This window comes from Nicotiana attenuata, chromosome 5, assembly GCF_001879085.1.
Source record: "Nicotiana attenuata strain UT chromosome 5, NIATTr2, whole genome shotgun sequence".
Lineage (NCBI taxonomy): Eukaryota > Viridiplantae > Streptophyta > Magnoliopsida > Solanales > Solanaceae > Nicotiana > Nicotiana attenuata.
Window position 1 is genome coordinate 39,322,596 of NC_031993.1, and position 65,226 is coordinate 39,387,821.

At 39.2% G+C, this 65,226-nt stretch overlaps 1 protein-coding gene and 1 pseudogene across 1 annotated transcript; one reads left to right on the forward strand and one right to left on the reverse strand.

Annotated features, from left to right (window-relative positions):
* On the reverse strand, nucleotides 1,777-18,429 carry LOC109225679 (derlin-1-like). Its single transcript, XM_019390428.1, has 7 exons — nucleotides 18,245-18,429; nucleotides 11,527-11,662; nucleotides 4,779-4,852; nucleotides 4,389-4,482; nucleotides 4,052-4,180; nucleotides 3,781-3,941; nucleotides 1,777-2,317 (listed from the first exon to the last, which is right to left on the reverse strand). Exons 1-7 carry the CDS (start codon nucleotides 18,259-18,261, stop codon nucleotides 2,092-2,094), a joined length of 837 nt encoding a protein of 278 aa, XP_019245973.1. The 5' UTR covers nucleotides 18,262-18,429; the 3' UTR covers nucleotides 1,777-2,091.
* Nucleotides 30,942-48,905, forward strand: LOC109226145 (annotated as a pseudogene).

Sequence of the window (65,226 nt, forward strand, 5' to 3'; positions counted from 1 at the left end):
CTATGTCGGGGTTGCCGCGGTTGGAGTGGTAAGGTTTGTTGGTCCATGTTCCTAGTAGGGTGGTGTCTTTCCTGAAGGCACAACGGATGGTTGAGAAGAGGTGCTTGTCATACTTAGCCTTGGTGAGGGATATTAGTGTCGATACTCCTACCATTGAGTCGGTTTCGGTAATGAGAAATGTTCTAGATGTATTTCTAGCAGACCTACCAGGCATGCCACTCGATAGGGATATTGATTTTGGTATCAACTTGTACCGGGCACTCAGCCCATCTCTATTTCACCATATCGCATGGCACTAGTTGAGTTGAAGGAATTAAAGGAACAGCTTCAGGAATTGCTTGATAAAGGTTTCATCAGACCGAGTGTCTCACCTAGGGGTGCTCCAGTTCTATTTGTGAAGAAGAAAGATGTCTCTATGAGGATGTGCATTGACTACAGGCAGCTGAACAAGGAAATAGTCAAGAACAAGTACCCACTAACGCGTATTGATGACTTATTTGATCAGCTTCAGGGTGCTAGGGTATTCTCGAAGATTGACTTTAGATCGGGGTACCATCAATTGAAGATTCGAGCTTCAGATGTTCTGAAGACGGCTTTCAGGACCCGCTATGGTCACTTTGAGTTTCAGGTGATGTCTTTCGGGCTGATCAATGACCCAGCAGCATTTATGCACTTGATGAACAACGTGTTCCATTCATATCTTTATTCCTTCGTCATTGTGCTCATTGATGATATATTGGTGTATTCTCGTAGCTGGGAGGATCATGAGCAGCACTTGAGGATCGTGCTCCAGACTTTGAAGGAGAAGAAGTTATATGCTAAATTCTCCAAGTGTGAGTTTTGGCTTGATTCGGTGGCATTTTTGGGCCATGTGATGCCCAGCGAGGGGATTAAGGTGGATCCAAAGAAGATTGAGGCAGTTCAGAGTTGGCCCAGGCCTTCTACCACTACTGAGATCCGAAGTTTTCTAGGATTGGCTGGGTATTATCGCTGTTTCATGGAGGTTTTTCATCCGTTGCAACTCTTTTGACTAGATTGAATCAGGGTGCCCCATTCATGTGGTTTGACGAGTGTGAGTAGAGCTTTTAGAAGCTCAAGATTGCCTTGACTACAGCTCTAGTTCTGGTTTTTCCTTCAACATTGGGTTCTTATACAACCTATTGTGATGCTTCACATGTTGGCATTGGGTGTGTTGATACAGGAGAGTAGAGTGATTACTTATGCTTCGCGTCAGTCGAAACCACATGGGAAGAACTACCCGGTACACGACTTGGAGTTTGCAACCATTGTTCATGTACTGAAAATTTGGAGGCATTATCTATACAGTGTGTCTTGTGAGGTGTTCACGGATCACATGAGTCTACAGCACCTATTCAAGCAAAAGGATCTGAACTTGAGGCAACAGAGGTAGTTAGAGCTACTAAAGGATTATGATATCACCATTCTTTATCATTCCGGAAAGGCCAATATTGTGGTCAATGCTTTGATTAGGAAGGTGGAGAGCATGAGTAGCTTGGCTTTTATTCCAACCGGGGAGAAACCATTAGCTTTGGATGTTCAGGCTTTAACCAATAGGTTCATGAGGTTGGATGTTTCGGAGCCTAGCCGGGTTCTTAGTTGCGTGGTTTCACGGAGGCTTTGGCCATTTCGATTTTTGATGCTACGAGTCACAATATATATGACTCAAAGCAAAACATGAATCTAACAGCTGCTAAACTATGCAACCTTTATTCATTGTCAGCATTCTCCGTGGAAAATCCATAGCAAATATCCAAATCAGAAAAAATTCGCCTATCAACTCTTCTTTCCCCAAATGGATTGACATAATCTGTTTCCAGTAATCCTTCCGTAAAAACTTCTACCATTAGAAAGAAAAAGTTCTACACAAATCAGTTTTTCCTCAGGAAGGGGTGGGTTACAGGTGGTTATGCATTCATCTGCGTTTCAACATGCCATTGGCAACATTACACCTTTCAACATTGTACTTTACAAATATAAAGATCTGTCCCTTGCGCTGCATGGTCAAGCTAACGTGAATAAAAATTCACTATCGACTTGAAGCTACCGATTGAAGGTGGAAAATGCAGCAACTCACCCACCAAGGCGATATGATCTCCCTCTGAATGCTACACCAGAACTGCTATCAGTTTGCACAGTGTTAGTTGTCGCTGCACCAGAACCCCTATCAGGCTGTGCAGGATAAGCTGTTGCTCCTCCAACCCGATAAGATCTCCCTCTGAAAGCTGCACCGGCATTATCAGGTTGTGCAGGAGTAGCAGTAGGTGCTCCAATCTTCCAACGCATAACCAGCTTATGTCTTATGTATCACCAGTTAAAGAAATTTGCAGAAAAGAATAATTTTGTTTCCTAAATGCAGAAAAACGAGCATCTTCTTTCTTTTCGTATTGGTTTTGTTAGGTGGAAATCGGAAACAAAAACCAAATTAGCCAGGGACATCACAGCAGCAAAATAAAATTTGATGGTGCAAGGAACATGCAACTGCAATGACCTCTCTGGTGCTGCTCTGTAAAGAGATGCCTACATGGGTGATTTCAGATAGCAGTTAAGAGAACATCTAGATGGTCATTGGTTAAAACTGCAATCAAAAGGATACACCCATATTGGTGTCTTCAAAAAGTTCTTCCCCGTGGCAAGTGGATGCAACACGGTTAAGAAGTAATAGAGATGTCCAGCAATGATCCCCAAGAGATCTGGCATAATTGGTGAGCCGAAAATAACATCTAAACCGAGCATGGCCCACGGCAAGTAAAAAGCCTGCAAGTTGGAATGGGAAGAAACATTTCACCAACGGAAAATTAAGATAAAGAGCACGAAAACCTGACAACTGAGGCTTGAAATAATCTAAACGAAAAGAACAAGAATACATACCTTTAGGGTTCACAAGACCATAAATGTTGTATATTAAGCGTTTGGGTAAGTTCTCTACTCCAGATATATAAAAGACNATGGGAAGCGGAAGATGAAATGAAAGAAAAATATCCCCATCTGTTTGAACAAGTCTAGTAGTGATCGTGCGAACTTTTATCTCTAAGCAAACTGATGTTGTGTTCTATTTGGTGCAAAGACACCCCATATCTCCCCTAAATGCTTTACTATTGTAACTCCTCAAGTTGTGCAAGAATTGTATGTGTTGTGATTATTTGAGTCATGTGCAAACCATTTTTGGTAAATGAAAGTTTTCTAAGAACTCTTGTGATAAGTGAATGATTAATGGTAGTATAGATTGGTAATGATTAATTGAAATGCGTATAGTGTATTGGTTGAACTGTATGGGACTCATTGAAGTGACCAAACTATGTGCAAAAATGTGTTAAGTGATTGAGTATGTGCAAGTGTTGAGGAAATGAAATGTATACCAGTTGTAGGGATAATAGGAGTTGTGTAATGGTTCTTGGACATATGTTTCGGGGGCTCTCTGACAGGTAGATATGTCGAAATTACAAAGGAAACTCTGGCCTTATGTCTTATGTATCACCAGTTAAAGAAATTTGCAGAAAAGAATAATTTTGTTTCCTAAATGCAGAAAAACGAGCATCTTCTTTCTTTTCGTATTGGTTTTGTTAGGTGGAAATCGGAAACAAAACCAAATTAGCCAGGGACATCACAGCAGCAAAATAAAATTTGATGGTGCAAGGAACATGCAACTGCAATGACCTCTCTGGTGCTGCTCTGTAAAGAGATGCCTACATGGGTGATTTCAGATAGCAGTTAAGAGAACATCTAGATGGTCATTGGTTAAAACTGCAATCAAAAGGATACACCCATATTGGTGTCTTCAAAAAGTTCTTCCCCGTGGCAAGTGGATGCAACACGGTTAAGAAGTAATAGAGATGTCCAGCAATGATCCCCAAGAGATCTGGCATAATTGGTGAGCCGAAAATAACATCTAAACCGAGCATGGCCCACGGCAAGTAAAAAGCCTGCAAGTTGGAATGGGAAGAAACATTTCACCAACGGAAAATTAAGATAAAGAGCACGAAAACCTGACAACTGAGGCTTGAAATATCTAAACGAAAGAACAGAATCATACCTTTAGGGTCACAAGACCATAAATGTTGATATTAGCGTTTGGGAATTCTCTACTCCAGATATATAAAAGCATGAAAACCAGTGATATGCCCAAGAATGGGGAGCGGAAGAAGGGGATTAGTGATAAAGCCTAGGCATAGCAGGAGACAATATGTTAAACAAGTGAAAAATTGGTTTGGTGCGTATCAGAGGAATGAAACATCATCTTCATAGTAAAACAAACAGTAGAGTAATAAAGACGATAGCAAGGGAAGGGTATGAGGTCACAGCTAAGAAAGACACAATAGGAGCTCATGTCTTGGGTAATTCACTCCCAAAATGTTCAGCAGTTGACATACCAACAATGTCAAAGCTCCAAATATCATCATCCACAGAAAATCTGCTGTTCGTCTTTGAAAAGGTCCACTCTCCAGTTGCACTCCATATCTTGCTCTATAACATCAAGAAGCTATAATCATAATTAATACTTGAAAAAGTAAAACAAAAATCTTTTGCATTTCATAACTAATTGCAAGCTTTAATAGTGCCGTAGAAAATAATTCATATTAGAGAAATAAGACTTAAAAGAAAAATTACTGGTCAGAGGTTGTGGGTTATGTGTCGCGGACTCTCCAAAATGTTGCCGCATCCGTGTCGGAACCTCCAAAAATGCACTACTTTTGGAGGATCTGACATGCACCCGGCCACATTTTCGGAGAGTCTAAGCAACATAGGTTGTGGGCACTTACATCATCAAGAGGCGAATCCCAAAATTAATTGAGAACTTCCCAAGAAAGAAGAAATTTGTGATCAATCTCCATAACTGAAACAAATGTAGCATCCGGTATCCTCATTAATATTGAAAATTAAACCCAAAAAGATAAATTACACGTAACTTGGTACTTACAAAACACTTTTCAGATACGTGCACTAGATATCACTTATAACAAGTGATGCAAATTTCTCATTTACAGGCTCAACATCATTAAATATGATGTAATTTAACAAAAAACAAGTGAATCACTATTATCTTTTGTTAAGGTACAGCCATGTCGCACCAGTGAGGATCCAGGATTTTTATGCGGGTTCAAAATGCGAAGAAGCAAATATACAGAGAAGTTAACAAAATAAATATTTATTAATAATAAAAATTAAAATACATGATTAAAATTTCCATCTACGAGTTTTCATTTCCTGAAACGTATAAATAATATTCTCATCAAAAAGAGTGTTAAATATCTTTTTCTAAATAAGGCACCAAACAACCGTTCATGAACTCGTCATTCGTTCGATTTCGTAATTCACTCCGGATCAACTTCATCGCCGAAAAAATTCTCTCAACTATGGTAGTGACAAGTGATAAAAGGAAAGCAAATTTCACAAGGTGAAACACAAATGGATAATTCAAATACTTCTTTGACTTAACTAGTGTTTCAGAAAGATCAACAAGTTCTTGCAGATTTGAGAACCTTTCATCAACATCACAAATATCAACAATATAAGTTTCAAGCTAATTCCTGAGAGTAACCGTTACATTTTCATCGAAAATGTCAAGGATACAATTCAACCATTCTCAATATCTTTTTTATGTCAAAACTAAATAAGTCAACTGGATTTAAGAAAGCTATTCCAATGAGCAAGTTTGTTGTCACCTCATTAAAACGAAAATTGAGTTCTTGAACTTGCCAATTAATAATCTTAAAAAATACATCATGTGATAGTGATGTAAAATATAATCAGCAACTTTACGTCGAGATCTTCCAGAATTAATATAGAGCTCATCAAAGTTTAATATCAAAATGTCATATTGACACAAAATGCAGACACCTTATCAATAAGTGAATCCCATTCTTCATCTCTTAGCTTCTGCAACTGTCTCTTTGCCGCTTCAACAAGTAGAACAACATTTGCAATATCCTGTTCCTTTTTCTATAAGGATGTATTAAGCTCATTTGTAATCCCAAGACATCTCTCATTAGGTATATGTTATACTGTATAACATGAAAGCAACCTCAAATTTTTGACAAGTTTTAAAATATCCCTTTGCCTTAGCTCTTTCTTCTGAAGACCGGGCATCAACAAATATAGGGTCAAGAACATCAACAATAGAGCCAAACATAGAAAAAAAATTCTTAAAAGATTTGTAGTGCAAACCCCAACGAGTCTCGGCAGCTATAGCAAGACCAAGTTCTTGATTCAAGCCCCCTACTAATTTCAGGCTCACCCATATCTAATGCCTCTTGAATTTATACTGCTTCTGCTTGAGATTCTCGAAGATAATCCATACTTTAGGAAGAACCTCCCATTATATTCAAGACATTAAAAACCAACACTATAAGTTCTCTCACTTCAAGATATTTTTTAGACACCGCAACAAGAGTCAATTGAAGTTGATTAGCAAAACAATGAATGGAATGAGTTGATTTACTTTCTTATTCAATCAAAGTTTTAAGGCGACTTGGATACCCTTGCAAATTGCTTGCTCTGTCATAGCATTGGCCACATACATAAGATAAACTCAAAGAATATTGAGCAAGGTAATCAATAATTGCTTCCTTAAACATAAAGCACTAGTATAACGAACATGAACGATCCCAACTAAATGCTCCACGACAGATCCCCATCTATCAACATATCGCAAGATAATAACCAATTGCTCTTTGCGTGATGCATCACAAGATTCATTAACTACGAATGAAAAAAGTCACCATTTAGATCGCCCATAATTGCTTTAACTGTTTTAATCTTACATGCAATGATAATATCTTTTTGAATTTTATGAGAAGTCAACTAATCATTATTTGGAGCCTTTTTCAACAAAAGATCATGGATTTTATCACACCTCTTTGCATACCATGAAAGAATTTCAAGAAAGTTCCTTGTTTAATGATGATTCATCTTCACGATATCCACGAAGTGTCAATTCTTGATTCAAAGGAGTCTCACCACCTCAATTGAAGCCTTCAAGCGAATTTTGTATTCGAGCTTGGTTTGACTAGATTGCCTATCAGATGCAATTTGAATTAACTGTTTTTCTTGTAATAGATCTTAACATTTCCCTCTACCTCTCCTGGTAGGGATAAGGTCTGCGTACACACTACCCTCCCCAGACCCCACCTGTGGGATTATACTGGGTTTGTTATTGTTGTTGTAGATCTTAACATTTCTTTTTTGCCTGGTTATGAATACTGCTCAACCCACCAACATCCATACCTAATCTATTTTTTTGTGTCAACTCTTAAACCATATACTTAGAAATACATCGCCTCCACCTTAACGAATGCCTTCATCTTGAAATAAGTAACAACACAAACAATAAGTTGCATCTTCTATTACACTATGTTCTAACCAATTATGATACTGATCAAACTATTTACGATTGAAATGACACTTTAAAGCCCGGAATAAAAAAAGCATCCAATTCCTTTACTTGAAGTCACATAATTTTCAAGAAGACAATTCTAAGTTAGTAATAAAATTTTAATCACAAACTAATAATGGCCCCAATTCCCAAACTTGAAACAAAATACGTTGTAAAATACCCAAAATAAATTACCATCATATTAAGTACTGAGATTCTTTTTAATTGATGAAATTGCACACAGCCAAACTAATTTTAGAAGTACAATACAATGATTAAAATCAAAGTGAAACATGACGATGCGATTGCCGGCGAGAGAGGCGACAACCAACGAAAAGTGGCAGTGGCCAGCGGCTAATGGCAGCGGAGACGGCTCCGAACGTAATGTAACTTTGAAATTGAATTGAAGGATTCAGCCAAGAGAGAGACAGTGAAGGGTTGGCAATTGGAGGCTATTTGTTTGGGAATTGGAGGCTATATACAATTTTTAGATTTTAGATTCTATTAAGAAAAAAAAAAGTAAAACGGTATCATATGTGTAACGACCCGGCCAGTCGTTTTGCTTTCTAGATCTTTGTTCCCCTATTTAAGACTTTCTGTATGTGCTTTTACTATTTTATGACATATGGGGATGGTTGATTTGGTTTTGGAAAGGTCCGGGTTGAATTCGGAACACTTAGTTCCATAGTAGTGGGCTAAGGTGGCCAAGTTTGACTTGGGTCAACACTCTGAGTAAACGGCCTCGAAATCGGAATTTGTATGATGATTTTGAACTTGGGCGTATGTTTGGATTGAATTTCGGGTGGACCGGGAGCGTTTCGGCGCTTATTATTGAAAGTTGGTGTCTCGAAGGTTTTAGAGTTTCTAAGTTCGATTTGAAGTAGACTTTGGTGTTTTCGATGTCCGGTTGGGGTTCCGAGCCTTGGATTAGGTTTGTATTGTGATTTGTGATTTCTGACTTGTGCATAAAATTTGGCGTCATTCCGAGTTGTCTAATTATGATTCGTCGCGTTCGAAGTTAGTTGGAAGAAGTTTGAAGTTCCAAAGTTGATTAATTTGATGTTGAGGTGCGATTCTTGGTTTCGATATTATTTTACGTGTTCTGAGGCTTCAAGTAGGTCCGTAGTATATTTATGGACTTGTTGGTACATTTGGACGAGGTCCCAGTGGCTCGGGTGAGTTTCGACCACCCGCAGCAAAGTTGAAGTTGGCTTATATTGCTGGTTTGCTAGTTTGTTGGTGTGCTTCGCGATCGCGAAGGAGGCTTGGGAGGGATCTGAGATTTTGCTCTTCACGAACGCGAGGAGGGCCCCGCAAACGCGATGGAGGATATGGTTCCTCTTCGCGAACGTGGAGCCATCTTCGCGAACGCGAAGAAGGCTGAGGCTGAGTTGGGCTGGGTGGCTGTTGGCCTTCGCGAACGCGGTTGGGGGACCGCGGAAGGCTGGGTGGTTGTTCAACGCGAACGCGACCGTGTTGTCGCGAACGCGAAGAGGATTTTGGTCAATTGGAATAGTTTGGTTTCCGCGAATGCGAAGAAGGAATCACTGGGCAGATCATATTTTTATTTCGGGACTTAGCTTATTTCTCACTTTTCACTTGGGTTTGGACGAATTTGAGAGCTCTTTTAAGGGGGATTTTCATTAAACATCACAAGGTAAGTGATTTCTACCAATTTAGAGTTAAATACATGGATTATGTGTAGATTATAACATAGAAATTGTGGAATTTTGGGATTTTTGTTGAAGAACCTAGGGTTTGGTAAAAATGGGCTTTGACCTTGAAATTGATTAAGGAATTGATAATAAATTATATATTTGAGTTCATAATGTCTAGCAATGTTTATCTTCAAAATTTCCAAAATCCGAGCACCTAGGCCCGGGGTTGACTTTTATTGACTTTCCGAACGGGGTTGGAAAATTACTCTAATAGATAAACTATGAACTTTTGAGCATATATTGATTGGTTTGCACAACCTTTGGCTAGTTTCGAATTGCTCGGCATTGATTTGAGGCAATTAGTGAGGTTGGAGAGATGAGTAGTGAGTTTGGAAGCGAGGCAAGTCTCTTGCCTAATCTTGTAAGAGCGAATTATCCCCGTAGGTGTGCTAATTGATGTGTGCTACTTATTTTGGGCGCTACTACCCACGAGGTGACGAGAGTCCGTACGTAGCTAGATTCATGTTTATGTCCGGGTAGACTTAGATACACATCATGCTTTAAATGTGCTATGTTAATTTATCTCGTTTGTTTGATTCCTTAAATTTATGACTGGAATTGAGACTAGAATAAAAATATTGACCGAATCTCTTACGTTGGAAATTGTGAAATATTTGATGAATGGTAGTTCTGTGTCTTATCGACTCGCATATATTTTTCGCGAGTGAGAGAGTTTCTCTATTGTTATGGTACACGATGGTGTTGTAAATTATTCTTATGGGATCGGGTTGTTCCCCTCGGCAATGTTGCAATACTCTTATGAGATCAAGCCTTTCGCCTCGGCAATGTTGTAAATTACTCTTATGGGATCGGGTCATTTGACTCGGCAGTGTTGTAAATTACTCTTATGGGATCCGGTCGTTCGCCTCGGCAGTGTCATAAATTACTCTTATGGGATCGGGTCATTCGCCTCGACAGTGTTGTAAATTACTCTTATGGGATTGTGCCGTTCGCCTCGTCAGTACTGTGACTTACTCTTATGGGATCGGGGCGTTCGCCTCAACGGTATTGTGTAACACTATTCCTATGGGATCGGGCCATTCACCTCGGCAGACTCGTGCGTAATACTTGAGATTTGATGTGGTATTGGTATCGGTTGACCTTGTGCCTTTAAGGCAAGTTGTGGTATTGGTGATTTCGTAATAATTCTTGTCCGGAAGTTTTATTATGTTATTTACCTGCATCGTTGCTACTTGTGGAGTTCCGTACCTGTTTACTTTATGTACTTTATTATTTTGACCGCAAGTGTCAAGTAGACCCATCATCACTACTTCTTCGAGGTTAGACTAGATACTTACTGGGTACGCGTTGATTTACGTACTCATACTACACTCGTGCACTGATTGTGCAGGTACTGAGACAGGTACTTCCGGTGGTCATACGGGCGCATAGACGTATTACACGGAGACTTAGTGGTGAGTTATTTTCCATGCTTCGATCTAAATACGTCATTGAATGTCCAAATACCCCCCCCCCCTCCCCCACAAAAAATCCCCAAATGAATTGGCCGGTTGATACGGGAAAAAATTTGTGATCCCATATGTTCAAAAAATTGAGAACTTTTGACCCATTAGTTTAAATCTCCAATTCACCTTTGGTCACACGACTCACACCAGGCACGATACATTTTATAGTTATATAGCATTAAGAATTTCTTTATACAATTTATATTGCAGTCCCAAATAAGAAATAATCATTTCTCAAGCTTATTTGATATGTCATTGAAAGTCAAAATAGCCCCCCCCCCCCCCCCAATGAATTGGCTAGTTCATACGGGAAACAATTTGTTCTTCGATTAGGAGAACAGCTGAGAGGAGATAGTTAGCATCCATTTTGTTTGCTAATAGGATAAGTTGCAGAAACAGAAAGTCACCACGTTATGGCAAGAGCAAAAGCAAAAATTTTATTTTTCACCAAAAAATAAATGAACCATTAAAGATTTAGCCACTAGGCAGCCTGCCTAGTGGTATATTTGCTAAAAAAAACATTTAAGATTGACATGAACTAATATCATTGAGGGGAAGCCAGAGGAGTTGCAGTTAAGGTGCTTCCCACTCCCAACTTCAGCGAAAGCCATGTGTGAGTGCTAAAAAAGGCAGCTAGCTTCGAAGTATAAGAACACCAGAGATACTTGTATAACTACATCTATTGCAAGATCCATTGCGCAATTAACCTATGTTAAGAACTATAACCATCAAATGATTACTGAAAACAACAATAACAGGAAGTAACATAACATTTTAGATATCTCAAAGCCATACACTAAGCATGAGAATAAGGATTCAGCCATTGGAACTTAAGAATGTTTCAAACTAAATAAGCTAGTCACAGGCCTCGTAGGTATGATACATTATGGTGTCTGGTTAGCATCGTAAAGATGCTGATATCCGAAGTATAATTAAATAAAAGGATATTTACCTGAAAATGGGAGAATACTAGCTCATACAATAATGCAATATCAACAAGATCAAACAGTCCCAATTGACATGCGGTTGTCAAAACTAGACAAGCAGTCCCGTAAGCCTTGCTTACAGGTGGAAGTGATTTATAGAACCTGTGATGAGAAAACAATTAGGTCATTCATTGAATACTTGATAGAGAAAACATAAAGTATAAAGCAGATAGCATTCATACCAATGACCAGAATATGAGATTAAAAATGACCTAATGGCATAAAATAAGGAAAGCAAAAGATAGCAAATCTTAAGACCAGAGATTATAGGAACGAGGGACAGCAATCCACAGTTCGCACATATAGTCCGACCGCTCAAATCAGTAGACACATACATTCAAACTTTTCCTTTTCTTTGGAAATGATAGAAGGATTACATTCTAAAGGATGACTCGCTTGGACACATGCCGCAGAATAATAAATCTCAGATTAGCAACTTCACAGCACAATGTGAAGTATCCAAATGCTTAACAAGAAGCAGCAACAGAACCAGTTGGGAGTTGAGAGCTCAGATTTAGGAGGGGAATAATAACCTCATTACCAACAAAACTCAACTGACAGCGAAGACAATTACAAGAGGTATACTCTATCAGGTACAATAACTGGAGGGTCATAGTGAAGTCATGTTACAATCACCTCTCTAGTAGTATAGAAATGGTCAACAGATTGCTCGTAATCTATGTTGCTCGGACTCTTCAAAAATGAGAGTGGGTGTGTGTCGGATCCTCCAAAAGTAGTGCATTTTTGGAAGATCCGACACGGGTGCGGTTGCATTTTGGAGAGTCCGCGCAACATAGCTCGTAATATGGAGAACGAAATACCAATAAAAGTGGCCTGTTTTTCACGACAGAAGAGCAAGAGGTTTGTCTCATGCAACTTTTTTAAGTCAGGCAAAGATAATTTACAAAACGGGCAGAATAGGACAATAGATGGTACATGCGCAAAAAGGCGCTGTCATCTTCACGTTCATTATTCAGAGGTGACTGGAAATCTAGGAACTATATCTTAAACTGTTTGGCTTTAGCAGTGAGATACTCTACACTGTCAAAGGATCCTTAGCAAGATGGGTCAATGGAAGAGAAAGGAACTAACTAAAAACATGTGGATCTCAATCCTAACATGCATTTTTGGTCAGTTGAATGCGGGAAGTTTTAAGGAAGATCAGTTTCACGTCATATTCTGAAATACAGATAGTCAAGCTCAACTCACTGATGAAGATGGAGATAATTAGCCTTCAATAAAGATGGCACAGCACGTGGTTATGAAACACTTTTTTTTTAAAAAGTATCAAATACTTAAATTTTATCAGATACAAGTTATCCAAGTCATGCTCTGCTCCAAAAGAAAGCAGCAGTAGTCATTTCCAATATAATTTAGTCTTTCAAGAAATATCTCAGCTTCGCTAGTTAAATGTTTTTCTGTGGAGGTCGAGCATTAAGGTATTGAGTATATTTCTAACTCGTACCAGTGTGAGGCTAGGCTGATAGGATTTAGTCTTAGACTACTCAGTGTTATAAAAAGCGTGCGCTTCTCGCTTAAAGCGCAGAAGCGACGCGAGGCGACGGCATAGCGCTTTTCTGCCTTAAAAAGCGACTCACGTCAAAAAGCGCTCGCTTTACCCTAAAAAGAGAGAAGCGAGGCGATGGAAAAAGCGCAAAAAAACGCGCTTAAGAGAGGGTAAGGCATCTGCTAGGGTTTTTAAAAAAAAACTTCGCAAATACACTTACACAAACATTCTGCTGCAAGAGACGACGGGTAAGTTTCTTCTTCTCTTCTTTTTCTTCTCTTCTTCTCTTCTCTTCCTCTTTTGGTTTTCTTCAGTTCACTGTTCGAGTTCGACTCCTTTTTCTCTTCTTCTTTCTATTTTTTTCAGTTTTTATTGCTCTGTTCTTCTGGCCTTATTTTGTGCTCTGTTCTTCTGTTCGACTACACTGTTTTTCTCTTCTTCTTTCTATTTTTTTCAGTTTTTATTGCTCTGTTCTTCTGCCCTAATTTATGCTCTATTCTCCTGCCCTTAATTTTGTGCTCTGTTCTTCTGTTAGACTACACTGTTTTTTCAGTTTTTATTGCTCTGTTTTTCTGTTCTTTCACTGTTTCTGGTTCGACTCCTAACTGTTCTGTTTGTTTTTGTTTTTTTTTTTTGGTTGTTGATTGTAGTAAATTCAATCTTATTATTCAATGGCATCAAGCCAAAAAAGCGATCCAGCTTGGGCGTATCTAGTTTTAGTATCTATTATTTACTTCTTGATTTAAGAATTGAAACATTTGCTTAATATGTTATTTTTATTGAGTTCTTGGCCATTTATCTATGCCTATTTAATTTTTTTTTATTTATGTGTTAAATTGCGCTTCACATGAAAAAAGCGCGCGATTCGCTTCGCGCTTCTCGCTTCGGTGAAGCGAGGCCTCCTTGCTTTTTTTCCGCTTCTCGCTCTTCAAAAAACTGAGACTACTAGTGGTCAATGTTGTGTTCACACTACTCTTCCGTTTTCATAGTGTCCGGTCTTATTTACTGGTTACTCCCTCTATTCCAATTTATGTGAACTTGTTAAGAAAAAATGAATACTTTTGGAATTTGTGGTCCTAAACAAGTCAAAAAGGGGTCCAAAGTATTTGTGTGGTTATAAAAGCTTCTCATTAAAGGTAGAATTGGAAGCTTAAGATAAATTATTTTCAAATTTAGAAAGGGGTCATTCTTTTTGGAACGGACCAAAAAGGAAATAGGTTCACATAAACTGGAACAGAGGGAGTATTAATTTTGCTTTCCATCTACCTACTGGTCCTTGTGATGTTATACTTCTATGGTTTTTTGTTGATGGTACTGATATATTGCCTCTTTTCGTCTTCTTGAGCCGAGGGTCTATCGGAAACAGCCTCTCTACCCCCTCGGGGCAGAGGTAAGGTATGCGTACACACTACCCTCCCCAGACCCCACTTGTGAGATTTTACTAGGTGGTTGTTGTTGTTGTTGTAAGGGAATAAAGAAATTGCTAGAGTTCCAATCAAAATTGAGTCACCAAGTCAAAAAAAAAAAAAAAAAAAGAAGATTGGGCAAAAATCTTTTGTTTCAAAAAATAAAATAGGCAACAAAAGTTAACAAAAAGTGCTAAGTGTAAGGTGTAAGGCTGGGGAGATTAGATTCTTAAAGATATAGACACAAGAGACAAGAGTCGCTGGTTGGTGAAGGGGGGAGTGAGGGGGAGGAAAAGAGGAAAAATCTAAGTGTGTGGGACTAAAATGCTCGGACTTGGGCATGGTATCCGATACGGGCACGGATCTGAGTGTCGGATTCGACAAAATCTAAATTTAAGATTCGGAGGTGCGGATCTAGATATGGATACGGGTACAGGGATTTGGCTAAGAAAATTCAAAATTATTAAAAAAAAAAGAAAAAAAAAATATATATATATATATATATATATTTCAAGGCCTTCCACCAACTCTCTATGTATATCGCAGCTACTGTCTACCAGAAGTCCGAACTTGAAACACAATCCCTTGAATTCTTGATTTTTCTAAAACACAAAGCAGCAAATATGAGACAGAAGTACTACAATATTGAAGGTATGCCATTTCTCATATCTTAAATCTGTTTTATTTTGAATTTTTAGAAATCAAATCTCAATTTTTCCACCAAATTTGTTGATGGAGTGAGGTCAAAGTATCCGAAGTTAGTTGACCGAATCCGAGACGTATCCCGCACCCAAACCCGTACCGCGTTGAGACGGGTGCGGCACCAAAAACGAAGAGTCCGCGCAACTTAGGTGTGGGATAAGGAGATGACAAGCAACAACCAGTAGTTTTTCAGCAATGACATCACAATCTCCTCTTCTCTTCTAGTGGAACTGGTTATAGGGTAGATATAGACAGAAAAAAGGGTACAGGTTTTGCAGAAGGCTAATCCCTTCCCCTAACTGCATTTGACACATGAAGTTTCCATGAAAATAATACCTAACACCATTCTTAACACTTTCGACCTTTTACAATCAGGCATGAATGATAGATACGACAAGATAAAGGTATAGCCTTCAGGATAATTTCAGGTATCTTAATATTAAAGCCAAGCTAATATCTAGTTTGATTTGAACTGTCGAGTGAGGACACCAACATTGTCTTCTCATTTGCATCACACTCAACATTCTTCATCCTGGTTACTATAGTTCAAAACTTCAGTAATTCTCTCAGTGAAGCTTCACAAAAGCTACTCTTGAGATGGATGGGAAGTGTTGAGGCCCATGCATGTGTAGGGTGAGTTGAGATACTCTCAAAGATTGATCACAGTGCAGTAGCTCGGCTACTGTTAGGGATGTAAGAGTGTGCCAAAGCAAGCTTCGGCGGGAGGACTTCTTAAACGAGAAGTTAGAGCAAAGATGGAGACAACCACTAAACAACTGAATGTATAGTGGAGTCCCTGGGCGGAATTATGCAGTTGGTACCGAAAGGTAATTCAGAGTGCAAAGGCGGTGGAGTGTAGGCTCAGCTCCGGGTCAAAAAATTCCTTGATGACACAAATTCCCATGAAGCGAGAGAATCAAGTAAGGGCTAGCCAAGGTGATACCACTTGATAAGATCATTTATTGTTTTTACATGATTGGCATGAAAATTGATTAGTCAATTTTGTTCAACATGTAGCAAGTCTACTATGTTAGAAAATACAAGCCAAGGTGGAGATTTGTTAAGAAGTCTTAATTTTCAAGAAATTAGCAACGGTCGATTTTTTCTATGGTCCTAGATACTCGATGCTTGAATTTTAGGTTCAAACATCAAGGTCGAAACAATCCAATGCTTGAGTCAAGCATTTTGAATAGAAGATTAACCTTTGACAAGTTTGAATGGTTAGAAGGCCTAGAATCTTCAAATGGCGGGTGCAAAGTACTAACAATGAGCCTATGAATCTAAGTTGCTCCGACATGGCAGTTTAGGTAACGCACCCGTGTCGACAGTAGTACCGGATCTGGTCAAATTTTGGGTACTTTGACCACGACGGTCGGAAAAAATTCGAGACGATATACAATTTAATTCCCGAAATCAAAACCAAAACTAGGATAAATTTGAAGAAAATAACATACCTTATCTGGGAAATCAATCATTTACTTATCTACAATTTGAGAATAAAAAAGAAATTCACACTTTGCAAGCTATACATAAGTATTCCGCAAAATTTCTCATAATTTAGAGCTATTTTTTATATTTTTGTTTTTCTGAATTATTTTTAGCCGGATCCCCGCACTCTTATCTGTACTAGGATCCGTATCCCCGAATCTTTGAATTTACATCTCGAAGGATCCGACCTCTAGATCCGCACCCGTGTCGGACACCTGCACCCGTGTCCGAGCAACTTAGCTATGATTTGACGCACCCTTTCTCGTTTTAATGCATAGAAGGAACATAAAGAGAATTATATGTGAGAGGTAGGTCAATTACTTCCTCATACTGAATTGTGAAGTAGATTGAAAGAGATGTAAGACAACACTAGAGAATAAAATATCGTGATACACTTGCATCAAACTCATTGTAGAGTGCATTTGTAAGGTATTCATTTAGACGTTTTTTGAGTAAATAAAGAGTGTTATCTGTATTTTGTATACAACCTTTTTAGCTTTTATTATGATCCATCCTCCTCACATGTGGATGTAACCATGATCAGGCTAGCACATAATTTTTGTTATCACCTATATTCTTTCCATCCAATTTAAGGTATGCCATTGTTCTGCTCATATCGAATGTACGCTTTGATACTTCCCATGGCGTAATAAAATGGGAATCTTCCCTTCCAAACAACAAGGTACCTCAATGGAGCAACCTATTAAACACCATGAAATTGCAGAAATGCATTATCATTAATAGCATCAAATGGTCCATGTGTCACAATTATGCATTTCTATTATGTCGTGGCCTCTATAAGACAAAGTTTCAGCCATTTACTGCTTTCTCTCTCAAAATCCAACAATTTCTGGTTCTTAACATTGGTATTACTCCTTCTATCCCAATTGATGTGATGCACCTTCCTTTTCTAGTCTATCCTGATACCTTTCTATAGTTAGAAATAATTCATCATTAAACTTCTTATTTTAACCTTAATGAGATAGTTATAGTCACAAATATTTATTGTTTGTTTTAGACACAAGTTTCAAAGGTCAGTCTTTTTTTCTTAAACTCTTGCACAATCTAAACAACCTAATATAAAATGAGGTACCCAAGAGTGTGACCTAGTGGTCAATGAAGCGGGTGAGAACCATGGGGTCTCAGGTTCAAATCCTAATGGAGGTAAAACACTAGGTAATTTCTTTCTATTTATCCAAGTCTTGGTGGAGAGAGTTACCTGGTACATGTTGCTGGTGGGAGGTGAAACTAGCTGAGGTGCCCCGACACCACAGTTATAAAGAAAACATCATATAAAATGGGAGGCATGGAGTATTAAGAAGAAGCAAGCAACTATCCACCCAAAATATTAAAGCCATCATATTGATGGCAAAATGTTAATTGAGGATCGGAATTACTTTTGGGGGATCCTCAATCCAATTGACGCACTGAAAAGCCCTAAAAGTTGAATTATAGAACATAAAATTGAGAGTATTTTCATAAAGAAAATAGAATTTAGAATCAGATTACAGACAAAGTGTGTGAAATGATGAGTGCGTGTATATAGCTCCATGGAGAGAGAGCAGAAAAAGGGAGACTTACTCAGCAGGAGATGACATTGCGAATTCAGAAACCGAAATACAAGCTTGCGAATGAGAAGTTAATTCTTTGAAGATTTTTCCAATGTAGCTGTAGAGGAGGAGAGAACGAAATTGGTAATAAGGTCGCCCCTAATTGAAACTTCTAGATAATTCTTTGAAGGTCAGGCGATCTGTTTTCCAGAGTGGATCCCTTTTTTTTTTTTTTTTCTGAGAAAAGGATGCTAAGGGTTCATTTGTTTTTTTTTATTTTTGAAGATTAATACCTCTAAAGATTTAGATATCTAAATTTGAATGCAAATGTATCAAGATCTAAAAAATAATATATTAAGATGTTTGATTTTTAACATCTGAATGTATAAAATTATCTTTATTTGAAAATTAATAAAAACAAAATTCAAATGAAATACTAATTAATTTAATATTCTATCAATAAAATATATAATTTTTTAAAATATGGTATTTGATGATGGTGATGGCTAACGGTAGTGCTTGTGAATGCCGAGTAGAGGTGGTGGTTGATGATAATTTTGGTTGAAGGTGGTGGTTCAGGGTAGTAAATAGTGGCGATTGGTAATGGTGGTGATTGTTATTGGGGAGGGTGGTGGTGAGTGGTGATAGTTAATAATGGTCGATGGCGGTGGTAGTTCATAAAGATGGGCACTGCCAGTTATGATTGTTGATGCTGATGGGGTTGTTAGTTGTGGTAGTTGAGGTGCATGAATGTTGGTTGTGGTTCAGAATGATGGTGGTGTGAGTGGTGGGGATTGGTGGGTGGTGGTAGTCGATAATGGTGGCGGCCATGATTGAGTATGATGGTGGTGGGTGGTATAGTGGTAGTTGATAATGCTAGGTGGTGGCAGCAGCTAATAATGAATATGGATGATAGCATCTTAATGAAATTAAGTCTCTGTTATAGATTTTAATCATATAAACCTATTCAGGCCCATTAAGTGGTTGTAAAGTAAAAAAGATAAACACATTTAATTGTTAAGATCTGAATAATTAAGATTCAGACTTTAAAAACAAACGCACTTAGAGCCTGTTTAGAAAGCCACCTAGGAATTGAACTTGATGTAGTTGGGTGTAATTACACAGTTTGTCATCTTTGTCTGACCAAGTAATTACTTGGCCAACATGAGAATTGGGTGTAATTACACCGTTTAGTATATTTTTAAAATTAAAAAAGTAATTAAAAATAAAAATAAAATAAAAAATAAAATACTGGAAATTGCTGAGATGTAATTACACACTCTAATTCTCAAGGAAGAGGTGAGAATTGGTAGTAATTATACTATGTAATTACAGGGTTACTTTTTAATTTCTTTCCTTTTTGTTTCTATTTTAATTTTTTTGTAACTTTTTATTTCCAGTATTTTATTTTTAAATTTTAATTCCTTTTTTAATATTAAATATATATTTTTTGTACATTATTTATCCTTTATTTCTCTACTTTTACTTCTTGTGATTCCATGTAATTGCTCGTATATTTTATTTCTTATTTGTTTTATTTTCTCCATTTAGTGTAGCTGCGTTATTATTCTAGCTTTTGAAACTACACCTCCTAATTTTAAAAATAATGAGTCATTAATAAATTTGCCATATAATGAGTGATGTCATTAAAGTAGAATTTCGTTGTTGAATGAGGTTATAAACTTATTATGTTTCCTAATCTTAAGTTGTATTAGAATTTATTTTTATTATGCTGGATTTTGACATATGTTTAAGTTATTTTTTTTTAGGAATTTTGAAATTGTGCTATGTTATGGTTCCAATTTACTTGTTTTAGTAGTATTGACTTGTTATTTCACATTGCATGTTATTCATTTTTTAGTTAGAATTGATAGATTAATTTTGTCAACATTTGCATAATGTTATGACATTATATTTATAAATATTAATTTATTTTAACAAACATACATTCCATGATGTTCTTACAAAATATATATTTTTAGTTTTTATAATTAATTAAACTAAATATTATTAATTTTAAAAATATATAAAAATTATTTTTACAATATTAGTTATAAATATATGATTATTAATCAGTGTATATTCAAGAAAAAATATGCATCTTAAAATACCAAATCTAATATCATTTATACTTATAAAAAAATTATTTATAGGCATATGTTTATTATTTTGATAATTTACTTAAAATTTAATCTAACCATGTAATTGCACTTGTGCAACCAATCAGTACACTTGTAATTATGTTGTAACAAACAAACAGGTCGTCGTAATTACTAAACTGTGTAATTACAAGGCTGCGTAATTACTACCCTAGTAATTACACCAATTCTAACTATCGGGCGACTTTCCAAACAGACCCTTAATGTTGAGAATGATTAAGTTCAGACCTCCATTAAATTTAAACAAATGAGGCCTAAGAGCCCTTTTAAAATTTTATGACTAAAATGCTCTCATTTTTAAAATATAACAGGATAATGCCCCCTTTTATTACTTACATGCCTCCCCCTTTCCTATGCTCAAGCTCCACCAAAGCCGTTTCCTTTTTTCTTTCTTTTCCTTATTTTTTATTTATTCACATTCTTTTTTTGTTTTTTTCTTTTCTTTTTTTTTCATTTTTGTTATTATTTTTTCATTTAATTTTTTTCTAATAGAATATTGCACTCTTTTGTTTTGTTTTTTGTAGTTATTTTTTCTAGTAACAGTTCCTCACTCTTTTTTACTTTATTTTTTTCTTGTCCTATTTTTTTTTAAAAATTATATATTTTTGTATTTTTTTTTTAATTTTGTTCTTTCCAGTAAAATCTTTAGGTCCACAATTTTTTTTACTTTTTTTAATTTTTTTAATTTTATTACTGTTTTTCAAGTTTTTTTCTTTTTAATAAAACTATACTCTTTTTTGTTTTCTTAAATTTTATCTTCTTTTTTTTGTAGTTATTTTTTTGTTTTTTGGTTCTTTCTAGTAACAACCTGTAACGACCCGACCAGGCGTTTTGAGCTTTAGTGTTTCATTCAGTGGTTTGAAACTTTCAGTAGCTTCATATGATCTATTATGACTTGCGTGTATGGTCGATTTTGATTTTCGAGTGGTTCAGGATTTATTTTGAAGAATGACTCTCGATTTGGAAGTTTTAAGTTGGAAGATTTGACCATGATTTGAATTTTGGGTAAACGAACTCGGAATCAGGTTTTGACGGTTTCGATAGGTTCGTCTGATGATTTTGGACTTGTACGTATGTTCGAATTTGGTTTTGGAGGTTCCTAGAAGAATTCGACACTATTCGTCGAAAGTTGGCAATTTGAATAACTTAAAAGTTCATAAGTTTGACCAAAAGTTGACTTTGATATTATGGGACTCCAATTAGTGTTGCGAGACTTTGAATATGTCTATATAGTTAAATTGAACTTGTGTGCAAAGTTTGGAAGTAATTCAAAGTATTTAAGTGCAATTCAAACACTCTTTTGAAAGAATGAAGATTTAACAATTTTAGAGAAATTCTATTAGGTTTGAGCCTCGATTCTTTGTTGTGATGTTCAAATTGGTGTTTTGAGGTTTTGAATAACTTTGAATATATATTTCTACTTGTTGGTATGATTGGATGGGGTCCTGAGGGGTTTGGGTGTATTTTGAATCATTGGTTCATAGATCAGTTAATTTAAGAATTTGGAGTTTGACCACGGTCAATATCGGGTCAAAAATATTCATGTAGCCTTTCCGATATAAGTGTGGTGCACAATACGCTGATAAGAAGAATTTTACTAGATACGATTCCATACACTTCCTAGGACTCATATTAGAACCTAATGCTCTAATACCAGGTTTGTCACGATGCAAAATCACGTGACAGATACCCGATCATACTAACCAACATGGGGTGGGAGACTTGCTTTAGTGGTGTATTGTTAGTGTACATATACATTGAGCATGTTGTAGTTCTGTATCTTTGTTGTTGTGTATAATTGGGTGTACTCATCTTACAAGTAACTGACTTGGCCCAACGACGGACACTTGTCGACGGGTCTCTTGAGGGTCAAAGTCGGATTTTAAAAAAAAAAAAAAAGGTAGGGGACTCTTCCTGAAGACGAACCACTTGGACAGTACTCTTGAGGGAAGTAGTCCACTTAGATTTTTTATTTTTTATTTTTTTAGGTAGTGTAGTAATTCCCCCTTGGTTTTTCTTTTGACCACGGTTCTTTTCCAAGGGATTTTCTTGAACCGGGTTAGGTAGATTTTTCTTTGATATTTTTAGGACCCTGAGGACTCTCTTGGACTAAGATGGGTAAGGGCAGGAATGCAACCTGTAATGTACACACCTGCTAATAACTAAACGAACTTGAGGGTGCGACGTCTAGGCTCGTTTGTAGACTCGTAAATTATGCCTTAATTGTGCATACCTTGTCTTGCTTGAACGCTCATGTGAGTGTGTTGACAAACTAATTCGGAATGAGTTACATGCCAAGTGTGTGTGAGGTAATACTTGTATTCTGTGCTTGCATGCGATACCTAGAACTTGCCCGGTGTGTTTGCGAAAGCGAAATAGAAGTTGTTTAATCTTAGAGATGATTGAGGCATTTCTTTGTGTAGCCGGTCTAATTATGGATCCACCTGTACGTATTACCATAGTTAACCCCTTTGATCCTAAAGCCTGTTTCTTTGATAACCTTGCAATAACCTACATCCATGTGTTGAATATCTTGAGTGTTTGACCCTTTGCCTCCTATAAGCACTTGAATTGTTAAAGATCATGTAAAAGTCAAAGTGTGGGGTGATAAGGGAGTAGAAAAAGGAAATCAAGAAAATACTTGAATGATGCAATGGTAGTTGAAAAAAAAAATTGAAATATAGAAGAAGGACCTTGCAAATAGGTGGTCCTAAAATAGTGAATGGCAAGAAAAGCCAGTTGCACCTAGGGAAGTGGGGGTAGCTTATGAAACAAGTGTGGAAGAATGACTAGGCTGAACATGGAAATCGGAATAAAGGAAGAATGTATTAAAAGTGCTTAGGGAGGTTAGTCACAATATCCAAATATATCCTACCCGTCCCTTAGCCTACATTACAACCAAATAAAGACCTCTTGATCTTAGACTAAAACAGCTCGATTAGTAGAGTATTACACTAAGGGCAAGCTTATGGTGTATCTGTGTGGCATGTGAATGTTCTTGCTGAGAGTGAGTGAATTCTTTCTATCTATAGTTCCTTGTGCTTGATTTTATATATGTGGAACTTCTCTCAAAAATGTGATGTGAGGGCATGTGACTCGGGAAGAAAAAACAAGTTTTCACCTCTGTTAGAGTAACTAGAGTAAGCACGAGTGTGGCATGGCGTGAGAGTCTTCATCTGAGGTGTGGCTGTTGCACTGCTTAGGTTGTTCTTTCATAATGGCGGGTGTGACATAAAACTGGGTAATGCATCGAACGATTAGTCCTAGAAGTGTGGTTCAACTTGCTCGAGGACGAGCAAAGATTTAAGTGTGGGGTGTTGATAATAGGTGAATTGAACTATAATTAAGCCCTAAAGAACCACTTTCTTGTCTAGTTTTTATGGCAAAAGTGATAACAAAATGCTCTGATTAGTGCTTTTCATGCTTTGCAGGTTACATATAACAAAAGAAGGCTATGGAGTACTTTTGGGATCAATTATGGAGGAAAAGAGGCCAATCGCACAATATCCGCCAAGTGCACCATGCGAAATGCACAAAACCAGAACTGGAGATGGACTGCCGCGGTCCCGGCGTAATCGCGGTCGGACCGCAGCAGGAAGGTGTTGCGGATTTTGAGAGGTGATTTGGCCGCGGTCCTGGCGTAACCGCGGTAGGATCGCGGTAGGAGGCGTAAAATTGAAGGACTGAAGTGCAAAACACGGAATTCTTAGCCCAAAACCCTATTTTAAACAATAGAACTCGCCCAAGGGATGCATGTAATGTTTTAGAGAGTACTTTGGCAAGGAAAACAAGTGTGAGAGATCACCCAAAACATCATTACTCTTATTCTTCTTTATTTTTCTTGCAATTTACGATTATGAATCTTTTAGTAGTTTATTTTTCCATTGTTATGAGTAGCTAAAAACCTTAATCTAAGGTTTTGGTGGAACCCGTTGGGGATGATTTGGTTGTTTTATTAATGTAATTGGATTTGGTTGTTAATCTCTAGTTGTTCATCTATGTTTTGATTGTGGATTAGTTGAAAGGGCCCTCAATTATCCGTTCCTATTTTTTATGTTTCTACTTGAGAGAGAGTGCGTATTTAGGTGATTGTATGAACAACATCACTCCCGGAGTATAGACGAGAGTCATAACCGAGGGTTTAGGGGTTGGATTAGAGATAACGAAACCCCGGGTGTGAAATTAGCTAGCGTAGCTTGAGAGAGTGCGTCTAGTAGATTATCATAATTACTTGAGAAAGAATTATGATAGCTTGAGCGTTCATGATTGTTAGAGACAACTAAATCTTAGTTATAAGACATATACAACCAAGGAAATTACCAACGGGGGAAACCATTGCCTTAGACCTTATTTCTATTGTTTACACATCAAGTTTAGTTAATTTTCAGTTGTTAATTACTTTCAATCTGTAGTTGTTAGAAAATCAACCATTGTGAATCAAAAAGGTTGGAAAAACAGATTGTGTGAATTTAGTAAATCTGACAGTAGTGATTGATAGGTTAGTTCCCTGTGGTTCGACTCTGGGCAATAATACTCAGATTATATTTGCAACGCCCGCATAGTCTTTTGTGAGACTCAGTTGAGCGTGATCATGGACCCCTTTTATACTTGGTTGAAATCTGGTTTTACTGCTATAGCCACCGATGTCTTAGTGCTTGGATGAAAATCTCAAGCTTTAGGTTTCAATGCTATAGCCACAGCTTCTCGGTGTCCTGGGTACTGAAACTTGTATCTTTCCAGAATTGTACAATCTTCTTCAAATTCGTCGAAACTCACCCGAGCTCCTCGAGACCGTTCCAAACCATTTCATCTATTTCAATTACCCTACATAGAAAATCTAAAGGCTCGAGACACAAAGTAAAATGCTACAACACAAAACAACAATTCAAGTCAACTCAAAAAATCCTTAAAAGTTCTAATTTTTATGCAATAGCGCCCAAATGCTCCCGAGCCCCTCCAGGTCTTACTTTTGAACGTAAAAGTCCACATATATCATATAAATTTATTAGAAGCTTAAAACCATGAATCAAGCATAAAGACACAAATGGAGGGGTAAAATTACTTCTTTTAGCCTTTAACATTCTCTTTACCCTAAAATCGGATAACAATTGAATTTATACGTGGTTTTAAGGACACATGATATAACTTGGTACAAATTAAGAAGAATAAATTAGTATTGAAATTGATAATAAAAGAATAAATGCAAACCACACAAATTGAATAGCCTTGGCCCTCGAGTTCAGTCACCCCTGAACCAAAAGATGTTTCAACTGGCTTATGAACATAATAACATGATAATGACAATATGTTGCGTTGTATTGCGTGAATATGATGATATTTTACAAATGATCAGACCCCCTTTATATAGTAGGGGAGTCCTACTCTTGTTACAATTCTATATCAGGTAAGAAATTTTATGATTAGCTAATTAATCGGCCTCTTCTTGATACGTGCCGGGATTTTTGCAGTGATCCTCGTCCGATTGCGGATATTTCGGCTTTCCGTTACTTGGCTCGGTAAGCTTTCCTCGATCTCGCTCGATCTCTATCTTGCTTGGTCTCGATCTTGTTTGATCTCAATCTTGATTGGTCTCTGAGTCACGATCTCGGCAATCTAACTTTGCATCATGGTTCGATATAAGATGAGGTTGAAACTTGTCCTGTCATGTTCCGGTCTCGATTAGTCATACAAAAGGGCAAGCCCTATTTTGACCGTATACAGATAACTCCCTAGTTTCTCAAAGAGAAGATGACGAGAAACGACATGAATTTCCGAGCTCTGCCTCGATAGGCCATGACGTAAATTACGAACGTCACTGATACACCCGATCATGACGTAAGCAATAACTCGAAATGTCCCGTCGGTCTAGTAACCAAGGTATTAAATGCCTGTCAGTTGCTGGTCGGCCACCATGAGTTCTGAATCGTCATCGGCAAGCCATAAGTACTGTAACTTTCCTCTATTCAAACTTTACGTTCAGAGCTTCTCCCATTCTTGCTTCTCTTCAAAAATCTCTTTGCTTTGCAATTCTTGTACCCAAATTTCTTGAACTTTTAGAAAACCACATACCATCTTTTCTTCTGCTCTATAAAGGCAAAGACTTCTAAAACTGTACCATAAAAGGAGGCCGCCTCTTCTTCACGACCTGCCGACGATGGAGCTACGGCAGAACATCCCCTTAAGGATTTCGTTCCGGGAGGGTGCCCTACTATCGCCAATTTTAAGATTGAAAAGACCTCCTCGGTACCTGGTCGATGTGAACCGGTCTCGAGGTACATATGCACGATAATCGATGATCTCCTTCCTAAAGTTAAAGAGGATTGCCAATGGGTCGATAAACATGTTGTGGTACCTTCGCCCGAGGAGTCGATCACTACCCACATGGAGGATTTCCTAAGTGTTTACACTTACCCTTTCACGTTGGGTCCCTTAGACCCTGTCATTGTTGCTTTCTGCAAGAGGTACGACGTGACCCTTGGCCAGATCCATCCATCATTCTAGAGAATAGTGATTCTCCTGATTCTTTGTGAGCAAAATTGAGGGATGTCCTTTCACCCTCGATCACCTTATGCGCATTTACAGTCCTCGACTCTATCGAGGAGGGCTGACCAAGCTTGCTCGCCGGGCCAGCAAGGCCCCGTTCTCGAGTATAGAAGAGGCTCATGACCGAGGTTGGATGGGCTAATTTATCCGAATAAGTACTTCGGACCTGATCCCTGCTGAAGACATGCCGTTTCCTAAGAAATGGAACACGAATCGTGAGTATTATTTCACCTTGAATATTCAATTTTGATGTTTTACTTCTTATATTATTTCCTCATCTATGTTTTTGGTGTTACAGTTGTGGACCCCGAACTCAAGCAATGGGTCAAGGGCCTGGTGTTGCAGAGACCATACTCCGAGCGTGCTTGGATGGAATTATCGAAGGGTCGATGGGAGGCCCGTAATCATGGTAATTTTCTTTCTTAGAACGATTGTCGTTCGGTCTTCTTCTCGAGCTTACTCATCTTTCCTCCTTTGTAGGCCTTGGGAAAGATGTTGCAATGAGGCCCCATCTGGTGGTGAAGAAGTCCTTCCCCGACCACCTGCTCCGAAGCAGGCCAAAGAGAAGAAAAGGAAAGGGGCTCCGAGTTCCCCGGGCTCAGAAAAGAAGAAACCGACGAAGAGGTCGCACAAGCCTAGGGGAGACACCGGTGCTGTGTCCTCGGACTCAATCCGCCAATTAAGAAATGATTCCGATGAAGAAGATAAATCCAAACTGGTGGCCCGCGTGCGGGCTGGTGTCACTGTATAAAAAGTTCTTGAGCCGGCAGGCGCTGAATCTGAAACATCCCGACATGAGGAGGTCGATGAGAGAGATCTGGCTGAAGCTTCCGAGCCAGAAAACGTCGAGCCCATTCTGCCCCAAGTTAGGGGTTTTGAGAGAGAGAGATCAGGGGCAATGATTCCCGAGCTGCGGCAAGTGCCCCGATAGACGAACTTGGAGCGATTGACATCACCGGGTCTCCTCAGATTTCGGACACCATGCTTCGTAAAGCCAGTATGTTTAGTTCTCAAGGGGTGAATGATATCCATGGCTTCTTGGATGGGGTTGAAGCCGCTGCTTTAGAAGACGTCACCGGGCTCGGTGACCTGCCGGTGCCAAGGAAAGAGCCGTCGTCGGATACTACCAGGGTCTTCATCGAACCCAAAACTAGTGGATCGATTCCCGACCCCAAGTGTTAATCCTGACTGAAGACGGTCAATAGCATTTTCTATCCCGGAGGACGCCCGGGTTTTCTCTGCCCCGTGGGGTCGCCAGTTACCTTCGATGTTTAGTGACCGAAGAAGATCAGGCAGTGATGGACGAGGTAGAAACCCCCTGCCTATTTAATGAAGCCCAACAAGCATTAAATCGGGTAAATTCGCATGTATTTTCTTCTCATATATTCTAACTTTTAAAGTCGTAAATAACATCTTCCCTTATGCTTGCAGGCTTCGGTGCTGCACCACATGGCTTTCCTCAGATATCGAGAGGAATTAAATCATCACGAGGCCGAGGTCCGAGAGCTCACTGAGAATAGTGACATCTATAAGCTTCTCAGTGATAATCTTCATGCCGATCTAGTAACGCCTCGGGATAAGCATACCGAGATGGCGGAGTAGGTATTCTGAGTGCTTCACGATAGTGAAGACGACTTGGAGATAATGACTAATGATCGGATTCTGCAAGTCCGGCAAAAGCTTAAACAGATCGAGGAGCTTCAGAAACAAGTAGATATTATTCGAGCTGAGGCTAAGGAGTTCAAGAAAAATATGGATATCTTAGCCTCGAAAAGGGAAGCTGCCCAAGCATAAATGGAGTCGACCGAGATCCAGCTCCAAGCTGCAAGAGAGAAGGCCTCGGTGGAGGTCAAGAAAATCGAGGAGCTTCAGTCCCAATTAGCAAACTTGGCCAATGAGCTCGAGGCAGCCAAATCTGAGGTGGTCGTGGCCAACACCAAAGCCGATGCTAATGTGACTCAATATAAGGTCGACGTCGAGGCCATCCAGGAGCAGGCCTAAAGCATGGTGGATCATACAAAGTGGCAAGCTCGAAGGGAAGCCCTCGAGGGAGTCCATGCTCAGGGCTTCGATATACAGGTTGAACTCGAGAACGCTAAAGCAGAGGAAACCAGGGCTCGAAAGCTGGCCTTTCCCGAGGAAGACTCGGACAGTTTAAGTGAGTATGAAGGCGCGGAAGATCTCGAGGGCGGAGATGTTGTGATAGAATCAAGGACAAGGATAGAGTCTTGGAAGCTCCAAGAAGGCCATTTACAAGATCTCAAGCTAAAGAATTGCAGACTAAGGTTGTTGGACTTCAATGGCAAATAAAGAAGCTTTTAATTGTTGAGGAAGAGCTCAAGCCCAAAGTAGATGAATTGTCCAAGTTTTACAATTATTTGGTGGCCCAAATTGAAGTCCAAGAGGAGGAAGATTGGGTCCCAACATAAGCCCTTGAAGTCCACCAAAAGGGCACCTAGAAGAGCTTAAAATGATCTTAAAAGAGGTCCAAAAGGGGGTGTTTCAAAAGGAGCCCAATTGGAGTCCAAACTAATGGCCCAAACTAGTAGTTTTAAGGCCCAAATCTGCCCCCAAGGGACTTGGCCGCCCACCCTCTTATTTTTATTAGTTTTTATTAGGTTTTCTAGTATTTAGCTTAGACTCCAAGTTAGGGTTTACCTTGGCAGCCACCCCACCTAGTTTTAATGATATTTTAATCCTATAAATAGGAGTTCTTTTCATTCATTGTGGTACTTCATTATTGATTAATAATATTATACTTTGAGAGTTCTTTTGAACCTTTGTTACTTATGCTTTGAGATTTATCTTTCAACCTTTACTAGTTCATAGTTCAAGGTAGTAAGATAACTTCTTTATTGTGATATCATTAATTCCTTTTATGGTATTCTTAGAAGGCGATTAATACTAGTTATTAATTGTTATCTCAAATTAGTTGTAAAGCGGTCAAGATTCGAATCTATTTTTTTGACTTGTTCTTAAGTAAAGGCGATAGAACTTGTATTCTTGGAAGTTCTTGGAATTCTTTCCCTGAATTTTCCCATATCCTTTATTTTCTGCACTTTAATTCTAGTCGTTCAATTTCTTATTGTTATTGCTTCCACATTCACTTCTTAAATTCTTGCTCTAGTTTGGATTCCCGACCTTGCTGTTATCAAGTGGTATCAGAAGGGTTCTATCAAGATTTCATTCTTGATAATTCTTGGGATTTTTTGAATACAAAGGGCAAAAAAAAGAAAAAAAATTGTTACTGTAGCATCGTGAATAGTAACTTGAAAAAATTTTTAAAAAAACACAAAAAAGCCGAAAATCAGTTTTAAAAAAAAAGAAAAGAATTGCTTGCTCTCCAAGAAATTTCTTTTCTATTTAATTTGTTTCCAAAAATTAACAAAGGAAACAAGAAGAGGGGATCCTATATTTCAAAGATAAGAAAAAAATTCAATTTTTCTTACTCTTTCTGATCTAAATATATTATCCTTTCCTTTTTGTTCGTTTCTTGTTTCAACCGAGCCTACTCGTTCTAGGATTTGGTTCTTCTTTCATTTGTTCCCCAAAAATTTATATTTTACTACTAAGAACTTCATACGAGTTGGGATTAACTATAAATCTACAAAGTATTTTGTTCAAAGATTATTTCGAGAGAAAAAAAAAGGCAAGTGTGTGTGAGAACAATTGAGGGAAAAGCCAATTTATGGGATATAATTTTTTTTAAGATGTCGCGTACAGGTATTAATGATGAACAAAGGGTTCTCCAAGAAGCCGAAATCAAAGCAAGAAATGAATTTACCTTGCAAGCTATGCATCAACAATTCGAAAGGTGAAATTTTCAATTCCAAGAAATGAGGGACACCATTGCTGAGCAAAATGATACAATAGCTGAACTTAGAGGGGAAATAATGTTAGGCCCCAAGCTAGGAGAAATGTACCCCTTGCTCCCATTGTAAATCAAGAAAACTCTATAGATGACTTTAAAGATATTGATTTTGATAGGGTGGGAAGAAATAAGAGAACAATATAAGCAGTATAAAGATGAAGATGCCATCTTTCAAGGGAACAAGGGATCCAGACTTGTATCTTGATTGGGAGAGAAAGGTTGAAGCCATTTTTGACTGTCACAACTACTCTAAAGGTAAGAAGGTTAAACTTGTTGTTGCTGAGTTTTCTGACTATGCTGCTATTTGATGGAAAAAGCTTGCTAGGGATAGATTGCAAGAAGGACAAGCACCAATTGCTACTTGGGTGAGATGAAGAGGGTGATGAGGAAGAGATTTGTGCCATCACACTTTCAAAGAAAGCTACAACAACGTCTTCAAACATTGAAGCAAGGGTCCATTTCTGTGGATGAATACTTTAAGGCTATGGATATGGCTATGATCCAAGCTAATTGTATGGAGGAAGAAGAGGCTATACTGGCTAGGTTTTTAAATGGTTTAAATAAGGAAATAACTAATGTGGTAGAATTACAACAATATGTAACAATAGATGAGTTAGTTGATTTGTCTGTAAAGGTAGAAAAGTAAAATAAAAGAAAGCAAACTATCTCGTGGAAAGGTCGGTCAAACACCATCTCCAAGAATCCATGGCCGAATAAAGAGATGCAGAGTTCTTCTAGACCTCAAAAAGACAAGGTAAAGGCAAATTTGAGAACAAAGAGGGAGACAAAACCTTTAACCCTAAACCTTCTACACCTTCTAGTTCTATTTATTGTCATAAATGTAAAGGAAGGGGACATATGATACATGAATGTCCAAGTAGAAGAAATATCATTCTTAGAGAAGATGGGGGATATGAGAGTGAAAAAAGTAAGGGAGAAGAAGAAGAGGGAGATGTGAGTGATGAAGACGATGTAGAACTGCCTCATACTGGTATGATTGTGGTGGCTGGGAAGATTATGAGTGGAGAATATAGGAGTAATAAATGTGAGGAAGAGGAGAGAGGTGTGAGTAAAGATGAAGATGAAGTAGAACTACCTTTTAACGATGGCATGATTGGGGTAGTTAGGAGGATTATGACGATCAATTTGGGAAGGAATAGTGAAGAACAAAGGGAGAATATATTTCATACTAGGTGTGGGATAAAGGGGAAAACGTGTTCTATGATCATTGATAGTGGTAGTTGCGCTAATGTGGTGAGTTCATACTTTGTGGAAAAACTGGAACTTGCATGCTTGAAACACCCTACTCCCTATAGACTCCAATGGTTAAATGATAGTGGTGAACTAAAGGTAAACAAACAATGCATGATTTCATTCAAAGTTGGTAGATATGAGGATGATATTCTTTGTGACATAATCCCTATGCAAGCCTGTCATATCTTACTGGGTCGTCCTTGGCAGTATGATAGGAATGTTTTTCATGATGGAAGGAAGAATAGATATTCTCTTGAGCTTAATGGCAGGAAATTTACTCTTGCACCTTTATCTCCTTCTCAAGTATTTGAAGATCAAAAGAGATTAAGGGAAACAATGGGAAAACCAAGGGGAGGGATAAAAAGTGAGCTTGAGGGAAAAGAAAAGAAAGGAGGCCAAAAGTTAGAAAAAAAAGAGAGATGGCCGAGAGAAAGAGAGAAAGGGTAGCCATTTGAGAGAAGAGATAAAAGGGGGTTTGAGTGAAAAAATAGAAGGTCTTGGTGAGTGGAAAGAGGCTAAGGAAAGGAAAAAAGAGAGTTTCTATATAAAAGCCAAAGATTGTTTAAATGCAAGAAAAGAGGGGTTGCCCATAATACTACTTACTTACAAAGAAGCTTTGATTAATTCTGAGTTACTAACTTCTTCTTTGCCAAGTAGTATTTCTTCTCTTTTACAGGATTTTGAAGATGTCTTTCCTGAAGATATTCCTAATGGATTGCCACCTTTACGTGGCATTGAGCATCAAATTGATTTTGTGCCTGGATCACAAATCCCAAATAGGCCTGCTTATAGGAGTAATCCAGAAGAGACAAAAGAGCTTCAAAGGCAAGTTGAGGAGTTACTTGAGAAAGGCTTTGTGAGAGAGAGCATGAGCCCTTGCTCTGTTCCCGTCCTATTGGTACCCAAAAAGGATGGAACTTGGAGGATGTGCGTGGATTGTAGAGCAATTAATAAGATAACGGTAAAGTAATGCCATCCTATTCCTCGTCTTGATGACATGTTGGATCAATTACATGGATCCAAAATCTTTTCTAAAATTGATCTAAAAAGTGGTTACCATCAGATTCGAATGAATCTTGGAGATGAATGGAAAACTGCTTTTAAGACCAAATATGGGCTTTATGAGTGGTTAGTTATGCCTTTTGGCTTGACTAATGCACCTTGCACATTCATAAGATTAATGAATCATATCTTTAAGGATTTTCATGGGAAATTTGTTGTGGTGTACTTTGATGATATCTTGATATTTTCTAACACTCTAGAGGAGCATGTAGAACACCTAAAAAAAGTTTTTGAAGTTCTTAGAAAGCAACTTTTATTTGCTAATCTTAAGAAGTGTACTTTTTGTGTGGATCGTGTGATTTTCTTGGGTTTTGTAGTTAGTTCTAAAGGAGTTGAGGTTGATGAAGAGAAAATCAAAGCAATAAAGGATTGGCCTAAACCTAAGAGTGTAACTGAAGTTAGGAGTTTTCATGGACTTGCTAGTTTTTATAGGAGGTTTGTGAGAGACTTTAGCACCATTGCTTCTCCTTTAACTGAAGTTATTAAAATGGATAAGATTTTTACATGGGGAAAAGAACATGATGATGCTTTTAACTTGTTGAAAGAAAAGTTATTGTTGGCCCAAGTTCAGATGAAGTTTTGAAGATTGACAAAATGAACTCAACCATGAAACAAGTCCATCATGTGAGACATACACAGTGTTGATATATTTATTCATGTGACAGACGTGTCAAGATAAGTCCCAAGGGTCAGCAACAATCAGCAACAATATCTTCAGAGTTGATCGAAAAGGTTGCATAGGATAAGGAGTTGAAGTCTCCTTATGAGAAGAGAACTACATCTGGATCAAGGATAAAGGATTGGAGTTTGAAGTGTACTAGGACTCGAATTTGATGAAGGATCAGCAATTCGAGTTTTAATCAAACTCTGATTACTAACTCTATAAATAATAAAGATTGTTCTCTTTTACATGTGATTGCACATACGCAGAAGTTAAACTAAATTGAGAGCAAAAGAGCTAGGCAAATTTTGCAAGCAATTTATGTGTGATTCAAGTGTGCAAATCTGAAGCTACATGAACCAAGAGTGAAGAACCAATTCCATTGTGTTTTTCTTTATTTCTAGTTCAATTGTAGTAGGTGTTTTCATATTGTACCTTTCAGCTTTTATAGAAGCAATTGTAATAGGTATATTGAGTATTCAAGTTAGAGTTAACTTGAAGGTGTCGCAACAGTTGAGGTTGTGTGCTACACTGGGATTAGAGTTTAATCCTTAGGTTTACAAAAGTTTGTAAATGCTATTTTTGGCTCAGTGATTTTAGTGGAAGTTTGGGAAATCCTACTGAGTAGTAGGTCATGGTTTTTTCACCTTTTGAGCCAGGTGTTTTCCACGTAAAAATCTTTGTGTTCTTTATTTTATGCACTCTTAATTCCGCAAACAGTTATAGTAAGTATATCTAGAAGAACCAGGTTCTTCTAGTGCGAAAATTAGGTACCACACAAATCACCCCCCCTCTTGTGTGGTATTGACGTTTAGAACATCAATTGGTATCAGAGCAGGTTATCCTTGAGGAGGCTAACCCCTTAGGAAAAGATCAACATAAGTGCACCACCTGGGAACTGGGAAGGGCAATCCACTGCCGGGCCTCCACTTTTCAGTGGTCAGTACTATTCTTGGTGGAAGAACAGAATGAGAGATCACATTATAGGGGAAGATTATGAACTTTGGGACATAGTCACTGATGGTCCCCTAGCAACCACTAAGAAGAATGCTGAAGGAATTGATGTGGCAAAAACAAGGGCTGATTGTACTGCTGAGGACCTGAGGAAGTGGGAGAAAAATGCTAAGGCCAAGAAGTGGCTTGTATGTGGTCTAGGACCAGACGAATACAGTAGGATCCAAAGCTGTACAATTGCTAAGGAAATATGGGACACTCTGCAAGTGGCTCATGAAGGAACACCTCAAGTGAAAAGATCAAGAGGAACACTTCTGTATTCTCAATATGAGAATTTTACTATGAAGGAAGGAGAAACTATCCAGGAGTTGTATACTAGATTCACCACTTTGACAAATGAATTTGAATCTCTTGGAATGATTATCCTGGAGGAAGACAAGGTAAGAAGATTCTGACAAGAGTTCTGCCAGTCACATGGGAAAGCAAAATCACTTCCATTCAGGAATCCAAGAACATTGCTACTCTTAGACTGGATGAACTAATTGGAAAGTTAACTGCCTATGAAATGAGGAGACAAACCATGAAGATGGATACCCCCAAAAAGGAGAGAAACTTAGCTCTCAGAATTGCTGAAGGTGCAGATTTGGAAGATGATGAAGTGGCTATGATCACTAGGGATTTCAAGAAGTACCTGATGAGAGGAAAGGGTTCTTCAAGAGGTACAAACTTCAACAAATCAAGAGCTCCGGAGAAACAGACCAATGAGGGATGCTACAAGTGTGGTAAGACTGACCACATGATAAAAAACTGCCCTCAATGGGAAATTGAGTGGAAGAAAGAAAGAGCTGAACGAAGGAACAGGAAGAAGGAACAGGTTCAACCAAAGAGAAACAAAGGTTCAACCAAGGCTATGGTTGCTGCTTGGGGAGAAACTTTAGATGAAGACTCAGAAGATGAAGCTGAGGAGGAGCAAGCACTGATGGCCATCGGAGAATCAGATGATGAAAAAGAGGTAAGTATTCTTCATCTCAAAGACAAGATTAAGTTCTTGTCTAAAGAAAGGCTGGCTGAGCTATTAACAGACTTCATTGATGAGTCTGAGATAATTAATAATGAGAAGGCAGTTCTATCTAGGGAATGTGTGATTCTAAAAGCAAAATGCAAAAGTCTAGATGTGTGATTCTGAAAGCAAAATGCAAAAGTCTAGAGTCTAGGGCAAATGAGAGTGATAACAAAAATGCCGAGTTAAAGAACCAGGTTCTTGAACTTGACAACAGTGTCCTAGAACTTAGGTCTGAAAATCTGAAATTGAAATTAGGAACAGGAAAGAAGATAGCTGATCACACATATCTCACTCTAGAAGAAAACTTGGGAAAAATTAAAGATAAATTATACAGGAAAGATGAATTCATCAAAGTTTTAAAAGAAGATCTAGGGAAGGTAAAACATGAACTAGACAGAACTTGCAAGTGGAACAAATCCTCTGATGCTCTCTCCTGGTTGCAAGAGCATCACAGCAGTAACAAAAGAGGACTTGGCTATGGGACTCAAGCTCCTAAATAGGATCCAAAAAGAAAGTACCTCACTCTTCCTGAAAATAAAATCTGCACACATTGTGGTAAGACTGGCCATTACAAATATGAATGTAATGCAAAAGAAAAGGCCAGTCAAAGAAACAAGGCTTTTGTTCAAGGAAAGCATAAGCTGCCTAGTTGGGCAAGAAAGAATCTGATTCATCTTTTTGCCCATAGAAAGGGACCCAAACTAGTTTGGGTTCCTAAGACTAACCCCTGATTTCCTTTTGCAGGTCCAAGTGAAAGGGTGGAGCCAAATATGGTATGTGGATAGTGGCTGCTCAAAACATATGACTGGGGACAATGACCAGTTCCTTTCACTTGAGGACCTAAAAGAAGGTAATATCTCCTTTGGTAATGCAAAGAAAGGTGAGATCATTGGGGTTGGAAAGGTAGGCAAAACAGATTCTCATTCTATAGAGAATGTCTACCTGATAGATGGCTTGAAATATAGCTTAATAAGTGTGTCACAATTGTGTGACAGAGGTAACCTTGTGGCTTTTGCCTCCACCAAATGCTTTGTGATTAACCTTACCACTTACAAGATTGTTTTGCAGGGAAAAAGAGTTAACAATATTTACATTGTAGATTTGTCAACTCTTTCAGAAAATGAACTCACTTGCTTAAGTGTGTTGGTTAATGATCCCCTCCTATGGCACAAAAGACTTGGTCATGCCAGTCTAAATCAGCTAAACAAATTAGTCTCCAAGGACTTGGTGATAGGTTTACCTAATATCAAGTTCAAGGAAGACAAAATTTGTGAGGCATGTGCAAGGGGGAAGCAGGTAAGGTCATCCTTCAAATCCAAGAAAATAGTAAGTACGTCCAAGACGTTAGAACTGGTCCATATGGAGCTCTGTGGTCCAATAAGAACATTAAGCAGTGGTGGTAAAAGATATGTGATGGTGCTTGTTGATGATTACTCTAGGTTTACTAGGACATTGTTTTTAACATCTAAAGATGAAGCATTTGACGTGTTTACTTCTTTTGTTAGAAAAACTCAGAAACAACTAGGTAATCAACTTGCATCAATTAGGTCTGATCATGGAACTAAATTTGAAAATGCTAAGTTTGCTGAATTTTTGCATGCTACATCATAAATAGTTGCATGACTAGACTCTTGTTAAGAAGATTCCCTATGAGTCACTTAAAGGGAGAAAGCTAAATATATCCCATCTTAGGGCATTTATATGCAAGTGCTTTGTGCACAATAATGGCAAACACTCCCTAGGTAAGTATGATCCCAGAAGTGATGAGGGAGTATTCTTGGGATATTTTTCACATAGCAAAGCTTATAAAGTTTTTAATAAAAGAACTCTGTGTGTAGAAGAAAGTGTGCATGTAGTATTTGATGAAACTAACATTCTTTCTGAGAGACAGGAACATGAAGATGAAACCATTGGACTGGTCAAAGACTTGGCTGAAGCATCAGTTCAAGTCAAAGTGACACCTGCAGAAGGAACAGGTAATGGAACAGGTTCTTCCTTACAGGGCAACCTGACAGGGGAAGAAATCAAAAGGGAATTGAAATAAACTCCTTGAAGGAACCTATTCATGAACCTGTTCCTCATCAAATTGCTGAAACATCCAGCAGAAGCCAGTTGGTTGTAAAACCTCACAAGTATCAAAGTTCTCATCCCATTGAGAACATTATCACCGATCCAACTTCTGGAGTCAAAACCAGATCACAATTAAAGAATCTGTGTGCTTTTGATGCTTTCTTATCTATCATTGAACCTAAAAATATTGTTGAGGCTTTGCAGGATGCAGATTGGGTGAATGCAATGCAGGATGAGCTAAACCAGTTTGAAAGAAGTCAAGTTTGGCACCTAGTTCCAAGACCCAAGGATAGATCAGTCATTGGCACTAAATGGGTCTTTAGGAACAAACTTGATGAAGATGGAACTGTCACAAGAAACAAGGCAAGGTTGGTGGTCCAAGGTTACAGCCAAGAGGAAGGAATAGACTATGATGAGACATTTGCTCCAGTTGCAAGACTAGAGGCAATCAGACTTCTCATAGCCTTTGCAGCACATATGGAATTCACTCTTCATCAAATGGATGTCAAAAGTGCCTTCCTTAATGGCTATTTGAAGGAAGAAGTGTTTGTGAAACAACCTCCAGGGTTTGAAAGCAAAGAATGTCCTGAACATGTGTACAAGCTGGACAAGGCTCTCTATGGACTCAAATAGGTACCAAGAGCATGGTATGAAAGATTGTCAAAATTCTTACTGGAGCATTGGTACAAGAGAGGTAAAATAGATAGTACCTTATTCTTAAGGGAAAAAGGTAAGGACCTTCTTGTTGTACAAATTTATGTTGATGACATAATCTTTGGGGCCACCACTGACAAGTTAAGCAAAGAGTTTGCAAAACTAATGGGAAGTGAATTTGAAATGAGCATGATGGGTGAGCTTAACTTCTTCTTAGGGTTGCAGATCAAACAAAGTCAAAATGGAACCATGATTCATCAACAGAAGTACATAAAAGAACTAATCAAGAAGTTTAATATGGAGGATTCTAAAGAAATAGATACACCTATTACAACTGCCACTAAATTAGATATTGATGAACCTGGTTCATCAGTTGATCAGAAGTTGTATATGGGTATGATTGGTTCACTCTTGTATCTTACTGCCAGTAGACCTGACATTGTTTTCAGTGCAGGGCTATGTGCTCGTTTTCTGGCAAATCTAAAAGAGTCTCATTTGACTGCTGTCAAGAGGATACTGAGATATTTGAAAGGCACTACTGAATTGTGTTTTTGGTACCTTAAAGGTAGTAATTTCAATCTAGTAGGATATGCTGATGCTGACTATGCAGGTTTCCTAGTGGATAGAAAAAACACCTCAGGTATGGCACACTTTCTTGGCTCATGTCTTGTATCATGGGCTACCAAGAAGCAAAATTCAGTAGCCCTATCTACTGCTAAAGCTGAGTATGTGGCTGCAGCTTCTTGTTGTGCTCAACTGCTATGGATTAAACAACAATTAGTAGATTTTGGTATAGAAGTGGGATGCATACCAATATTTTGTGATAACACTAGTGCTATAAGTATGACAAAGAACCCCGTTCATCATAAAAGGACCAAGCACATAGATGTTAGACACCACTTCTTGAGAGATAATTATGAGAAAGGACTAATCTCAATAGAATTCTGTGCCACTGATAAACAAATAGCTGACATCTTCACCAAAGCACTGAATAGGGAAAACTTTGAAAGGAACAGGTTGGAATTAGGGATGATTAAGATCACCTAAAAGGAACCAGTTCAAAATGCAATGAAAAAAAAATTTGGTTAGAAGTTCTGACTTTATGTAAATATCTAGATTAATTCTTACTCAGTCTCATACTCTAATCAGTATACTCCTGTGACGTGTGTTGATATTCATTGATCTCTTACAAAGTTTTTTTTCTATTCTGATATATGAGGCATAATCAAGAGATGTTCTACGTGCAGAACCTGGTTCATCAGTATATGCTCATAAGAAAGGGTCAGATATGTTTCTATACTTTGCACAATTAGAAAAATAAATATTCCAATTATGAGCAGAAGTCCTATCCTAACCAAACTCCTAAAAATCTAACCGTTGTGCATTGAACCAGTTTCATTCTCTTTGAATTCTAAATAAAACGGGATTATCTCCTTAAAACTAGCGTCGATCAATTACCTCTTAAAGATCGGAGTCCTAATGAGATTAGACCCCTAATTGACCACTGCAAAAGACTGCCATTACTGCACCTAATCATACTCTATTTTAAATACACTCCACATATTCCTACTTCACTCCATAACCGTCATTAAGTGTTAAACCCCTAATCATCCTCCATCTCTCCGAAATTCTCCAAAATTCCCAAAAATCCTCCAGAAATTCTCCGCCATGACTAACTCTTCATCTGTACCTCCTAACGACAACCCTAAACCAAGATTCCGCAGGCAGAAAATGTTGGCTAGAAAGACTGTTGCTACTGGTGTTTTGAGAACAACTCTCAACGAAAAATTGAAAGCGAGTCAAAGAGGGGGAAGCTCTGAAAAAGAATCATCTGACTCAAGTTCTGAGTCTGAAGATTTTGTCTCTGCAAGCGATGGAGAAGAACGTGGGTCTTCTGAATCAGACAAAAATCAAGAAACCCCTAAAGAGGTAAATACATGCTATGTTTTTTTTGATGTAGTGGAGAAAGTAGATGATAGGTTTGTGTTGGTGGGGTCTGTGAGAGATGTAAGTGAGGGAGAATCGAAGAGGAAGGGAAAGAAAAGGAAAGGTGAAATTCTTGCAATTTGTGGAGGAGTTGAGGAAAGTGGCACCAAGGCAGGGGGAAGTGAAACTGGGGAGGCTGCTGAAGGCCTAGTACACCTAAGTGAACAACTAGATGAACATGGTTCATCTGTGGAAGAAACTTTGGCTGATATTCTGAAGAAGGTGGGAGAAAGCTATGATCCCAAGAAGCGCAAAGCTTCTTCTCAAAAGGCTCCAACTGCCTCTAAGCCAACAAAGAAGAGCAAGGTGTCCTCTCCTAAGTCTACTGTCTCTTCAGTACCAAAGGTGAAAGCTACTAGAAGCAGGGTAAAGCAAAGTGAAGCTGAGTTGCAGAAAGCCTTAGAGGCAAGCAAGAAAAAGAACAAGGAAAAGGGAAAAGCTAAAGTGCTGGAAAGTTTTGTGGCTGCAGAAGAAGAGGAGGGAGAGATGGAACTGGTCCATCAGGAGAGAGGTACAACTGAGGAGGTTCCCACTCCTAAACCTAAGAAATCCAAGCCTTCTACCAAGAAGTCTTCAGAATCTATCTCTGCTGAACCCTCCCTGGCAAGAAGAACCAGGTCTGCAGTTAAAGGAAAACAAGTAAAAGTTCCTGAAGAAGAAGAAGCTTGGAGTGGAGAAGAAGAAGAAGGGGAATCGGAGAAAGAGCAGGACAGGTTTGTCCTTTTTGGAAAAAGAAAAATATTGAAAGGAAGAATTCTGAAAGACCTGGAGGAGCCAGGCATGAAAAGATTGGTTGATGCACTGGAAGCACAGGGTTGGAAGGACATGGTTCTTCAACTGGATGGCAGACTTGCAAGAAAAGAACTAATAGAGTTTATGGCAAATGCCACAGTGGTGAATGGGGTTGTTACAAGCTTGGTGAGAGGAGTAGAGGTGCAGTTTGATGCACCTAAGTTGGGAAGAATTCTAGACATACCCTGTGAGGGATATGATGATTATACTATGCAAAGGTGGCCTTGTCTAGATTCTCTCCCTTCTGCTCTCCAAATCACCCGGAATTTCTGTGATACCAAGTCTACTGAAGAAGTGCCTGAGGCTAGATTTGTGCAAAAGAGTGAAATGAAGCCTGAGCACAAGGTACTTTTTGAGTTTGTGAACAAGTGTTTGCTGCCCAGACAGGAGAGAAGGCACACTGCAAATTATATGGACCTGGTCCTTCTGGAGTGTCTTGTGAGAGGAAAGCAGATTAATTGGCCTGCTTTCATTGTCAAGCTGCTGGATAGAGTCATCAATGGCTCTAAGGCCCATGCCACACCTTATGGGTTTATACTGACAATTGTCTTGGCCAAGTTAGATGTGCCATTGGAAAAGTGGGAGATGGCCTCCAACAAAGAGCACTTTGGAATAAAAACTCTGCAGGCTTGTGATTATCTGCTAAGTGTAACCCCAGTTGAACCTGGTTCATCCGTGAAGACTCCTGTNAAAGCAAGTACCTCACTCTTCCTGAAAATAAAATCTGCACACACTGTGGTAAGACTGGACATTACAAATATGAATGTAATGCAAAAGAAAAGGCCAGTCAAAGAAACAAAGCTTTTGTTCAAGAAAAGCACAAGCTGCCTAGTTGGGCAAGAAAGAATCTGATTCATCCTTTTGCCCATAGAAAGGGACCCAAACTAGTTTGGGTTCCTAAGACTAACCCCTGATTTCCTTTTGCAGGTCCAAGTGAAAGGGAGGAGCCAAATATGGTATATGGATAGTGGCTACTCAAAACATATGACTGGGGACAAGGACCAGTTCCTTTCACTTGAGGACCTAAAGGGAGGTAATGTCTCCTTTGGTAATGGAAAGAAAGGTGAGATCATTGGGGTTGGAAAGGTAGGCAAAACAGATTCTCATTCTATAGAGAATGTCTACCTGATAGATGGCTTGAAATATAGCTTAATAAGTGTGTCACAATTGTGTGACAGAGGTAACCTTGTGGCTTTTACCTCCACCAAATGCTTTGTGATTAACCTTATCACTGACAAGATTGTTTTGCAGGGAAAAAGAGTTAACAATATTTACATTGTAGATTTGTCCACTCTTTCAGAAAATGAACTCACTTGCTTAAGTGTGTTGGTTAATGATCCCCTCCTATGGCACAAAAGACTTGGTCATGCCAGTCTAAATCAGCTAAACAAATTAGTCTCCAAGGACTTGGTTATAGGGTTACCTAATATCAAGTTCAAGGAAGACAAAGTTTGTGAGGCATGTGCAAGGGGGAAGCAGGTAAGGTCATCCTTCAAATCCAAGAAAATGGTAAGTTCGTCCAAGACGTTGGAACTGGTTCATATGGATCTATGTGGTCCAATGAGAACCATGAGTAGAGATGAAAAGAAGTATGTAATGGTGCTAGTTGATGACTATTCTAGATTCACCTGGGTTTTATTTCTAACTTCCAAAGATGAAGCATTTGACATGTTTTCTTCATTTGTTAGGAAAACTCAGAAATAATTAGGAAATCAACTTGCATCCACTAGGTCTGATCATGGAACTGAGTTTGAAAACGTTAAGTTTGCTGAGTTCTGTGATGAAAATGGCATAGATCACAACTTCTCTGCACCTAGGACTCCACAACAAAATGGAGTAGTTGAAAGGAAAAATAGAACTCTTGAGGATATGGCTAGAACAATGTTACTATCTAGCAAATTGCCTCACAGCTTCTGGGCAGAGGCTGTAAACACTGCATGTTACATCATAAATAGATACATGACCAGACCTCTAGTAGAGAAGACTCCCTATGAGTTACTTAAAGGGAGAAAACCAAATATATCCCATCTTAGGGCATTTGGTTGCAAGTGCTATGTGCACAATAATGGAAAAGACTCCCTAGGAAAGTTTGATCCCAGAAGTGATGAGGGATTATTCTTGGGATACTCTTCACATAGTAAAGCTTATAAAGTATTTAATAAAAGAACTCTATGTGTAGAAGAAAGTGTGCATGTAGTATTTGATGAAACTAACATTCTTTCTGAGAGACAGGAACATGAAGATGAAGCCATTGGACTGGTCAAAGACTTGGTTGAAGCATTAGCTCAAGTCAAAGTGACACCTACAGAAGGAACATGTGATGGACCAGGTTCTTCCTTACAGGGCAACCTGACAGGGGGAAGAAGTCAAAGAGGAATTGAAATAAACTCCTTGAAGGAACCTGTTCATGAACCTGTTCCTCATCAAATGGCTGAAACATCCAGCAGAAGCCAGTTGGTTGTAAAACCTCACAAGTATCAAAGTTCTCATCCCATTGAGAACATTCTCACTGATCCAACATCTGGAGTCAAAACTAGATCACAATTAAAGAATATGTGTGCTTTTGATGCTTTCTTATCTATCATTGAACCTAAAAATATTATTGAGGCTTTGCAGGATGCAGATTGGGTGAATGCAATGCAGGATGAACTAAACCAGTTTGAAAGAAGTCAAGTTTGGCACCTAGTTCTAAGACCCAAGGGCAGATCAGTCATTGGTACTAAATGGGTCTTTTGGAACAAACTGGATAAAGATGGAACTGTCACAAGGAACAAGTCAAGGTTGGTGGTCCAAGGTTACAGCCAAGAAGAAAGGAATAGACTATGATGTGACATTTGCTCCAGTTGCAAGACTAGAGGCAATTAGACTTCTCATAGCTTTTACAGCACATATGGAATTCACTCTTCATCAAATGGATGTCAAAAGTGCCTTCCTGAATGGCTACTTAAAGGAAGAAGTGTTTGTGAAACAACCCCCAGGGTTTGAAAGCAAAGAATGTCCTGAACATGTGTACAAGCTGGACAAGGCTCTCTATGGACTCAAACAGGCACCAAGAGCATGGTATGAAAGACTGTCAAAGTTCCTATTGGAGCATGGTACAAGAAAGGTAAAATAGATAGTACCTTATTCTAAAGGGAAAAAGGTAAGGACATTCTTGTTGTACAAATTTATGTTGATGACATAATCTTTGGGGCCACCACTGACAAGCTAAGCAAAGATTTTGCAAAATTAATGGGAAGTGAAGTTGAAATGAGCATGATGGGTGAGCTTACCTTCTTCTTAGGGTTGCAGATCAAACAAAGCCATAATGGAACCGCGATTCATCAGCAGAAGTATACAAAAGAACTAATCAAGAAGTTTAAAATGGAGGATTCTAAAGAAATAGATACACCTATTGCAACTGCCACTAAATTAGATATTGATGAACCTGGTTCATCAGTTGATCAAAAGTTGTATAGGGGTATGATTGGTTCACTCTTGTATTTACTGCCAGTAGACCTGACATTGTTTTCAGTGTAGGGCTATGTGCTCGTTTTCAGGCAAATCCAAAAGAGTCTCACTTGACTGCTGTCAAGAGGATATTGAGATATCTGAAAGGCACTACTGAATTGTGTCTTTGGTACCCTAAAGGTAGTAATTTCAATCTAGTAGGATATGCTGATGCTGACTATGCAGGTTTCCTAGTGGATAGAAAAAGCACCTCAGGTATGGCACACTTCCTTGGTTCATGTCTTGTATCATGGGCTACCAAGAAGCAAAATTCAGTAGCCCTATCTACTACTGAAGTTGAGTATGTAGCTGTAGCTTCTTGTTGTGCTCAATTACTATGGATTAAACAACAATTGGTAGATTTTGGAATTGAAGTGGGATGCATACCAATATTTTGTGATAACACTAGTGCTATAAGCATGACAAAGAACCTTGTTCATCAAAAAAGGACCAAGCACATAGATGTTAGACACCACTTCTTGAGAGATAATTATGAGAAAGGATTAATCTCAATACAATTCTGTGCTACTGATAAACAAATAGATGACATCTTCACCAAAGCACTGAATAGGGAAAACTTTGAAAGGAACAGGTTGGAATTAGGGATGATTAAGATCACCTAAAAGGAACCAGTTCAGAATGCAAAGAAAAAAATGAAAAAATGAAAAAAAAACAATTTTGGTTAGAAGTTCTGATTTTATGTAAATATCTAGACTAATTCTTACTCAGTCTCATACTCTAATCAGTATACTCCTGTGACGTGTGTTTATATTAATTCATTGATCTCTTACAAAGTTTTTTTCTATTATGATATATGAGGCATAATCAAGAGAAGTTCTACATGCAGAACCTGGTTCATTAGTATATGCTCATAAGAAAGGGTCAAGTATGTTTCTATACTTTGCACAATTAGAAAAATAAATATTCCAATTATGAGCAGATGTCCTATCCTAACCAAACTCCTATAAATCTAACCGTTGTGCATTGAACCAATTTCATTCTCTTCGAATTCTAAATAAAACGGGATTATCTCCTTAAAACTAGCGTCGATGAATTACCTCTTAAAGACCGGAGTCCTAATGAGATTAGACCCCTGATCGACCACTGCAAAAGACTGCCATTACTGCACCTAATCATACTCTACTTTAAATACACTCCACATATTCCTACTTCACTCCATAACCATCATTAAGTGTTAAACCCCTGATCATCCTTCTTCTCTCTAAAATTCTCCAAAATTCCCAAAATCCTCCAGAAATTCTCTGCCATGACTAACCCTTAAGAAAATCCATTAACTCCCCCACCAGCATCTCCTAACACATCTTCATCTGTACCTCCTAGCGACAACCCTAAACCAAGATTCCGCAAGCAGAAAATGTTGGCTAGAAAGACTGTTGCTACTGGTGTTTTGAGAACAGCTCTCAACGAAAAATTGAAAGCGAGTCAAAGAGGGGGAAGCTCTGAAAAAGAATCATCTGACTCAAGTTCTGAGTCTGAAGATTTTGTCTCTGCAAGCGATGGAGAAGAACGTGGGTCTTCTGAATCAGACAAAAATCAAGAAACCCCTAAAGAGGTAAATACATGCTATGTTTTTTCTGATGTAGTGGAGAAAGTAGATGATAGGTTTGTGTTGGTGGGGTCTGTGAGAGATGTAAGTGATGGAGAATCGAAGAGGAAGGGAAAGAAAAGGAAAGGTGAAATTCTTGCAATTTATGGAGGAGTTGAGGAAAGTGGCACCAAGGCAGGGGGAAGTGAAACTGGGGAGGCTGCTGAATGCCTAGTACACCTGAGTGAACAACTAGATAAACATGGTTCATCTGTGGAAGAAACTTTGGCTGATATTCTGAAGAAGGTGGGAGAAAACTATGATCCCAAGAAGAGCAAAGCTTCTTCTCAAAAGGCTCCAACTGCCTCTAAGCCAACAAAGAAGAGCAAGGTGTCATCTCCTAAGTCTACTGTCTCTTCAGTACCAAAGGTGAAAGCTACTAGAAGCAGGGTAAAGCAAAGTGAAGCTGAGTTGCAGAAAGCCTTAGAGGCAAGCAAGAAAAAGAACAAGGAAAAGGGAAAAGCTAAAGTTCTGGAAAGTTCTGTGGCTGCAGAAGAAGAGGAGGAGGAGATGGAACTGGTCCATCAGGAGAGAGGTACAACTGAGGAGGTTCCCACTCCTAAACCTAAGAAATCCAAGACTTCTACCAAGAAGTTTTCAGAATCTATCTCTGCTGAACCCTCCCTAGCAAAAAGAACCAGGTCTGCAGTTAAAGGAAAACAAGTGAAAGTTCCTGAAGAAGAAGAAGCTTGGAGTGGAGAAGAAGAAGAAGAGGAATCTGAGAAAGAGCAGGACAGGTTTGTCCTTTTTGGCAGGTGAAAGATATTGAAAGGAAGAATTCTGAAAGACCTGGAGGAGCCAGGCATGAAAAGATTGGTTGATGCCCTGGATGCACAGGGTTGGAAGGACATGGTTCTTCAACTGGATGGCAGGCTTGCAAGGAAAGAGCTGATCGAGTTTATGGCAAATGCCACGGTGGTGAATGGGGTTGTTACAAGCTTGGTGAGGGGAGTAGAGGTGCAGTTTGATGCACCTAAATTGGGCAGAATTCTAGACATACCCTGTGAGGGCTATGATGACTATACTAGGCAAAGGTGGCCTTGTCTAGATTCTCTCCCTTCTGCTCTCCAAATCACCAAAAATTTCTGTGATACCAAGTCTGCTGAAGAAGTGCCTGAGGCTAGGTTTGTGCAAAAGAGTGAGATGAAGCCTGAGCACAAGGTGCTTTTTGAGTTTGTGAACAAGTGTTTGCTGCCCAGACAGGAGAGAAGGCACACTGCAAATTATATGGACCTGGTCCTTCTGGAGTGTCTTGTGAGAGGAAAGCAGATTAACTGGCCTGCTTTCATTGTCAAGCTGCTGGATAGAGTCATCAATGGCTCCAAGGCCCATGCCACACCTTATGGGTTTATACTGACAACTGTCTTGGCCAAGTTAGATGTGCCATTGAAAAAGTGGGAGATGGCCTCTAGCAAAGAGCACTTTGGAATCAAAACTCTGCAGGCTTGTGACTATCTGCTAAGTGTAACCCCAGTTGAACCTGGTTCATCCTTGAAGACTCCTGTGAACAGCAAAGTTAGGGCATTGGTTCTAGAGTGTGAAACAAAAGATGCAGAAATTGCTAGGCTCCAGGCTCGCATTGTTGAACTAGAAAGTGAAAGAAATGGCCTCAAAGCTGAGCTAGCAAAGGAAAAGGAAAAGAGTGAAGGGATGCTCCAAACAATGCTTAATCTTCTTCAATCCCAACCCTCTAGTTCCTCCAAGCCCTAGAAAGTTTAGAAAACCCCCCAGTGACCCAGATTCGGGACTTTTCTTTGTCTTTTTTTGCTCATGGTTGGATGTTTGTTTTTCTTTTTGTGGTCTGTTTTGTAGAATCACCTCCTAATCAATGACAATGTGCTTTGTTTTCTCTTGTTCTATGACACTTCTGATCTTAATAGCTAAATTTCTTGTGAAGTTGATTATTGATTAACTGAATCATGTTTTCACTTGCAGTTGCCCCAGTGGCCATGAGTAATAATTAACATCTGGGATTCATATAATATGCAACTTTTCGATGATGCCAAAAGGGGGAAGAGATATTATGCTTTACTTTGTATTCTGATAATAAAGTGATATTTATAACCTGATTAAACCTGGTCCTTAATGATAAGTTAAATTAAAGTGTGATATTTAAGCCGAGTTCCACAGGGTCTCTGATCAATAAAAGCACAAAGTTTGTCATCATCAAAAAGGGGAAATTCGTTGGCCCAAGTTCAGATGAAGTTTTGAAGATTGACAAAATGAACTCAGTCATGAACCAGGTCCATCATGTGAGACAGACACAGTGTTGATATACTTATACATGTGACATACGTGTGAAGATAAGTCTCAAGGGTCAGCAACAATCTTAGTTGATCGAAAAGGTTGCATAGGATAAGGAGTTGAAGTCTCCTTATGTGAAGAGAACTACATCCGGATAAAGAATAAGGATTGGAGTTTGAATTGTTCTAGGACTCGAATTTGATGAAGGATCAGCAATTCGAGTTTTAATCCAACTCTGATTACTAACTCTATAAATAATAATGATTGTTCTCTTTTACAGGTGAGCACACAAACGCATAAGTGAAACTAAATTGAAGAGCAAAATAGCAAGGCTTTTTGCAAGCAATTTATGTGAGATTCAAGTGTGCATTCCTGAAGCTACTTGGACAAGATAGAAGAACCAATTCCATTGTGTATTTCTTTTATTCTAGTTTAATTGTACTAGGTGTTTTAAAGTTGTACCTTTCAGCTTTCATAGAAGCAATTGTATTAGGTACTTTGAGTATTCAAGTTAGAGTTAACTTGAAAGTGTCGTAGCAGTTGAGGCTGTGTGCCACACTGGGATTAGAGTTTAATCCTTAGGTTTACAAGAGTTTTGTAAATGCTGTTTTGGCTCAGTGATTTTAGTGGAAGTTTGGGAAAATCCTACTGAGTAGTAGGTCGTGGTTTTTTCACCTTTTGAGCCAGGTGTTTTCCACGTAAAAATCTCTGTGTTCTTTATTTTATGCACTCTTAATTCCGCAAACAGTCATAGTAAGTACATCTAGAAGAACCAGGTTCTTCTAGTGCGAAAATTAGGTACCACACAAATCACCCCCTCCCCCCACTTGTGTGGTATTGACGTGTAAAACAACAATGATAGACACGGGCTTTTGCTATAGAATCTCCTAACAGGGGTAAACACATAAGTAGAGTACAAAATCACGAAACTCACCCATATGTGAAGCAAGATAAGATAGCTCACCCCGATAACCAGAACCAAATAAAAATATGAATGATCTCCTCTACAACAATCGAAACCCTACCTACACCACCACCACCTAGTGCAGCGGCCTTAACCCTACTGTGGAAAGCATATCAATTGGCCGGGCCTCCCCCTCTTAGGGTGCCCACTACCCGCCCGACCTACACCCCTAGCTGGCGGTGTAGGGATAACAGCAAGTGGGGCAGAACTCATAGCCTGAATACCCCGCCGTGACATATCTGTCCGGAGTCTGGGACAATATCTCACCATGTGGATGGTATCTCCACACTCAAAGCAACCCCTCTGCTGACATGGATGTGGAAGCTGTCCGGTGTGGGAACTTTGAGACCCATGTGTATCTGAAACACCGTGCGGATCCTGAGGTGCAAACTGGACTGGCTGACCCACAAAACCTCTACCATGTCGTACCTTGCCTCTAAAATAGGGACCAGTAGGCCCTCCCGGTCTTTGAGGCCTCTTAACCGCCCTGACCTCTCCCTCCTAAACCCACATGCCCTCTAACTCCTGAGCCATGCTGAATCGAATACCATGACTGAGCCCCTCAATGAATCTGCGGACTCGCTCTCTAACTGTAGAAACCAAAGAAGGTGCATGTCTGGACAAATCACTGAATCTAACGACATACTCAATCACTGAATCTGATAACATAATCTAACACTAACATAGTGCCCTAGCTAAGCTGCTCAAACTAAGCTTGCATGCATCCCGAAGGGTCTAGGGAACAAACTCTGTCAAGAACATCTCTGAAAACTGAGTCCATGAAAGTGAAGCTGCATCGGCTAGGCTACCCAACTGGTACGCACGCCACCACTGATATGCCGCTCCCTTAAGCTGGAACGTATTTAAAGCAACCCCACCCATCTCCACAATACCCATAGTGTGGAAAATCCGGTGGCACTCTTCTAGGAATCCATGCACATCCTCTGAAGCCAAACCACTGAAGGTGGGAGGGTAATACTTCTTGAACCTCGCTATTCTAAGTTGTTCCTCCTCAGATGCTGCTTCCCTAACCACGGAATGAACCGGAACAACTGGCTTTGTCAGTATGACACCTCGAACCTGACAAACGTGGACTCGTTGATCTGGAGTATGGGCAGCGGGAGTCTGAGCTCCTCCCCCGGTCTTTGAGGGAGTCTGAGCTCCTCCCCCGGTCTTTGAAGTGGCTGGTGCAACCGGACTTAACCCCTCCTAAGCCAATATGTCAAACATGCTTAGGAACTGTGCTAATGTCTCCTGATGTCCCGGGGTAACAACAGGCACCTCCGGTACCTGCCCCCAATCAGAGCTACTGGCGGCTCCTCAACTGCTGCCTTGACAAGTGCTCTAGCTGTAGCACGTGCTCCTCCTCGGCCTCTTCATCTACCTCTGCTCCGTACCTTAGCAAGACTGGCTCTAGGGCAGCGTCATCAGTAACTGCAACTCGTGTCCTCATTATCTGTGAGAGAATAGAATGTGAAAGTATCAATCTCCGAGATCAATAAACTCGCACCATAGGAATGAAAGAAATGAAAGTGTCCTAATAGTTCCGTAGCCTCTCGAAGAAAAGTACAGACGTCTCTGTACCGATTCGTAAGACTACTAAATTCACTTATGCTCGTAGCACCTATGAAACTAGAGCTCTGATACCAACTTGTTACGAATCCAATTTCCCTCTATAGGATGTCGTGATAGCACCTAGTCTTTAAGACTAGGTAAGCCTAACACTCACTGAATTAATAGCAAAAATTAAACCAACAACTATTAAATATGAAACAGAAATTTCTGCACAAGCCAATATTCCAAAAGCAGTAGCACAAGTCATAAGCTCTACTGAGTTTACTAGGAAAATCTTCTAAGTACAACTGTTCCGAAATAGAATGTTACATCTCGCGTTTTCGTACGTTAAAAGCTTCATCTTCAGTTAATTGACGTAGACTCGGGGATGAGATCATCTTGACGTTAACGTACTTATGCTATTTATAACAAGCGATATATAAGTGTTATGAAGGATAAAGGGTACACGAATTAAAGAAAATGAGTTTCGTTGAAAGTGGCCAGTTTGGGATAAAATACGGGTCGAGCAATAATACCCGATAATTATGAACTAGTACCATGCGAGGTACCATATGACTACGGTAGTATATATATAAAGTATATAAAAAAAGTAATAAGTGGAATTTTAAGTAATTAGGGGTAATTTTTTTAATTATGCGGGTAATTGGCTAATTACCGGGTAACGGGACATTACCCAATTAAATAATAAGTGGATAAAAACTTAATAATTTACACCCCAAGTGACGTGGAAGCATAAGGTGACTCTTAGTCACTCCAAGTATTAGGTGGCAACCTTGGCCTAACCTGATTATCCAAAACAAGACATAAGTCTTGTTATGGATCAGAAATAGAACAAATAACGTTAGAAGGCTTCCTTCTTGGTTTGAAAATTCAAGAACAGAAGACTAACAAAGTCGTTCATCACTTCAACAAAGTAAAAAGCTTGGTTAAGATAAAATAGGTTGTGTGCAATCATATATGCAGAAAGATGCTAGTTTTTTTTTCCAAGCTTGTTCAAAGTTGAGATATTTCAGATCTTGCTATCGAGTTTCTTTTGATAGAAAACTAAGAAACACGCTGCCACACCGTGCATTTCTCGGTTAGCGTGGAAATACGAAGCAAAGCAACTGTGCGCTAGGTCGTGTTGCTCTTAAACACTTGTTGGGTCATAATCACATTGATGCTAAATGCAAATGAAATAATCCAAAGAAGCAGAAGCCTAATTCCGTTCAAAATACTTCAGCTTAATTCCCTCAAAATTTTGCTCTTACAAAAGAGTACGGTGCAATCTTCGCCAAGAATATTATACGGAGTTTTCCCTACTCCAGATATGTTAAGGCCATCCGTTCTTTCTTTTGGCATGGTCCGAATTATACAGAAAAAATGAGCAAATGCACAGTTCCCATAAATTACTCTATTCATAGAAATACTAGGGGTGTCTATATTTTTGATTCCCCATGAGAATTATTATTATCTTCTGTTCATGGGTCTCAGAATTTTACGCAGTTGAAAAAGTTTATCCGAAGGAATATTGAGATTATTACGTATTTTTCATGCATTTCACTCATTTATACATGTGCATTGACCCATGACCAGATGACGTTATATACGTGTATATATGTAAATATATGTATATGAGATATGGAAAAAAGTTACGACGTTATATACGCACCACCACCTGATCAGCTGGTATATGTTGATGATGTTGTCCACAGTGGCCGAGACGATATGATGGGATGCCCTCAAAGGCTTGATGATATTATGTATACCCTTACCTATGCATGACATGATATTTATACGCACCCGCATGACATTATAAATGTTTCAGAATTTACAAAGTTAATCAGATTTAAGGATGTGTTTCTTTATTCCATGTTTCATTTATGTCTGTTACGTACTAATTTTCATGCCTTCCTTACATACTCAGTACATTTTTTCGTACTGACGCCATATTTCACGGGGCCTGCGTTTCATGCCCGCAGGTGCAGGTGGGCAAGTTGACGGCCCCCTTCTTAGGATCCTTGATCAGCGAGAGTTGGCGTGCTCCACTTGATCCGGAGCTGCTTTTGATTTTGGTAGGATATATATATATATATATATATATATATATGGGTATGATGTGGCTCAGTCCCGTCCTTGTGCAGTTATGTTTCCGTTAGAGGTCTGTAGACAGTATGTCTAGCTGAGTTGTATGTGGCCTTGTCGGCTTTTAGTTTTGGATGTATAGTTGTCTATAGCAGCCTTGCTGGCTCGCCTACTATATTCTGCTTGTATACGTACATATGCCTTGTTGGCAGGTTTCCTTCATGTATGTTATTTTCATAATTCAACAGATGTTATTCAGGTTCATATCTTAGACGCATGCTTAGGGGTGTTTGACCGATAAGACTTAGGCACCCGTCGCGGCCCATCGATTTGGGTCGTGATAAAAGTGGTATCAGAGCAGTGTTGTCCTAGGGTTGTCTACAGACCGTGTCGAGTAGAGTCTTGTTTATGGGTGTGTTGTGCACCACACTTATAAATAGGAGGCTACAGGACATATAGGATGTTATCCTCCCTTTTTATCTCAGATCGTGCAATACAAGAATTCGTGTTCCTAACGATATTTTATATTTTCAGCGATGCCTCCAAAGAGTACGGCCGCCCAGAAGGGAAAGTCCGTGGCTGGTGAGACTACTAGTCGAGTGCCACGAGTTACCAGGGCTCAGGGAGAGTCTCAAAGTGAGGTTCTATCTCACACTTCACATACACCGCCCTTTCCAGAAGAGCTCCGAGGGGCACCAGCTCCAACGCCCGCCCCTGTACCTTCAGCACCTCAGCCAGATATACAGGGTCAAGAGATGAGAGATGCTATTCAGTTATTGACCCGATTAGTAGCTGCACAGGCTCGGCGTCAGGAAGTAGGTATTGGTAATGCAGATAGGTCCGTAAGTGCGAGGGTTTGTGACCTTATTAATTTAGACCCTCCGGTATTCACTGGAGCAGATCCAAACGAGGACCCTCTGGTATTTATTGATAGAATGCAGAGGATGTTAAGGGTAATGAAGGCCACTATGACTGAGTCAGTTGAGCTAGCTTGAGATGTTGCAGTTAATTGGTACGAGTCTTGGGAATTGTCCAGAGGTGAGGATGCCCCTCCAGCAGTATGGCAGGACTTTACAGAAGCTTTTCTTCGTCATTATTCGCCACCAGAGTTTAGACGAGTCAGAGTTGATAGGGTAACATGAGTGTTCTAGAGTACAGTCTTCAGTTTGATTCGTTGGCTAGGTATGCTCCCACTATTGTATCTAAGATGGAGGATCGGGTTCACCGGTTCGTGATGGATTAGAGCCTCACTTGCTTAACGATTGTATGTCGGTCTTGCTTCAGCCAGACATGGATATTTCTCGTATTCAAGCATACGCTCAGGGTGTAGAGGAGAGTAAATAGAAACAGAGGGCCGATAGTGAGCATGATAGGGCCCAGAATAAGAGAGCGAGGTCTTCGGGTCCTTCTGGTGAGTTTCGAGGTGGTCAGAGGAAACAGTACCCACGGTATCCAGCCCAGCCATCGGCTAGTGCACCCCCTTAGTTTGGCGGTAAGAGATTCGATCGTTACACATATTCAGGGTCTGGTCAGAATTTCAGGGCCTCGGGTTCTCAGTATAGGGGTGAGTCAAATAAGATGAGGCCTCCCTTGCCACGATGTGCTCAATGTGGTAAGCTGCATACCGGGCAGTGCCATATGGGATTAGGTGTTTGTTATACTTGTGGTTATCCGGGCTACATTATGAGGGATTGTCCGGTGCGAGGTGATGCAAGTATAGCTCAGCCAGCGGGATCTGTAGCTGGTTCATCATCATGAGTACGCCCCCCTGGGCAAAGTCCAAAAGCACCAATGATTCGTGGTAGAGGCAGAGGCGGAGCATCTAGTTCGAGCAATCCTCAGAACTGCATTTATGCGTTGGCAGGATGACAGGACCAGGAGTCATCGCCTGATGTTGTTACATGTATATTATCAGTCTCCTCATATGATGTATATGCACTGATTGACCCAGGTTCCACCTTATCATACCTTACTCCGTTGGTTGCTAGTAAGTTTGGAATAAAACCTTAATTGGTTAAACCTTTTTAGGTATCTACACCTATTGAGGACTCAGTGAAGCTAAACAAGTATATAGGGGTTGTATAATAGTAGTTCATTGTCGATCTACTTTAGCAGACTCAATCGAGTTAGATATGGTAGAATTTGATGTTATAATGGGTATTGATAGGTTGGCTTCTTGTCATGCCAACGTTGATTGTAGATCAAAGATAGTCCGATTTCAATTTCCAGGGGAACCTGTTTTGGAGTGGAAGGGTAATACGGCATCGCCGAGAGGAAGATTCATTTCCTATCTCAAGGCAAGGAAGATGATCAATAAGGGTTGTATTTATCACTTAGTTCGGGTTCAGGATATGGAAGTGGAGTTGCCAACCATTCAGTCCATCCCGATGGTGAATGAGTTTCCTGATGAGCTTCCGGGTCTCCCGCCAGAACGAGAAATTGAGTTTGCTATTGACCTACTACCAGATACTCACCCAAAATCTATTCCTCCCTATAGAATGGCCCCCGCAGAGCTGAAAGAGTTGAAAGAACAACTAAAGGACTTGCTTGAAAAAGGCTTTATCAGACCTAGTACATCACCGTGAGGAGCACCTGTGTTATTTGTGAGGAATAAAGATGGTTCCTTACGAATGTGTGTTGATTATAGACAGTTGAATAAGGTGACAATCAAGAATAAGTACCCGCTCCCGAGAATTGATGACTTATTTGATCAGTTGCAAGGTGCCAAGTGTTTTTCAAAGATAGACTTGAGGTCCGGGTACCATGTGGTAAGGGTTAAGGTTGAATATATTCCAAAGATAGCATTTAGGACCAGATACAGGCACTTTGAGTTTCGCGTTATGTCGTTTGGTTTGACCAATGCCCCAGCAGTATTCATAGATTTGATGAACCGTGTGTTCAGGCCCTTTTTAGATCTGTTCGTAATTGTATTTATCGACGATATATTGGTGTATTCTCGTTCAGAGGCTGAGCATGCAGATCATCTGCGTACTGTGTACAGAAAGAGAAGTTGTATGCAAAATTCTCTAAATGTGAATTCTGGTTAAACTCTGTAGCTTTCCTTGGGCATATCATTTCGGGTGAAGGCATCCGGGTGGATACACAAAAGATTGAGGCAGTAAAGACTTGGCCTAGACACACAACACCGACGGAGGTTCGTAGCTTTCTTGGTTTGGCAGGTTATTACAGGAGATTTGTAGAGGGATTTTCTTCCCTTTCAACACCTTTGACAAAGTTGACTCAGAAGGGAGCAAAGTTTCAATGGACTGACGCTTGCGAACAGAGTTTCCAGGACTTAAAGGACAGATTAACTTCAGCACCGATTTTAACGCTCCCAGAAGGGACCGATGGTTATGTGATTTATTATGACGCTTACGGCATTGGATTGGGTTGTGTGCTGATGCAGCACGGTAAGGTTATGGCTTATGCTTCTAAAAAATTAAGAAAGCACGAGAAGAACTACCCGACCCACGATCTAGAGTTAACCGCGGCGATTCATACACTAAAAATGTGGAGGCACTACTTGTATGACATTCATGTTGATATTTATACGGATCATAAAAGCCTCCAGTACATCTTAGAGCAAAAGGAATTGAATCTACGTCAAAGGAGATGGTTGGAGCTACTTAAAGACTATGACGTTGATATTTTATACCATCCGGGAAGGCAAACATAGTAGCCGACGCCCTCAGTTGTAGATCTATGGGTAGCTTGTCGTATTTACAGCCAGAAAAGAGGGGAATAGCCCATGAGGTTCATTAGCTAGCTAGTCATGGAGTTCGGTTACTGGACTCTGGTGATATTGGAATTACTCTTCAGGATACGGCAACATCCGCTTTAGTAACTGAAGTAAAGGAACACCAGTACGAGGATCCTATGTTAGTTCTTTATAGGGATACCACCCTTCAGAAGGAGAAGACCCCGTTTGAAATTACAGAAGATGGGGTCCTCAGATATCGAGGACGATTATGTGTGCCTAATGTTGCAGGGCTGCGTTGGCAAGTTATGGGAGAAACTCACTATTCTCATTATTCTATCCATCTAGGGGCAACAAAGATGTATCATGATATCAGGGAAGTGTATTGGTGGGACAGAATGAAAAAGGATATAGGAGAATTTGTTGCTCAGTGTCCTAACTGTCAGCAGGTTAAGATTGAGCATCAAAACCCGGTGGGTTATTGCAAGCTATGGAGATTCCGACTTGGAAATGGGAAGTAATCAATATGGACTTCATCGTAGTCTTACCTCGTACCCAGTGTAAGTTCGATTCGATATGGGTGATTGTTGATAGGCTTACAAAGTCAGCCTATTTTTTGCCCGTTAGAACTACAAATTCCTCAGAGGATTATGCAGGGCTTTATATTAAGGAGATAGTACGACTGCATGGTGTCCCTGTATCTATTATCTCGGATAGAGGAGCTCAATTTACAGCTAACTTCTAGAGGTCCTTCCAAAAGGATTGGGGACTCAAGTAAGTCTTAGTACAACATTTCATCCCAGACGGACGGACAGGCTGAGCGTACTATTCAGATACTAAAGGATATGCTACGAGCTTGTGTAATGGACTTCAAAGGTAGCTGGGATGATCATCTGCTGCTTATTGAGTTCGCATATAATAATAGTTACCATTCCAGTATTCAGATGGCTCCATACGAAGCTCTTTAAGGACGGAAGTGTAGGTCACCTATAGGGTAGTTCGATGTTGGAGAATCTGAATTACATGGGCCAGACCTGGTTCTGCAGGCCATAGAAAAAGTAAAATTGATCCGAGATCGACTGTTGACAGCTCAGAGTCGTCAAAAGTCATATTCTGACGTGCGGCATCGAGATTTAGAGTTCGAGGTTGATGACTGGGTATTCTTAAAGGTGTCACCTATGAAGGGTGTGATAAGGTTTGGCAAGAAAGGTAAACTTAGCCCACGGTATATTGGGCATTATAGGATCATTCAGAGAGTGGGCCAAGTAGCTTCTGAGAATTGCCCTCAGAGTTGGAGTCTGTCCATCCGGTTTTTCACGTATCTATGTTACGGAAGTACATTGGCGATCCTAGCCGAGTGGTGCCCACAGATGATGTACATATTACAGAAGACTTGTCATATGAGAAAATTTCGGTTGCCATCTTAGACCGACAAATCCGCAAGCTGCGGAATAAGGAGCTAGCCTCCGTGAATGTACTTTGGAGGAACAACAATGTGGAAGAAATGACTTGGGAGGCCGAGGAAAACATGAAGTCTAGATATCCCTACTTATTTCCTCCTCTAGAGAAGGGTCCGACTGAGACGTCATAATCATAAGGTACGTGTATAAATTCTTATGTTGGTTATTGTCGTTGGTCATGTGAGGCCATTGTCGTTATTCATAATTATGGTCCTGTGTGGCGTTGGGTTATTAAGCTTCTACGGGAAGAGTTGGTAGTGGTGTTGTTACAGAGGCGACCCTGCCAAAGTTATATAGATCACGGGGAGTTGAACATTTAAGGACGAATGTTTCTAAGGGGGAAGGATGTTACATCTCGCGTTTTCGTCCGTTAAAAGCTTCATCTTCAGTTAATTGACGTAGACTCGGGGATGAGATCATCTTGACGTTAACGTACTTACGCTATTTATAACAAGCGATAAATAAGTGTAATGAAGGATAAAGGGTACACGAATTAAAGAAAACGAGTTTCGTTGAAAGTGGCCAGTTTGGGATAAAATATGGGTCGAGCGATAATACCCGATAATTATGAACTAGTACCATGCAAGGTACCATATGACCACGGTAGTATATATATAAAGTATATAAAAAATAATAAGTGGAATTTTAAGTAATTTGGGATAATTTTTTTAATTATGCGGGTAATTGGTTAATTAGCGGGTAACGAAATATTACCCAATTAATTAATAAGTGGATAAAAACTTAATAATTTACGCCCCAAGTGACGTGGCAGCATAAGGTGACTCTTAGTCACTCCAAGTATTAGGTGGCAACGTAGGCCTAACCTGATTATCCAAAACAAAACATAAGTCTTGTTATGGATCAGAAATAGAACAAATAACGTTAGAAGGCTTACCTCTTGGTTTGAAAATTCAAGAACAAAAGACTAACAAAGTCGTTCATCACTTTAACAAAGTAAAAAGCTTGGTTAACATAAAAGAGGTTGTGTGCAATCATATATGCAGAAAGTTGCTAGTTTTTTTTCCATGCTTGTTCAAAGTTGAGATATTTCAGATCTTGTTATAGAGTTTCTTTTGATAGAAAACTAAGAAGCACACTGCCACACCGTGCATTTCTTGGTTAGCTTGGAAAAACGAAGCAAAGCAACTGTGCGCTAGGTCGTGTTGCGCTTAAACACTTGTTGGGTCATAATCACATTGATGCTAAATGCAACTGAAATAATCCAAAGGAGCAGAAGCCTAATTCCGTTCAAAATACTTCAGCGTAATTCCCTGTTGCTCCCAAACGCACACGCAAGTATACGTGGTCGACAAATAATATAATGATAAGTTGAGTGTCGAACCCACAAAGACTTGTGTAAACTACTCACGAAATCACTAAAATTGTTATTCAATCCAGCTAAAATCAAAGTTCAATAATAAGATTATATTATACTACGATTCTAAATCTATAATTTTTGTTTGGGGATGGGGCCCTTCTATGAAAGTGTGAACTGACACTTCATTCGTCTGATTGTGATGAGGACAGTCTCTGAGTAGCCCCTTGAACCTTTACCAAGCTGAGTATAAAGATTCTCCTGCTTTCTGTTTGAAGGCAACTATCTCACTTCTGATCTTTGCAGTTTGCCCGAAGGGAAGAACCTTGCCAGAAATTTTCTTGCCAAATCATTCCATGATGTAATGGAATTAGCTGGTTCTGCCTTTAGCCATCGCTTAGCTTCGCCCAATAGAGAGAATGGAAAAAGTGTGAGACTCACATAATCTGGAGTGACCCCGTTAGTGATATAAGTGTCACTAATCTCCAAGAAGTTCAGAATATGCTGTTGTAGATCCTCGTGCGGAAGATCCATAAACTACCCGTTTGCATGAAGTAACTGGATCATGCTCTGTTTCAGCTCAAAGTGCCCAGTGATCCTGGGCTTCACTATACTGGAGGTGACATTAGCAATGCTGGGCATCGCCACCTCCTGAACAACCATGGGTTGCGCCTCTTCCATGTCCACAGGAAATTGAACAAGTGCCTGAATATTATTCGTGTCCCTTGCTTCCCTCAACCTCCTGTGAAATGTTCTCTTAGGTTCAGGATCAAAGCCTTGAAGTCAGTCCTGGCTTCTGACCCAACGCATTCAATCAAAGTTCCTGAGATCTGAGCAAAAATCAAGTAACGTTAGACTAGACGAAATAAACAATTAAAGCAGAAACTAGCAAGTAGTTAATATTCAAGTCCCCGGCAACGACGCCAAAAAATTATTGCTCCCAAACGCACACGCAAGTATACGTGGTCGACAAGTAATATAATGATATGTTGAGTGTCGAACCCACAGAGACTTGTGTAAACTACTCACGAAATCACTAAAATTGTTATTCAATCCAGCTAAAATCAAAGTTCAATAATATCATTATATTATACTACGATTCTAAATACTAACTAAATTATCAAGTAACGAGTTGATTGTTGTGTATTTAGTAGAGACAAATATTCCAGGGTTGTGATCGATTCACCATTCCTATTGTGTTCTAATTAACTCTCCCCTTCATATAATTCACTCATGGTTGCTAATTAATCGATAAATACTCTCATAGCCTTCTCCCGAAGTACTACTCACCTATTCTCAATAGATTAACACCTATATTCCTATGAAATCATTCTATTAAGAACACATTAAGATCACAATATTTAATTAAGCACGGTGACTAGGTATATTCCTATCCTAACCACAAATTCGTTCCCCCTAAGGATTAAGATCATGCTTTCTTCAATTCTTCTCTAATCTAAACACGGCTTTTCCAAGCATAACATAGATAGTAAATAGAACCTAACTGCTGGCCAGACAATTAAGCAATTAAACACAAAATTGAACAAACAACTATATGTTGGTGAATTATAATCAAGGTTAAGTTAATATCAAACAACAATATTCATGGCTAAATCACAACCCCAGAACAATGGGTGTTTTAGCCACTCATGATGTAATCAAACAATTTCATAAGTTTTGAATAATTGAAAATACTAGAAAAAGATGAAGAAAACTGAGAATTCTCCGCCTCCTCACGATCCCGTGTGTATCTTTCCTCCAAAGTGGCGTCTCCCCTCAAAGTGGTGTTTTAGGATGTATTTATATGACCTAGGGTTAATGAGGGGCGGAATTCTTCAATCCAACTTCAGATGGGAGAGCTGGAATCCGCGTCTGCCTTTGTGTCTAGACGCGGACTTTGACGCGGATCCGTGTTTGCCTTCGCGTCTAGACGCAGACTTTGACACGGATCCAGCTTTTGAGATTCTTCCATTTCGCGAAGCTCTCCGTGCCTTTGCTTCGCTTCGCTGTTTTGTGCCTTAACTTTTCTCCTTTTTCGCATCCGACTTCGTGCCACGCACGAGAATAGACGAGCTCCCACTCCTTTAATTTCTTCTTTTTGTGTCGAATTGTCATCTTTTGATCATTTATCATCCAAAATAGTTCCTACAGATAAGAAACACATAATGAGTATATTTCACTTCGAAAATCATGTAATCTCCCGCGACACACACAAGAATTAATATACAAATATACTCAAAAATATGCACTTTTCATCATTTATCAACACCCCACACTTAGACTCTTGCTCGTCGTCGAGCAATTGGACAATCTAATGAACCCCCAACTATGTACAAAGTTCAATCATAGAGAAACACCCTAACTTTTAACCACACACTATACCCTTGACTACAATCAATATCGGCACACAAGCATGAACATACAAAATTTCACATTCTTCCCGTTTAAGCATACCCAAGTAGAATATTTCAATTCAATAAATTCCAACAACCTATTCGTCACCGCCCAACCTCAACAATCGACTTGCAACCACTAAGCACTCTCAATTCATGCACTTACCCAACAAGAAAGTTTATAGCATTACCAATCATTCATGAGATCATGTGCCCTCACCAACACACGAAAGAATGAGTATAAATTGGTCCACACATTCAAATATACTTTTGAATATAATTTTAGGACATCACACAATTGAACAAAATTCACTCACTCTCACAAAGAATTCATATGCATCCCGTGGTCGTACCATAAGCTTGCCCGTAGTGTATATCTCCACTAATTTAAGCTAGCCAAATCTAGGATCAATTAGGACTTTTAGGTTGTAATGTAGGCTAAGGGACGGGTAGGATATAATTAGGAATAGTGGCTAACCCTCCTAAGCACTTTAATACACTACATTTACAATTCAAGCACATACTCTTCTCAACCAAATCACTTGCCATATACAACATAGCCCTCTTTTCAATTAATCACTTCTCTATTTTTCACTAGCACAAATCAATAAGCATTGGAGGTGTTTATTTTTCTACATACTTTCACCATCAATTTTTTTTTTCTTTTCTTTAAATTTTTCTTTTTCTTTCTCTTTTCTTCACACACTCGATACAATAAAGTTCATTGGCTAGTGTCTTTAGATTTCAACTTTAGTGCACCAACGGGCCCTTCCATGGTTCCACTCAAAAGCTACTCCCTAATCTCTCACCTTACTTCTTCTAGCGACTAAGTGCATTAGGAGGTAAAGGTTCAAAAAATATCAAATTAAGAATAAAATGGGGGAATGGCTTGTAATGTGGGTGCCAAAAGAAAGGTCTATAGGCTCAAAAGGCTAGCTACGGAAAATTTTATTTTCTTATGTGACAAGCACATCTATGATCAAGAAAAAAAAATGCCTACGTCATCTCCTAGATTAGCACAACTTATAATTTCGCTTCAATTAACACACGGGGCAAGTTCTAGACTACACAGGATAGCATAGAAAATCACGAATCCTTACACACACGTTGCACATGACTCAATCAAGACGGTTTTGTTCAACTCTCAAGTCAAGCAAGCACAATTAAATGAGAAAATTAAGCAACATTGCACTATGCAGCCTACAAGTCAAAAAGCTAAGAAAAGGCATCACAAAATAGGCTATTTACTTTGCTTAGGCTTCACAATTCAAACCAAGTACACGAGAAAACAGAATGTATGTCATAGCCTAATGTGCCAGCATCAATCATGTCAGTGAGTATCTCAGAACGACTCAGTTTCTTCCTAAACTACTCCTAAAAAGTAATTAAAATGCCCAGTGCCTAAAGAAAAACCAAGGAATACTACCTGTCACACCTCTTTTTTCCTACTACACCCCGTGAAGGGTATAATAATAAGGAGTTTTTCCAATTAAAGGACAATCCAAACGGGATTCATTTATTAAAAGGTTCAGAGTCGCCACTTGGGAGATTTATGGTGTCCCAAGTCACCGGTTTGAATCCCGAATCGAGGAAAGGGTTTGACTCTGTTTTACAGTCTGCGAACCAGAAATCCGGGTAAGGAATTCTGTTAACCCGGGAGAAGGGGTTAGGCACTTCCGAGTAGCGTGGTTCTAGCACGGTCGCTCAATTGCTGTATTTGGCAAAAATCTGATTTTTATACATGTTTTAGCTTATGTGTTTATAATCTTAAATCGCTTTTATTATTATTTTTATCGAGAATTGCAACGTTGTGAAAACGTGTCTCGAACCACGTCACATAAATGCACCCGTGATTGTTGACACATTCCGACTTCGTTGAGATTTGGATTTGGGTCACATATATGCGCACCCGAATTTAGGAATGTAATATTATTAAACACGCGCCTAAAGCAACTACGCGTTTGCACTTTGCGAGGGCCATAGAATTTGCTAAATGGCACGCCTCAGAATCTAAGGATCAATTCAAGACTAAATAAAACGAGGGCCATGCAATTTGTCATTTTTGTTTGGAATGGCACACCTCAATTCAAAAATAAAAGGACTAATTCATCTATATTCGGAGGGCCATAACTATTATGTCATCAAATATGGCTCGCCTCAACTAGTTAAAAGTTTGGTCAATTAATACTAAGTGTAATCAGAGGTTCTATTTAAACTAGATAGGGTGGCTTATATAAGAGGAGACTAATGCATTGTACAAGAAGAACTTGAATCATCACAAAGGTTTGTAAGCCCAAAAAGATCTGTTTCTAATTCGAAGAAACCCTAAGAACTGGGCCTCAAAATAGGCCTAAATGAGGAACCTTGCGGTTATTGATTCAGGACCTAGCATCGAATCCTTACCACAACACTTGAAGCTGTCAATGAATATTAAATAAGCCTAGAACGTGACTAAGGCCTGTGCACCCAAACTAAGGAAGCATTTTTAACTCACCATTAGCCAACCAAATAACACCTAATAACGGTTTGATCATGAAAGCAGTTGTGAACCCCCCATTTCAATGATTAACAAAAGGCAGCGGAATCTAACAATTTCAACTTCACGACAATGCAGCTAATCACACTACACTTGTACAGAAATTACCACATTTGTTGATTTTTGGTTATTCAACATCTAGTTAAGCAAATGGTTACTCAGAATTATATACAGAATTTCATTACTGACCCAGCTAAGCAAACATGTTGTTCTAATTTTCAAGCAGACTTAAACATCATGTCCAAGTTTAGTTACACAATGCTGATTCTCAAATTACAAAATATTCGACCAAGTTTGAATCCCCTGTCCATTTCAAATCAAATTCAACCCCTAAAAGCACTACCATAACCAACATTCAAACGTAAACATTTTCAAACTAAAATTCAAAATAAAGACAGAATTGAACTCCTATAATGAGAATAAAGGGCCAACATGCTTCAAATCTTCCTGACTTCCATATCACAAAGGGTTTACAGCGGGTAGAGTAAAATGTACCTGGAAATGAGAGGAAAAGGGGGTAAGATTCAGCAGTAGCAACGACAGGGCCCAGCAATAGAAATAAACCCACGGAAACAGCTTAAACCACAAAACTGACGCTCCA

Coding starts and splice junctions, on each gene's coding strand:
- LOC109225679 (XM_019390428.1), bottom strand. Junction 4,853..11,526: donor TAGTATTCTCCCATTTTCAG/GTAAATATCCTT, acceptor CATTTGTTTCAG/TTATGGAGATTGATCACAAA. Junction 4,483..4,778: donor GGGATTCGCCTCTTGATGAT/GTAAGTGCCCAC, acceptor TTGATGTTATAG/AGCAAGATATGGAGTGCAAC.